This window comes from Sarcophilus harrisii, chromosome 4 (assembly GCF_902635505.1).
Source record: "Sarcophilus harrisii chromosome 4, mSarHar1.11, whole genome shotgun sequence".
NCBI lineage: Eukaryota > Metazoa > Chordata > Mammalia > Dasyuromorphia > Dasyuridae > Sarcophilus > Sarcophilus harrisii.
Window position 1 is genome coordinate 388,582,582 of NC_045429.1, and position 72,089 is coordinate 388,654,670.

Sequence of the window (72,089 nt, forward strand, 5' to 3'; positions counted from 1 at the left end):
TTACATCATGTGATCCTCACAACCCTGGAAAATAGGTTCTTTTATTATTCCCATTTTACAAATGAAGAAATTGAGGCTTAGAGAGACTAAATAAGTTGTCCAGGATCACACAGTTGTGAAGTGTCTGGAGTGGTTTTGAAATCTGGCTTTCCTGATTCCCAAGACTCTCTCCACTACAACACAAGCAAACCTGCACTCCAAATTATCCAATATATAAATCTAAACTCTGTTCTGCATACCTACCTGAGGATAAATGGATAATGTACTTATTCATTAGTGAATAACCTAAAAAACAACCGAAAGGGAATTGTTAACTAAAGATCGGAGGAAGAACCTTAGTAAATGTACAATAGAGTAAAAAGAGCTTTCATGACTAGGTTTTATGTCAGGCTGAGCAAATATGGGTGTCAAGAAAAAGATAAGGCCTTTGAGAATTATTTCCTGCATTCCTTGGAATATATGCCTACATAGGTACTCCAAGTTGATTACATCTTTTAGACCAGGAGTTCTTTTTTTTTTTTTTTTTTTTTTTTTTTTAAATTTAATAGCCTTTTATTTACAGGATATATACATGGGTAACTTTACAGCATTAGCAATTGCCAAACCTCTTGTTCCAATTTTTCACCTCTTACCCCCCCACCCCGTCCCCTAGATAGCAGGATGACCAGTAGATGTTAAATATATTAAAATATAAATTAGATACACAATAAGTATACCTGACCAAAATGTTATTTTGCTGTACAAAAAGAATCAGACTCTGAAATATTGTACAATTAGCTTGTAAAGGAAATCAAAAATGCAGGTGTGCATAAATATAGGGATTGGGAATTCAATATAATGGTTTTTAGTCATCTCCCAGAGTTCTTTTTCTGGGCATAGCTAGTTCAGTTCATTACTGCTCCATTAGAAATGATTTGGTTGATCTCGTTGCTGAGGATGGCCTGGTCCATCAGAACTGGTCATCATATAGTATTGTTGTGAAGTATATAATGATCTCCTGGTCCTGCTCATTTCACTCAGCATCAGTTCCTGTAAGTCTCTCCAGGCCTTTCTGAAATCATCCTGTTGGTCATTTCTTACAGAACAGTAATATTCCATAATATTCATATACCACAATTTATTCAGCCATTCTCCAACTGATGGACATCCATTCAGTTTCCAGTTTTAGCCACTACAAAAAGGGCTGCCACAAAACATTCGTGCACATACAGGTCCCTTTCCCTTCTTTTATAATCTCTTTGGGATATAATCCAGTAGTAACACTGCTGGATCAAAGGGTATGCACAGTTTGATAACTTTTGAGCATAGTTCCAAACTACTTCCAAAATGGTTGATTCGTTCACAGCTCCACCAACAATGCATCAATGTCCCAGTTTTCCCGCATCCCTCCAACAATCATCATTATTTTTCCTGTCATCTTAGCCAATCTGACAGTGTGTAGTAGTATCTTAGAGTTGTCTTAATTTGATTTCTCTGATTAATAATGACTTGGAGCATCTTTTCATATGACTAGAAATAGTTTCAATTTCTTCATCTGAGAATTGTCTGTTCATATCCTTTGACCATTTTTCAATTGGAGAATGGCTTGATTTTTTATAAATTAGAGTTAATTCTCTATATATTTTGGAAATGAGGCCTTTATCAGAACCTTTGACTGTAAAAATATTTTCCCAGTTTATTGCTTCCCTTCTAATCTTGTCTGCATTAGTTTTGTTTGTACAAAAACTTTTCAGTTTGGTATAATCGAAATTTTCTATTTTGTGATCAGTAATGATCTCTAGTTCTGCTTTTAGACCAGGAGTTCTTAACCATTTTGCATCAGGGACTCCTTCAACAATCTGGTGAAATTTATGGACTCCATTCACAAAATATCTGAGACAGCATTAAAACACATAAGATTAAAAAGGAAACCAATTATATTAAAATTCAGTCATCATTAAAAAAAAAAAAAATTCAGGGACCCTAGGTGAAGTTCCTCTGTTCTAGGAGAACAATAGATTCTAATAAGAGTTTCCATAACCTATCTGCATGTCAATTCCTAGATACTGAGCTGAAGCTATCTAGCTCTATCTCTGTTAGATATCTATAGCAGTAGCTTCCTTTGCCAGCTGACTTGGCTAGAACTGCTAATGGAGTTTAGATAATAAAGTGAGGAGGCCTATGTAAGTCAAGTCTGTTTGTTTCTTATCCTAGGATCCCCTACTTACTCTATTACAGATCCATGCAGTATAGTGATCCTTACCACAATAATAGAAATGGTTGACAAGAAAAAATGATGAATAGCTTCAAGGAGATAACTGCCACTTCTATTTTTTTCAACCCTTCCCCCAGCCCTTCCTTTGCTAGGGCAAATTAGAAAATAAGAATAATTAATGCTCCACCAAAAAAGAGTTCTTTCTTACTTCGGTGCTGAACTCTGAGGTCAGATCACTTACCAGGTAGAGGCAGCTCTAGGGAAGTAAAGAAGTTCTGGGTTTTTTGGCCTCTATTCCAAGCCTTCCAATCAAGGAAATCTGCTTCTTAAGATAGCCCATTCCTTTCTGGATGGCTCCAATCATCAAAAAATGTCTCCCAATATAAATCTCAAATTGGGCCCTCAGCAATCCTCCACCTCCCACCCATCAATAGCACCACTAATTTGCTCCTACCTCTGCCCTCTGAGATCAAGAAACACAAGTCCATTTGACTGTGGGTACAAACTTGTGATAATTACCAGATACTTTATCACTCAATGTATATATACTCCACAGGATCTAGCCTTCTTCACTAAGAACATAGAGCCAATCAACAAGAAATCCTCTCCCTTACTTTTCAAAATTTCCTCCATTGCCATCATTCTTTCTCTTTTTCCTTGTATCTAAGAGAAAAATATATCTCAATTCTTTTTTTAAAAAGTTAGTTCCTCGGGGCAGCTGGGTGGCGCAGAGTTCAAACTTGACCTCAGACACTTAACTCTTCCTAGCTGTGTGATCCTGGGCAAGTCACTTAACCCCAATTGTCTCAGGAAAAAAAAAAATTAGATGAGAAGCATATCATATACCTCTCACATCTATGGTTAAGAGATGTATTCTTAACCAAACAAGGAATAAAGGCAAAAGATAAAATAGATTAACTCTGATTACATGAAACTGAAAATTTTCTGCAGCAGGCAAAATTAATGCATGTAAGATAAAAAGGAAAGTGAGTGAATGGGGGAAAATCTTTGTATCAAATTTCTCTTATAAGTATTTGGCATCCAAGATATGTAAATAACAAATAAATAAATAAATATCTGAAAGCCATTCCTCATAAATAAGTAAAGGAAAATACACAACTTTCAAAAGAATTGCAAAATATTCACAATCATGTGAAAAAAAATGCACTGAATAACAATGAACTAGAGAAATACAAATTAAAACAAACCTGCAGTTTTACTTCACACCCTACAAATTGGAAATGATGACAAAAATGGCAACAGTTAATGCTAGAAGGATTGTGGAATGCTAACCACACCAATACATTATTGGTAGAGCTGTGAAATGGCACAATCATTTTGGAAAATAATTTGGAATTATGTAAATAAAATGATTAAAATTTCAATACCCTTTGGACCAGAAACTACATTACTGGACTTATAATTCAAAGAAACCATTGATAATAATTCTAGTGCCTTCCCTCTGCTAATTACTTCCTATATATCCTATACAAAGCTTGCTTTGTATATATTTGTTTGAATATTGTCTCCTTTATTAGATTATGAGCTCCTTCAGGGCAGAGGTTTATCTTTCGCTTCTTTTTGTATCCTTAGTACATAGCACAGTTCTGACACATAGTAGGTACTTAACAAATATTTAATTATTCACTCAATGATGTTTATGATTGATTTTTAAAAGTCCCTATACATCATAATATTTATAGCAGAACTTTTTGCAATAGCAAAGACTAGAAACAAAGTAGATGCCTGTTAATTAGGGAAAGGCTAAACAAATTTTAATACTATGCTTAAGAAATAACTATGTGATAAATACAAAGAAACATGGAATATCTACATGAACTAACACAGAATGAAGTAAGCACAGTCAAGAAAACAATATACAACAGTAATTTCAACTGTGCAAATGGAAAGAACAACCACATATCAGAAAATCAAAAGTGACTATAACAAAATTATAAAGGCCAGTCATGGGAAGACACCCACAACCTATTCTTTTGTGAAGAGGAAGATGATCTACATGTGTTAGGCATTACACCTGTTTTGAATTTTTTCAATGTATTGATCAGTTATGCTGATCTTTTTTCTTCTTTTAAAATATTATTAGTTATTTGGGATGGCTTAGTTTAATATGGGAGGAAAAGAGGAGATTGGGATTATTAATTAATTATTATTAATGTTGGGATTATCTATGATGATATAAAAAAAGAAGACTTTGATAAAAGCTTATTTTAAGAAAAAGAAGTCAAAAAAATTTTTATTCTAATTCTGTACATATTGGTATAGAGGAATAACCATACAACTACATTTAACCCAGAATCAACATGTGCTTACAAATAATACTACATAGAGATGATAAAGATCAGACTAGATTAATTTCCTTTTGTCTCTTTGCAAGTTGGGATGTGTGTATATATATTTATTTTTAATCAGACGTGTGTTTTCAATGGTGCAGCGAACCTGTAATTAGACAACAATCACTTATTAACCATTGCTCTGTGCCAGGTTCTATACCATTGCTACAGATATAAAGAAGATAAAAACAGTTTCTGTTATCTCACATTTTAATGGAGGAGATGATACATAAATAACTAGATAAATACAAACTACATACAGAGTGAATAGAAGGTTAGACACTAGTTTCAAAGGGAAGACACTACTTTCAATATAGCTGAAAGGGCCAGAAAAGGCCTCCTGTGGAATTCAGAATTTGAACTCAGTCTCCAAGAAGGTCAAAAAAGTTAAGAAGGGAGCAGCAAATAGGCTAGTGGAGCTGGATCATGGAATTCATCACAGGGAATAATAAAGTAAAAGAAAACTGGAAAGATGGGGAGGGACTAAAATATGAATAGTTTTATAAGCCAACCAGAAGATTTTGTATTTTATTCTGAAGGTAATAGAGATCCTTTAATTTTATTGAGTTAAGATGACATAATCACACTCAGGCATTAGAAAAATCATTTGGCAGCTGAGTGGAGGATGGATTCAAGTAGGAAGAAATATGAGGCAGGAAGATCAATTAGAAGGCTCTTGAAAGATGGGAGATGAGGAGAACTACTGAACTACCTCAGTGACTATGAGCATAGAGAAAAGGGGAACTGTATAAGAAATGTTGTGAATACAGAAATAATGAGATTTGAAAACAGGTGGCATATGTTAGCTAAGTGAAAAGAAGAGTTAAGGATGATACCCTAGATTGTGAGCCTTGGTGACTAGGAAAACAGCAGTGCCCTCGGCAGTAAAGGAAAGTGGGTAAAGAAGAGGGTTTTAGGAGAGGAAAAAAAAAAAGATTTCTATTTTGGACATGCTGAGTTTCAGATATCCACACATCCAGTTTGAGATGTACAAAAGGCAAGAACTATAGGTCAGGAAAGAAACTATATATATCTGGGGAAAATTTACTTAGAGATAACAACTGAACCATGGGACCTGATGAGGTCACCAAGTGAGATAGTAAAGATCAAAATGAAAAGTCTAGGAGAGAGCATGAGAGACACTCACTACTCAGGAAATTCTATCAACAACAGGCACTAGGTCTGCAATTTAGATCATTCCCTTGTACATGTGTGCCCAGAATATAGTTCACATAATAAACATTTACTAATTGTTTGTTGATGGTTGAATTGATTATTTTATTAAGTTAAAAGAATAGTTTATTCTTGGATAATTTGGGCAAGGAGGAGGATTCTGGGGGTGGGGGGGAGAGGACGTGGGTATATTATGCAAAGACAACTTTTTCAACAAAATACTAACTCTTGAAAGTTTTTTTTTTTTAAGTACTGCTTTCAATTATTTGAAAACTAATTATTATTAGCGTGATCTTTAAAATAGCCTTCTAGATTCCAAATCTTATTATTCTGTCCCATTAAAACGTTCCTGTCCTATGTCCCATTCTTCTGTTTTCCAAAATTCCTAACTAATCTGACAAAGGAGTCCAGAGCCTAGTTGCAGGCTCTCTTTTCTCACTTGGTGACCTCATTAGCTCCCATGGGTTCAATTACCATCTCTATGCAGATGATTCCCAGATTTGAATATCTTTTTATTGGGTGCTAACAGCTTCATGTGTCTACCTTTTCTAAGGGAAATACTGAGATTGTAACTTGGGCCTTCTACAGACAATGACAACCCAGTGAGATGGATCTGATGGCACCCCGGCTGTCCCTTGGAGCCTTCAGAAAGGCAGGTGGGCTTTGTGGAATCGCTACAAACACTGCAAGGGAGTGACCAGCTACCCTGGCACCCACAGGGCTCTCCCCAGGGACATGATTCTGGCACAAGGTGCTGATTAAGCCTGTTCCGCTCCCGCCTTCTCCTCCCTAGTTACTTAGGAGGTGGGGATGGAGAAAACAAGAAAGGACCAGGATTGCTCTGGCCTGTCCTGAATAATAACCTGACTTAGACCTTTTCGGGTTAGCATTCAGGACTCTGTTCTTGGTAGAAGCCGGGAAGGGAAGAAGGAAAAAGAGATCAAGAGGTGTGGCCCACCCATTGTCAATATGACAACAATTCCCAGCAGGCCCAATGATTGACAGATGAGTTAGCCAATAAAATTCATGGAAGGGAGAGAAGGGAGAAACAGACTTGACAGAGACAGAGAGACAAAGCAAGAAAGTAGGAAAGAGGTACATAGATGATGAGACTAAGGCAACAGAAATGGAACAAAAGACCGATTTGTCTCCTCCCCCTAAGTTTTAATGTGATATTAAACATAGAATGTCTGAATGAGATGGACCCTAAGATAGTCCAGTGAAGTCCAATCCTCCCATTTTACAGATGAGGAAACTGAGATCCTGAGAGGTCACAGGATCATTGGTTTAAAAGGAGAAAGACTCATTCAAAGTCACCAGTAAATTCATCTTCTTGAAGTTGGTGGAACCTCAGTGAGAAAAAAAATCCCTTCATATAGTCATGACTAGCTCTATTAGAAGAGCGGATGCACTGGTACTTATTAGTCTTCAGAGATGAAGGACCGAGCCATTGTACACATAACAGGGCAAAGTTTAATAACCCACTGATAGGGCAACCTCTATTCCTGTTCCTGCACTGACACTTAGCGAATTTAATGCAACAATGTTTTGCTTCTATCTATGAATCTATGAAAACCCTACTGTTTATGACTGACATTGCAAGTAAAGAAATAAAAGTAGAAATAATAATAATAGATGACATTTATATGGTACTTTATAAAAGTTGAATAGCAGATGTGAAACTAAGAATAAGACAGACCAGACAAAAGGAAATACTGTCTGAAGTCTACAGAAGGGCTCTCGTTGCTATTATTTAAAGTTTGCAAAGTACTTTACAGACATTATCTCACTTGATCTCTACAACTTCTCTGTGAAACACTCAGAGAGCTTCTCTTACCTCTAGCTAGTAACTGCTGAATTCAAACCCAGATCTTCCTCCAACCACAGCAGTATTTCTACTAGAAAAAAAAAATAGTAGTGATTTTAGTTTCCTCCTAAAATCCAGAGTTTCCTAGGACTCAGGACTCTGCTTTTATAGCATACATTTTCTATACTCTTTTTTTTTTTTAAACAATAAGATGGAGAAATAAAGAGTAAGAATATATACTATCTGTATCTATTTACCTATCAACCTACAACTATTTTTATCTCTACATATCACATCTACATCTATGTCTATTATATCTATCCATTTCTACCTCTATCCATATCAATTTATCCATCTATTTCCTATCTTTCTATCTCTATCTGATAAAATGGAGATAGAAGGTATATGTGGAGTAAGGGGTAGATACATCAGTCCTTTTCAGAAGGCCAAACAGAAAGGCTGCTTTTATCTCTCAGAACATCAAAGTTTATCAGATATTAGTCAACAAGCCTGTCTTGAGAAGTTTTTCAAATAGTGATCAATGAAGACTTACTATACCTGAATAGTATAGTAATAAAGAGCTACTGTTTTCTTCTTTGAAAACTATTCAAATCTGCCTCATATTATTTCCTAAAAGTTTATATTATCGTAATTTATCATTGCCATATGCACATATAGTATTATAACAGTAAGATCAACTTAGATTTTTTAAAAATCAATTAATTGGAAAATGTCCAAGATCCTTTAGAAATATTTGTCTATAAAGAAACTACCATTGGCTTTAAAATTCTAAATTGAAAGAAGACTTTTAATTAACAATCAAATTTTAATTTTATATACAGAATGTAATTTATATATATATATATGGATATATATACACAGAGATATTACTAAAAATATGATTTAATTTTAAACGTGTATTTAACTTGGTATTTAGTGGTATTTTTGCTATTAATCACTACTTATTATTACTACAAGACAAGAGGGATACACAGCTCTTTATAAAAGTTGAGCAGCAGATGTGAAATGAAGAATATGTAAGATAGCCCAGAAGGGCCTGCTGTCTAGATTCTACATAGGGGCTCCCAGTGCTATTAATTATTTATCCACTCTTGAATGTTAATAAATAGGAATGTCATTTTACCCTTTATCCCCTTGATGAATTTAAACAAATGAGAGCTAGAAGGAAGGATGGCCAAATAGATCCTATTAGGAGTATGGATGGAGGAGAAACAAAAGAAAACTTAGAAAGAAAACTTAATACATTTCATTCCAGCTGAGGATCAATATTTCTCTCATTTTTATTGATATCACGTCCACATGAGCAGTGCATTGCAATGTAATAATAATTTCAATGTGGTTTTTAGTGTGCTTATTTTCTAAATGAGACTAGGGATAGGAATTAGACCTATAACTTCACTAGTATAATGAAATCTTGGGTGAAGAAACTCCTTTTACCTATGCAGATGAATAACTTCTCTGGAATTCACAATCTTAGAAGAGGGATTTTTAACCTTTTTTGCATGCCAGGGGCCCTTTATCTGGTAAAATCTATACACCCTTCTCAGAATCACACTTTTCAAAATACATAAAATTAAATACACAGGAAATTAAATAAACAGGGATTACAAAGAAAACCAATTACATTGAAATAAAAATATAATTTTTCCCATCCAAGTTCATGGACCTCCTGAAATCTATGTAATCTAGTGTTCCAAAAATCGGACACTGAATTTATAGGGAAGACATGGATGCAAATCCTGTCTCTGGCATTACCTGTGTGAGACCAAACTAGTCCACTTAATTTTTCTCAGCCTTAGTTTACTCATTTAAAAATGAACATAACGATAAGGGGTGGTTTTGAGGATCAGATGAGATAACACATAGCACTATATAGGTGATTATTATTAATAGGATACTTAAAGTTAACTGATGATATCATAAGGCATTACATTTCATAGGATCATAGTGCTAGAGCTGGATGAGACTTCACAGGTAACCTGTACAAATATCTGACTAAATATTGGAGACCCAAGTGATGTCTCAGTACCCTTGTGACTTATATGTCCCATTAAACATCCACATTGTCATTCTTAATTATTTTAAACCAGGAAACTTTTTATGTTTTAGATCCATATCACTGCTATTCATTCATTCCACATCCATTTAAGTGTCCAATGTGTTTAAGTTCCTGTTCAGAGCCTTAGGAAAATACAAACTCTAGGTAATTCATTATCTCTGCCTTTAAAAAGATTGTAGTGAAATAGAAAATGACAATACAGGAGAGCCTCTGAATTTCCCCATAGAGTTATAGCCCCACAAGGTAGGTGATCAATAAAGACCCATTTATTAATTCAAAAGGGTCAAGACTCACGATTCAAATACTCCCAATGGATCATCTATTTAGATTTTCCCTCCAAGGATACAGATCATAATCCATGCATGCCTTCCCATTCTATGAGACTTGTCCATGTCCTCTTCCAGATTTGCCACAGAAAGATCCCTCTTAATGTTAGAGGCCCTTTTTGATTTCTCCTGACATCCTGAATTGACTAGTAGAGCTTTCAAAATATCCAACTCTCTTTCCTCACCATCAACATCTGACTTGTCCGTATTCTCTTTCCATCACACATTTCCCTGGTGGTACCTTTTATTCTTCTTCTTCAAGGTTCCTCACAGGTTACATGTTGCAACCAGTTCATGTTTTATAAATTAAGTATAAATACAAACTTAAATTACAGAGAGAGACAGACAGACACTATTTGGATCTTTATTCTTAAATCTGCTCATAGTTACCTCACTTTTAGAACTATAAGAAATATACCATCCGTAATTTGGGGAAGAAATCATTTTTACATTCAGGAATTGCTAACCCAGGACCTAGTCTCCTAGGGACAGAGAATTTCTATCTTCAGGCACCTAAATGGCAGAACAAATAGAGCACTGGATTTATAATCAAGAATACCAGGGTTCAACAAAAGATCAATACAAGTGAGGTCAAAAGGCATTACATTTCACAGGATCATAGGTCTGGAGCTAGAAGGGACATTATGGACCATCTAGAACATCTTACACATAAGAAAACTGAGGCTAGAAGGATTAAGTGATTCACTTAAGGTAGGTTGTGTTTAAATGCCAAATAAGTGATATAGATCAAAGCTTCTTGAACTCTAGGTCCATATGGGGGTCACAAAATTATGATTTATTATCAGTAAATGACTGATTTGTATACCTATTTTATATCCCTACATAGCTGAAGACACGTAAAAATTTCTTGCACTAAAGGGGGTTGTAGGTGAAAAAATTTCAAAAAGCCCTGTTACAGATAATGAACCCTATCAATAAGAGGGAGAGACCATTGGCCTTGTTATGGCCAAGAAAAGTTAAATGAATGAAGCTGGAACTGAGCTGGTCTTGAAGGGGAGGTAGTAATTAAACCTGTAGAAAAGAAGTAAGTATGCACAAGCAAAGGCACAGAGGTAAGAAAAAGCATGGCAAATTTGGACTCCAAAGCAGAGTAATAGATAGTAAGGTCAGAAAGATAGGTGGGTGAATTAGAACAATGTTGTAGAAGACTAGTTTAGCCTTCTTCTTAGTTTAAGAAGTCTGAAATTGATTCAGTATAAAATGGGAGGTTATTTAAAGTTTTTGAGTGGAATGTGAAATAGTATGAAAAAAACCTTTGCTTTTGGAAGATACATCTGACAGAGATATGAGTCAGAAGATTTGGCTCTACACTTAAAAATATTAAAAATTGCCCAGAGAATAGGTGGTTTTTATTTTCTTGAACCAGTGGTTTTAAAGGGAAAAATAGGCTTATATATGCAGTTCTGATAAGAAACATTCCATAGAGAAGAAGCAAGATGATTGGAAAGCATTTTACTATGTTTTAATCAAGGGGACTTCAGGGACTAATACTTGAATTAAATCCAGTGCTTTTCCTTTTTGTCTTTTTACATTTACTAAATAAGTGTACATTTTCAGCAATCTTTGAGTACCTGTGTATTTCATAAAACTTACAGAAGTTAATCAGTAATTTATCCTAAGTGCAGCATCAGGCCAAAAAGTTATCATAAAATACTTTGCAAATATAAAGTCCTACATAAACCATAATAACAATAGTACTACTAATAATAAGGTTGACTGAAAGCTATAATATGCTAATAAGGATCTTTGAAGGTGTTTACTATCTAGTAATTCAGGCTTTGCTGGATATAGTGACCATGCCCTTAGACCTTAAACAGGGCCTATCTCAACTAAATAAAAACAGTTCATGTGAATCACCTTTCTCAGGCACCTGAAAGCACACAAAAATTACTAAAAAATTCCTAAAAATGCAACAGTATCTCTCAATGTTTACTCTTCCCACTCTCCTAAATTAAAGTTCAAATTTAATTTTATACAAAAATCATTTCATTATATATTTTAAATTCCTTTAATCCTCAAAATTATTTATAAACTACTAATATTATAACTTTAACAAACCTAAGTTTCTTGGTAAATTCCATATGATAGCTAACTTGTAACTTATATGAAGACCAAGAAGCCATAGAACAATTGAAAGAATGCTTACGTTGGAGTGGAGAGATTTGGGTTTAAGTTCAGGTTCTGCTACCAACTCATTATATGATACTGGGAAAGTCACTGAAACTGATCTCAATTTTCACATCTGAAAAACTCAGGGTTTGAACCAGAATCAGAGGTGCCCTTTAAGCTGAGGGGGGCCTCAAAGGGACAGAAAAACTCCCAGTCAGAACCAGACTGAAGAGTCTTTGGGAAATGTTTAAGAAAATAAAGACTCAATGCAGCATTTTTGTTGTTGTTCAATCACATCTGATTTCATGATCCCATGGGCCAAAGCATGTCAATTCTGTCCACGGGGTTTTCTTAGTAAAGATCCTGGAGTGATTTGTCACTTCCTTCCCCAGTAGACTAAAGCAAATAAAAGTTAAATGACTTGCTTAGGATCATACAGTTAGTGGACTTCAGTCTTCCTAGGTCTAGGACTAGTACTGTATCTTACTGCCTATAAGAAAACCACAGATTTGCATTACTTATGTTGTATAAGTCAATATGTAGCCCCAATTTCTATCTGAGTTTCATGCCATTAAATTAGATGATGGCTTCTAAGGTTCCTTCCAGCTCAAACATCTATGAGCCTATGAATGAATAGCTTCTATCTATGCATTTGTATAATGTAATTAGATGATCAAGATTCAACCCAATAATAGTGAGGATGAATATTGTCAATAATTTTGACAAGAGGAGACATAAATAATTTCATCACATTTCAACCCATACGACCAAAAAAGGACAGGCTGATCATGTAGAAAGAGAAAGGTACAATAGATACTCTAAGTGCTATCTGTTCATTCAGCAAACATTTATCTTTTTTTAAAATTATTATTATAGTTTTTTATTTACAGGTTATATGTATGGGTAATTTTACAGCATTGACAATTGCCAAACTTTTTGTTCCAATTTTTCCCCTCCTTCCCCCCATTCCCTCCCCTAGATGGCAGGTTGACCAATACATGTTAATTATGTCAAAGTGTAAATTAAATACAATATAAGCATACATGTCCTAACAGTTATTTTGCTGTATAAAAAGAATCTGAAATAGTGTACAGTTAGCCTGTGAAGGAAATAAAAAATGCAGGCGGACAAAAATAGAGGGACTGGGAATTCTATGTGATGGTTCATAGTCATCTCCCAGAGTTCTTTCGCTGAATGTAGTTGATTCAATTCATTACTGCTCTATTGGAACTGATTTGGTTCATCTCATTGCTGGAGGTGGTCCCATCCATCAGAATAGATCATCATATAGGATTAGCAAACATTTATCTTAAGCAATTACTATGTGCCAGACACTGTGCTATATGCTGAGGATAAAAAGATAGAAACAAAAAAAGTTTCTTCCATACTATTAAGGGAAAGAATATGAAAACAAAAGTTAATACAAAATATAGACAAAATAAGCTCCCTGAGGGGAGGGTGTTAGCAACTGAGGGAAGTTAAGAAAGGCTTTGTAAAGATGGTAGCATATAAACTGGACCTTGAAGGAAGCAAGGGATTCTAAAAGAAGGTTGTGAAGAAGTGCATTCCAGTCATAGACAATAGCTTGTTCAAAGGCACAGAGATGGAAGATGGAATGTAGAATACAGGAAACAGCAAGTAGACCAGTTTGGCTGGAATGTACAGTGCCTGAAAGAGAGTAATATGCAGTTATCCTGGAAAGGTAGGTTGAAGACACATTATGAAGGACTTTAAATTAAAGAACCAAAGGAAGACTTCATGATATTGGGTTTAAAGAATGACATGTTCCAAGATGAGATGTAGAAAGATGGGATCTGCACCATTGGAAAGGATGTCCAAACAGATGAGATCACAGATCCATTTAAGTATGAATAAGTCATGTTGACTGACATATTAACGTCACACTTAATTTTAGCACTTCAAGCCTGGAGCTGTCCCTTTAAGTCATTAATCCTATGAAATCATGATTGTTCCCATCTTTGCTTTGAGTTCTCCCAACTACTGGGACTAGACTGACAATGACTCAGGAAGGAAGCTGGTAATAATAATAATAATAATAAATAGGGTGCTCTCCCTGGTGCTAAGAGACCTGTCTGTAGCTCACTTAATTAACACATATTCCAACCATTACCCTCCCCCCCCCCAAAAAAAAAAGGCTTCCACATAACCAGAAAATATGGTGAATAAAATTTCTGAACCAAAAAATCAAAATACGAGTCCCTCCTTTTGCAAAGAACAACTGAAATAGACATGGTATCCTTTTTTATCTCCAAAGTTCGCAAAAGACACTCCTCGCAAAGGCCACTTTGGGAGGACAAATCTTGTCTCCTATTTGTGGCTGAGAAGCGCAGGGTCGCAGAGCTGTGTCAGAGACGCGACCTCCCCATGACGAGCCCGCCCCTCTCGCTGCCCCTCCACGCTGTTTTCTCGGAATTGACCCTGCTCTAGGAAAACAGGCAAACACTGAGCAGCATCTGCCGCAGAGTAAGGTGCCCGGAAGTTCGCTTTCACTGGGTTTCCCCACGTTCGAGGCACGGATGCGAGCGTGAGGCGCCCGGGGGCTCCGAAGCTCTAGAAATGGCTCTATCGCCACCACCACTAGGCCCTCTGCTGCTCAAAGATGGCCCGGGACATTCAAAAATGGCCAGAAGGAAGCGCCCGCCGAGGGGGAACCCAAGGCTCTCCCTGGGGGAGCGGGGTCTCGGGGGACAACCGCCGCCCGGCGGAGAGGGCCTCCACCCTGTGGCCGGGGCTGCCGGGAACACTCGGCCCCCTACCCCTGGCCAAGGAGGCCGGCGGGATGTTTGCAGTGTCATCGCCTATGGCCCGCGTTCTAGGTCACACTGGCGCGCACACTCTCACACGCACCGCACCGCCAGCTGCTCACACCGGCCCAGGGAGAAGGGGGAGAAGCCGGTGCTCGGACCGCCAGCCCGCCCGCCCGCCCCGGGGGCCGCCCGGGCGCGCCCGCCCTCCCAACTTTCCGGGAGCCTGCCCCCTGTCGCACGTGCCGGGTGACAGGCCCCCCTATAGGTTCCATACCTGCCACCGGAAGTGAGTGAGGAGGGCAGTATAGGCATTTCCTGTGACGCGGACGCCTGGACTCCATTAGGCAGCAGCTGGGGGAAGAATCAACACACCAGGGAGCGGAGCGGGACCGAAGACAGAGGCGGCAGCTGCCTCCGCTGCCGCCGCCGCCGCCGCCGCAGCAGCCGCAGCCGGGGCTCAGCACAGCGGCAGGCTCCCCCCTCCCCAGCAGCGGCCGTCGCCGCCCCAGCGGCGCCCCCCCCCTACGGGAGCGACCCCCGGGCCGGGCACCCCAGCTGCCTCCGGGAGGGGGGGGACAGGGCCCAAATCCTCCTCCTCTTCCTCACCCCCCCTTCTCCCTCCCCCCCTCCCCGCTTCCCTGTCCCCTCTTCCCTCCCCCCCTCACCCCGGCCCTCTCCCCGTCCCCCTCCTCCCCTCCTCCGCCTCGCCCCACCGGCTTCCCACCACGGCCTCTCTCGGCGAGGAAACTCTGGCCTCCGCTTCCTCCTCCTCCGACTCGGACACCGGCGGAGCCTCCCCGCCCCCGCGGAAGAAACCCCGAGCCTCGGCGGCGGAGGGAGCAGGAGAGCCCGGGGCTTCGGCAGGCAGAGCAGGCCTCTCCCCCCCGTCCTCGTCGTCGTCGTCGTCCTCGTCCTCCTCCACCTCCTCCTCCTCTTCCTCTTCTTCCTCCTCCTCCTCCTCCTCCTCCGTGGTGGTAGTGGTGGGACTCCCCGCGGCTGCTGCCCCTCCTGCCGCCGCTGCCGCCCCCCACCGCAGTAGCGGCCACAGCCTGGTCAGCGGCAGCATCATGCAGGCCAACGGGGCAGGAGGAGGAGGAGGAGGAGGCGGCGGCGGCGGCGGCGGCGGAGGAGGTGGCGGCGGCGGCGGCGGCGGCCCCGGAGGCGGGGGCCAGGGACAGACCCAGGAGCTCGCCTGCCTCTCGGCCCAGAACGGGGAGTCGTCGCCCTCGTCCACTTCGTCCGGGGGAGACCTGGCCCACGCCAATGGGCTGCTGCCCTCTGCCCCCTCCGCCGCCAGCAACAATAGCAACAGCCTGAATGTCAATAACGGGGTCCCCGGCGGGGCGGCCTCCGCCTCGCCCGCCGTCGCCGCGGCCACCTCGGCCCCCACGGCCGCGTCTTCCTCGTCGGTGGCCTCCTCGGAGCTGGGCAGTAGCCTGAAGAAGAAGAAGAGACTCTCCCAGTCCGACGAGGATGTGATTAGGTTAATAGGACAGCACTTGCATGGCTTAGGGCTCAAGTAAGTATGCCTCGGAAAGCGCTGCGATCGGGGGCCGGGGGGGGGGGGGGGGGGGGCCCGAGGAGGGCTGCCCTGACGGACAGTTCCGCCGCGGAGTGGCGCCCGGGGAGACCCCCGGGGAGACAGGAGCAGGAGACAATCGGACGGAGAGACTGGAAGGCTGGCAAACCGCGGCTCGCCGAGCCAGGCCCTGAACTCCCCCCAGCTGCCCCCTCCCCCACCCCGCCCCAAACTACCCCCCTGGAACTTAATTATCGGTCGGCCGAGACAGATGTATAAAAATGCCGGGGGAGGGGGAGGAGGGGCCCGGTCTGGTGGAAATAATGAATCTCGGAGGGCTCGGCCTTGGGAGCGTGTTTTAGACATCTGTGCCGGGAACCCCGGGAGAAGCTTCTCCCGGAGAGGGGGCCGCCGTAGCGGGGTTGCCAGCCAGGAAAGCTGGACACCCACAAGTGTTGGGTCGCGGAAGGGGACGGAGGGGAGGGTGTGCAGCTGGTGGTGATGGTCAATTGGAAAGAAGAGTTGCTGAGGAAATCAAACAGGAATAATGGCGCAGAGGAGACATGTTTGTGTTACTTGTTAAGCTTTGTGTGTTCAGGACACAGGCCACAAACTACTGTCAAATCCTGATTATTTTCCGTAAGATGTTTGGGAAGGCATAGCTGATCTGACCACATAGGCTCTAGTCTAGGTGGCTCGAGGCACCCCGAGAGAGGTGAAGGGGGCTAACCTTGGCCACAAACTGCTATCAGTTTGTTTACACATCAATAAAGGAAAAACCCAGGGAGTGGGGGAAGGGTTCTTCTAGAGACTGAAAGCTTTTGAGAATGGTGGAGGAGGTGGAAGGGGCAGGACCTAAAGGAGACTCTCTCACACACACACACAAAAAAAACACCTCCAGCAGTCAGAGTTTCCTGGCTGCAAAGCTTAGATTAAAATAAGCCTTTGGGCTTGCCACTGTGCAGTTTTTGATTTATAGGTTTGTTTGAGAAAGAAATAAGAAGTTTTGAAAAGTGACATAAGTGCATCGACACAAGCCATACTTGGAGGTCAGCTGTATTTTGCTTAAAAATTAATAGAGGTTGGGGAAAAACATTAAAACAAGAAAATGTTAAGCAGATAAATTAGGACTTTTGAAATAACAAAACAGACCTAAGGAGCAAGCTATATATATATATAAAAAGCCAAACAGCCATATTTATCTCCTCTTTCCCCTGCCTCCAAAAGGAACTGTTTGCCATGAGAGAAGATTCCACACTCTATGATAAAGATGGATTTGGTATTAAATGAGCTTAGTAAATGTAAAATGTATTGCTGAAATTAGGCAAGCTGACAGCAGAGGGAGAAAATAACTCGTGACTGTTTGGAGCCTACAGCATAGTAAATTTGCTATTTTTAGTTAGAAAGGTGGTGGGGGGGAGAGTGATTTGTTTTGCTTTTTAAATTTCTTTTTTAAATAATTGACCTCTTAAAGTGTTGATGCAGACACAAAACTTGGATGTATTTTATACTAGACATCACTGAGAGCAACTTATATAGTATAGTAATTTTATTTAAAATAGTGATAATATAGATAGGTGGTTTCCTACTTTCCCAATTGCCACTTGATTGCAACAAATGTTATATTTTAAAACTTCTATTTTCCCAAAGTATTCACGTTTCAAGTGGCAAAACTGGGGGAAGTACACTTATTTTTGAAGTTGTATACAAGTTTTTAAACCTAGTACCCCAATATGGATGTAGTAGGAGATTGCTCCAGTGTGTGTAGCTCAACAAACTTGGGGCTTATGTGCATTTTTTTTTCCTTATGTCACTATAACTTAAAATAAAATTAGTTCTTTTGGGGAAAAAAATTCACACTGTTGCATAGGTATTGGTATATTTGGAAAAGTAAAACCCTGAAGTTGGTCAGGTCTTTTTACACTGTATCTCTCCTGCAGCCAGACAGTTGATCTCCTCATGCAAGAGTCAGGATGTCGTTTAGAACATCCTTCTGCTACCAAATTCCGAAATCATGTCATGGAAGGAGACTGGGATAAGGTAAAGTAGGGTATATGGAACTGTATAACTGATGTTAAGTTAAACATCTGACGTGCATATCATAATACTTTTGTTTTTCTCTCTTTTATATCAATTTTTGCAGGCTGAAAACGACCTGAATGAACTTAAGTCTTTAGTGCATTCTCCTCATGCTATTGTGGTAAGAGGCGCACTTGAAATCTCTCAAACGTTGTTGGGAATAATTGTGGTAAATACACTTTTGTTCTTAGTTCTGCATTTATGCTAATTTTAGTAAGCAGAATGGTCTCAGTAATAACTTAGGGCATCTGCCATCTCTATAACATAACTTGTGTAATTTTTGTCTTTGTATCCAGAGCGCCTAGAACAGTGTCTGACACAGGCACTTGTGTCCATTAGATTATCAAGTATAGCCCCCTCATTCTGCAGATGCTTAGAAAGATTGATTTTTTGGAACTATATTGTGTGTATTAAAGTTATACAGTAGTCAATCTTGATTGTGTTAGAACATTTGAAATTTTTTTTTTTTAATGCTTGCCTAGAAAATATGTTTGGTTTTTTGTTTTGTTTTGTTTTTTTGCCATACATATGAAAATTATACTGTCATATTTTCAGTATTTATGCTAAGGAATTTTAAATCACTTTTATTTGTTTTAGATATTCAAAATCAAGGAAAACATGCAAATTTTTATTTTAATCTTTGAATTTTAAATTTTGGGAGTGAAGAAGAATGAAAGCTATTATATGTGTCTTTGGCTTCTTTGAGGAAAGAAAAACAGAATAGATTGGATAAAGAAGTTTTGTCTTTTTTATGTAAGCTTTTTTTTTTTTTTTTTTTTTTTTAAGAAAGGTCATGTATGTTAATTCAAACCAATCATTGGGTTATGGTCACCCAGTTCCATTCAAGTACTCTCAATTTCTTGAATTTATAGTGTGTCCGTTTGAATTTTGTATGAATCATCTGATGATTTTTGTGCAGATCTGAATATTTATGCTCTGTTTACTGTTTATATAAGATCAAATTAGGAGTTAGGCCCATTTTCAGTAATCATCATGTATTTTAATATCTATTAAAATTATTAGTCATTAATTCTTAAGTAGGTATTTGGGGGTGGGGAGAGAAATGTTTTTTAAAGTGCCTGTGATTATAAACAAAGAAAAATCATCTGGTGGCTGCTTGCTTTAGACTTCTGGCTGATTCATTTGTTAGAAGCAGTTTCCTGTCCAATGGGGGAGGGGATGGGAAAAGAACAGGAAGTATGGAAAACAGCTGTTTGTTAAACATTAGTAAGTGAGGATTATATTATTTTTATTTAAATTGGGTCAATTTTATAACTTCTTTGACCTGTTAACCTGCTAGATTTGTTGCGTTTTTTAATTTAAACAAATGGTATTTATATAAGAGAGTGTACCTGAGAATGATTCTGAAATTGGTAGTTTAAAGAGATTTACAAAAATCTCTTTCCAATTTATGAAATCTTTTTTTAATCGAAAGGAACTCATTTAAGAAAATGTAAGGTGTTATATCTTAAAACAAATTATGATTGCTTCTATAGTTGGATATTTGGGCTCCAAAGACACTAAGAATATTTAATAAAAACAATTTACAATCTGAATTTTAAGTTGAAAGATAAACCTAATAGGCAGCTTGTTGACAGAAAAGGGGGAACTTTGATTCCTTTGGCATTCAGCAAGTAGAATTATGGACTGTTAGTCTAGAGTACATATATAATCAGTTCAACTTTTTAAATTGTCCTTTACCTGGCAAGTAGCTTATTTTACTTAATCCCAAAATGGAAGGATAAAAAAGTTTAATATGAGTTCTGTCATATTTATAATGATACATTGGAATTCATCTTAATATTTCAAGTCTTTAAAAAGGGAAATTGTGACTTGTGAGAGCAGTTTTGTGATTTTCAGCTTAACTTCAACAAAAAGTGATAATGAGCCTTAAATATAGATTTTTTTAAAAAATTATTTCTAATAACCTCATATTCAGTTTTATCTCAAAACAGTTTTAGTCACAACACATGGTTTTTATTCTCTCAAACCTGATTGAATAGCATTTTAGTTTGTTTTCAGCTATGTCTAGGTTTGTTTGAGGGTTTATATGAAGAAATTTGAAGGTAATAACTTGAGAACTTTTATCTAATTAGAAAGTTGAGCTAATCTTCATTTCAAACTTTAAATACAGTATTGTGGACCATGCTTTACACATATTTAACATTTGTCTTGAATTCCATATAAAAATAGTGCAGCAGTTCACCTTTACTGTTATATTTGAAGAGACTGCTTCAGAACATGTGGCATTTTAGTTAACTTGTGTTCAGTGTGATGTGGAAAGAAGGCATCTGCTTATTTAATCTACCTTTGCCTGTTACATGGTATCTTGTACTACCTCCCCTAATCCCGAATAACTCAGCCCTACATCTCATCTTTAATAAAACATGGCCTAGAAAAACTAATTAGACTGATTAAATCCATTTTATTGTCTCTAGTATTGTGTCAGTTGTAGCAGCAGCATTAAAACTACATGAAAATCCTGTATACCAGAGAATTAAAACTTTATAGTGTAATTGTAGGCATTAATAAACTTTTCCCTGAGTATATAAGTTCTACTTTTGAAATTTCTGCTTTGTGAGTTGTTGCTGCCACAGTCAACTTTTAGAGTTTTTACTTTTCTTTAAATCCCTTTAAAGCTTCATTACGGTATTACTGATGAAATGATTGTCTGTTGTTTCATTATATTTTCTTACACAAAATAAAAAGTGTTTTATTTTAAAAATATATATATTTTTTAATTTGTTATTATTCAAATAGCTTCTCAAACTAGAATTTGTTGAAGTAGTATACTATATTCTTTCTTTCACCAATAGTATCAGAAGTTGGAAAGATAAGTAAGGAATAGAGCTTGAGGAATAGAAATTCCAAAGTTTACTTAGCTATGAAAAAAAATTAAGGCCTGCCATGAATAAGGCTTTTGCTCATCTTAGAGAGCTTCAATTTGACCTGTTCAGAGCCTACTTCTACAGTATTTTAAACACCACTCTGGGAAAAGGTTTAAGATAGTGACTCTACTAATGTACAGGGGTTACTTCTTTGCAACTCAGGATAAGTGACTTGTCAGAGGGAGGATTTGGATCCTAGTAGTCCTGGTTTCCAGGCCAGTTCAGTATCTATTGTGCCATCAAATCCACTACTATGTCACTGGGCTTGAGTTTTTACACTTGAGCCATTTTGGATGTGTGCTTAAAATGTGCTAGTGTTATAATTCTTAAGATTATAGTTTATAATATTTTAATCTATATAGTCTCTTTCCCAACTTCCCACCTCTATATAAATGCTTCTGTTGTACATTTTTTAGAAATTATATTTTTGATTCAAGTAATGAAACAAGTTTTATGAGAAAGCATTTACTTAAACAAATGTCTTTCTGTGTTTGGTCAACAGCGCATTACCAGAGTCCAATACCATGCTTAAGTATCTGTTTCAGAAATCTCTTTGCACTATCTCTGGATAAAGTGACTCAGAGACAGAGCTTCTTGACCTGCTTTTGTCTTCCCCACGTATCTATCGAAAAATGTTGACATAGCCTCACTTGAAGTTTTACTCACTTTTTTTCCTGCCCCACTTATATCACATGAAAATTGAGTTGCAATTATACTAGCATCTCTGTGGAGAAAATAAAGGGGGAAAATGTCTAATGTTTATCGGGGTGTATTAAAACTGTCACTTCACAAATTTGTAAGGGAGGAACCTGGATATGAGTATTAGGAAAATGGAATGTGCACATAATTCCTCAAGGACAACTAAAGTGTTTACCAGAAATGCTTAATAATTGAGAAAGCCCAATGAAGAAATTAATACAGCTATTGACAAGTTAGACATAAAATTGATTTGAAAAAATCCAGAAACAAGTATGTCTTCAACAGTGGGTGTCATATAAAGGGAAATCTTCAAATAGTAAGGAGTTTTGTAATACCAAGTAAACTTAACAATATATTGATAAACTGAATTACACATTGTTTTCTCCATTGACAACACAACAGTGAGGGTCAAGTAAAATACCACATATAAGTGTTTTGCAAACATTAAAAGGGCTTATGATAGCTATTTTTTAAAAATTAAAGCTTTGTTCAAAAACAGAAAAGTTGTTTTTAAAAAAAAAAATCTCCCTTTTATATGAACCATTTTAACAGTGCAACACTACTAAAGTATAGAAAGCTTAACTTTAGACTATATGTAAAACATTGTATTTTATTATTTAATCTATATCTTTAGAGTATATAAAGAAAACCAGCCTAGCTTTGTTTACATATTGCATAGAATTTGGTAAGTGTAATAGTTCTAGAGTTACAAAAATTATCATGCATTTGAAGAATGCCATTTTCTGATTTCTTTTTTATCAAAGATTTAGCATAGTTAAACAATGTATATTTGTTATACTATTTTGATAGCATTGTCAGTTTGGCATTTTTAGAAATAAGCATTTACCAAATGCTGTCATAATCTCTAAGATTTTTATGTTAATATTTTAAGTGCATTTGAATTCATTTGGAGTACTAAATATCAGTAACATTTTTCTGCCCACTTTCAAAAACAAACATAACCTAATTAAAAGTTTCATTCAAGTGATAGTCCTTAAAGTTGGATTTAGGGCTTAAAATACCAAATTTTATGTTAATAGAAATGTTTTCATGCCTTCTCAGTTTTGCCCAAAAGGTTGTGGGAGATGGAGGGGTTTACTGATAAGCTAAAAGTGAAACTTAGGGTAAAGTAATGCTGAGAAACTTAAATCCTAAATATAAATTCTGAAAATAGAACTTTATAATTAAGTGGTAGTTTATCCTTCTTTTAAAAATATATATTTTTTTTATATTAGTTTCCTCCAGAATATTTTCAGTGTTAGGAGGCTATAGCAATCAAGATTCCAATCTTTATTACAAATATGAAATGGTTAAGTTGGAAGGGACCTCAGAGTTTATCTTATCTGTTCTCTTAACCAATTTAGAAACCCTTTTTTGTAACCGCTGAAAGAAGGTAATACATTCACTACAGATAATCCACTCTGTTCTAGGGCTATAATTCTTAGGAAATAAATGGTTTCTTAGTTTAAACCAAAATTCTGACTTTTGACTATTAGTCTTCCTTCTCTCCTCTGGAACCAGAAATAAATGTATACCCTCTTTCTTATGATAGCCCTTCAAATGATGGTAGATAACTACCATGGTTTTCTTTAGTCTTCTCTAATCTAAAAAAACCCATTTCAGAATATTAATGTAATTAGAGAGATTCCTAAATATAAAATTTAAGTTTTTTTTTTTTTTTCCTTTAGTAGAAAAGTTTAACAGGCTGAAATAAAAATAAAACATTTAATTTTTTTTTTTTTAAGATAGTTACTGAGCTTAAAAATTAGTCTTAATTTTTAATGGAGGTTCTAAGATCATGTAGTCTAACCTACTTGAATAGGAATTGCCTCTACCATATCTATTAATCATCATCCAAGTTCTCTTGTAAAGAATTACTTGATGGGAAATTCAGTACTTCCTGAGGCAATCCATCCACTCTAGTATAGCTCTTAATTTTTTAGGAAATTGTATGTTTTTATAATCATCTTTTTGAGTCCTAGAACTAATACTTTAAAATAGTTGTTTTGAAGCCTGGGATTGAATCAAATATCCATTAGCCTTGACCTGAAAAGGTTTCATAAGTAGGTAAGCTGTTTCAACAAGGATAGAAGGAAGATTTTAATGAACCAAGACCTTTTTTTTTTTTTTTTTTTTTTTTAATCATGAACCTTTTATGTAAAGTTTTATTTTCAAAGGACATAGTAGAATGGTTTCTACTGTTCTGTTTAGGCACAAACATTGTCTGAAACTTCCATCAACCCTTTTCCCTGACTGCTGCTTTCTGTCATGTCAGAGGATGAAGTTTTTGCTGCTGCAGCAGAAGTACCTGGAATACCTGGAGGATGGCAAGGTCCTGGAGGCACTTCAAGTTCTACGCTGCGAATTGACGCCCTTGAAATACAATACAGAGAGAATTCATGTCCTCAGTGGGTAAGGATGTTTAGTTCTTGAGCTCTGCTTTGGGGGAATCTTGTTAATGCAAATTATAGTTCTATGCTTTCACTGAATGATTGAAGTATTTGGAAATTCTAAGATAATTTTGGATAGTTTTCTCCCTGTGATAGGGAAGTGGTGGGACAGGGCAAATGTTTCTTCTTTGCTTTTGTATAGCCTATTAGCCTTATCTGAGGAAGCTTTTCATATTATAATAAAGTTATGTTAAATGAATGAGAGAAGATTGTCTACAGAAAATCATGGCATATTCTTTTATAAATTCTGAGATAGGCTTTCTTATATTGTGACTAATTCCTTTTTTTTTTTTCTTAATCAGAAGTTCTGTTGGACATGTTAATGCTATAGTTAGTTCACTTAAGTCAGAAGGATCTACAAGATATCATATTTATAACTCAATGTTCATGAATTAAAAATAATTCTTTATTGCAAGTTTTGTAATTTAATTGTACTTGCAATTCTTCTAATTTTTTTTTTTTTTTTTTTACATTTAGAGAAAATTGAAGCTTAATGAGATTAAATGGCCTGATAAAGGTTATTTGTGGGTAGCAAGTCTCAAATTAGAACTCAAGTTTACTGACTCTGAACATCTTTCATACAATATTTCCCCATAAATAGACATTGATTTGAATACTGAAATGTTCATGTTCAGTCATTTTACAGTCATGTCCCAATACTTTGTGACCTCATTGAGGTTTTTTTGGCAAAGATCCTAGAATGGTTTGCCATTTCCTTCTCCAGCTCATTTTACAAACAAGGAACTGAGGCAAACAGGGTTAAGTGAATTGCCTACAGCCACACAACTAGTAAGTGTCTTAAGACCAAAATTGAATTCAGGTTCTCCTGACCTCTGGGGTCCGTACTTTCATCCATTGTGCCACTTAGTTGCACTAGTAAATACTGAAAATTGAATGTCTGTTAACCAAATGGAACATTTGGAAAGAATTTTTAGAATAAAATTGTGAGTCAATTTTCTCAAATCATTTAAAATCAAAAAAGAATGTTATGATTTCTTTCTATTCCTATTCCCTTCTTTCTATTTTTCAAAAGTAAACTCAGTTAATTTAGTTCCTTTCTTCTGATAGTTTGATTTTGTTGGTTGAGATACTCCTTGGAAAATGTGCTATCCAGTGATTGCAAGTGCAGAAGGTATCCTTACCTATACATATTAATAAGAAATTCCTTAATATTTACAATCTAGGTAAAAAAAAAAAAAAGTATCTCATAAACAGACTTAATTGTAACTTAAGAAAAGGGACTGATTTTTTTAATTAAAGCAAATTTTTTAAAAAAACTCTAAACTTTGCAAAAAGTAAGTAAAATGAGCATTTCCATATACATTGTAGAACAGTAGAATATTTTCATTTTATATGAAACCTGGAACTTATATATTTGTTTGCTTGTTTATATGCCCCTGTGCACACACATATACACACACACAGGATTGATTTAAGCATGCACTTGGTAAATTTTTATTGGACTAAATGATTTTTCCAAGAAAACAAGACAACTCAATTGTAGTGATATGGGTTAAACTGCACACAGTTACTCCATAATTTGTTTATATTTGTCACTTCTAAATACAATAATTTAGATTGAAAGATATTATAAGTGAATTTTCATTTAATAAGCATTCATGGAAATCAAAGAATTTTTAAATTTAGTTTAAACTTTAAATCCTCCCTTTAATTCTTAACCCATTCATTATCTTAGTAACTGCTTATTATTCTCTATTTAACTGCCTTCAAACAAGTCCAAGTTAAAAAATTAAACCAAAAACCCTCCACTATTCCCCATCTTTCTTTATCTCACCTCCTTTTTTTGACCTACCTTGTTAAAATCACTGCTTCTATTTCCTTTCTTCTCTTCTGGATTTCATCCTCATTACTAAACTAAAGTCCTATCTCCAAAGTTATCAGTTATCTTGTACTTGCCAGATCTAATTGTCTTTTTCCCAGTCCTAAGCTTTCTTAACCTAGTTTACTGCGTTTTATACTATTGACCACTCTCTTCTGCATACTCTTCCCTTTGTGACACTACTCTCACCAATTTCTTCTACATACCAGGCTCCCTTGTTTCCTTTACTGGTTTATCATCTGTGTGACACACAAGTACTCTCCACCCATTTCCATTAACTTTTAGGGTTGGCCTTTTTCTATATATTCTCTTGTTAACTTCATCAGCTCCTATGGATTTAAGTGTCATCTTTATGTAGATGGCATCCATATTTACATGTCTAGTGCAACACATTTCTTTCTCTTGAATTTGACTAATCCTAGATCACCAATTGCCTGGTAGACCTTTGAAACTGGATTTCCTGATGACAGCTTAAACTCAACATGTCTAAAGCTCAACTCATCTATCCACCTAAATCTTCCCTTTTCCAAGCTTCTCTGTTTCTGTCAAAGGTACTTCCATTCTTCAATGACTTCAACTCTTCAATCTTTCATCCACATATCTATTCATTTGTGAGATATTTCTGTTTCTACTTTCATGATATCTCTTATATTCAATTCCCTCTCTAGTCACAAATATACCACCATACAGTCCCTCTTCTTCTCCTGCCTAGATTATTTCACTGGCTTTCCAGTCCATCCAACACATTGTCAAAGCAGTTTTTTAGATATGACCAATTTCAGCTTCCTGTTGCATCTAGAATAAATTATAAATCCTTTGTTTATTTCTTAAACTCCTTGAAATCTAACCCCATTCCTTCTTTTTCTGCCTTACTGTTATTCTCCCTCTTGCCCTCAATAATTGAGCCAACTGACTAGCTCTCTGTTCTTCAGTCACAATATTCCATATCCTGTCTGTGCCTTTGACGTGTGTTTTATATGTCCTTAAATAACTCCATTAAAATATGAGCTTATTGTGTGTTAGGATTATTTCTCTGTGTACTTGTGGCCCCAACACCAATCTAATGCAATGCTTGGCATGTAGTAGTAGGCACTTAATAAATAATAATATATAAGTAAGCAGTGTCCCAATGGTAGCAGAGTACTTCATAAGATCTGATATTTTCTAGATATCATTTCTATAATTTGATTGTACTTTAACTTCCCTCACTTGACAGTCAATTTCTTCTGCATAGAACACCAAGAACCAGGTCAGGGACATACTTAAAGGAAAAGGCCTTGATTCGTTTCCCTAGAACTTTACTATGTGTCCATCAGTTTATCTAATGAGTATTGAAGGCAGTCCCTGAGTTTTGTTCCTGGAAGCCTTGAACTGAGCCCCCCCTCTGAAAGCTCACACAAAGCTCATATTAAGATAAGACAAGAAACCTTTGAACTAGGTGTGGTACAAGTTTTTGTCCCCATTTTACAGATTAAGAAAACACTATGGTCTTAGAGGTTGTGACATGCTGAGGTTTGAATTTTGGTTACTTAGTCTAATCTAATGGTTTGTTTTCACTATATCACATTGCTTAGTTGATTAAGTCTGTTTAAAGATTAAATACTTTAAAATACCCTTTTGGAGAAATTTTCTGGTTTTATGTTTTAATTTAGTATAAGTTCCTTTAAAGAAAACATGTATTTTCATGGTTGTCCAAAGTTACTACATTTCTTCAGGTAGCAAAGTCTTACGTTAATGACACATGGCCTAGCCAGTCATTTTTCTCCATTCTGTTTCTAAAATAAAAAATAAAGAAATATATTTTTATTATTTTAATTTCAAAAAAGAAATTGATGATGTTAGCTACTTTTACTATTTCATTAATAGGTATCTGATGTGTAGCCATGCAGAAGACTTACGTGCAAAAGCAGAATGGGAAGGCAAAGGAACAGCTTCTCGATCTAAACTTTTGGATAAACTCCAGAGTAAGATCTTTTTTTTTTTTTTTTTTTTTTTTTAAGTCTGATAATGCTGACATTTATTTCCTTAAAACTAATGTGGATTTGTAACCTTTACTAAGGTTTTTGTTTGGTAATACTTAAGAATTGTTTACTCCTGAGAGGATGAGATGGGACTTGTTTTGTAGATGGATTCCTTAGACCACACATTTGCTTAATAAACTTTCTCATTTTAATGGGTTTTTTTGTTGTTATATATCTATATAACCATTACTAGAAGTAAATGGGTCCAATAGGGTGCTTCATTCTTACTAGTTTAGTTTATTTTATAAAGTTTTTTCTTGCCCTGTCCAGACAAATTAAGGGTTCTCACCGCTTTTTTTTTTTTTTTTCTTAATGAAGTTGGGAAGGTACAGGACATTTATGGGTTGAAATAGAATTGGCAGCAGTGTCAGAATGTGTGTTATTTTGTGTAGGTCTAACATATAATATCTGTGATATTTTGGGGACTTGTTGGGACTTGGAATTTTGTTCTTTGGAGTCATTAATCTTTGCTAGATATTTCAGTTAAGATCCTTCCCAAACTTTAAAGGACAGCCATTATACCTTCTTTGCTATTTATTAACTAATAACTTTTTCTTAAACAAGAAAACCCAAAGAAATTGTGAACTTTCTTTCCAAGTGAATTTTAGCATCAGTATAGTCATAAACGGCACTTGACAGGTAGTCATAAAAACAAAATATTTATAGGCAAAGGTTCTGGATGGCCTGACATAAATACCATAATCTTGATAATGATTAACTGAGGATGGAAAGCCAGAGGATATTGAGCAAGTCTCTTTTAAAAAAAAATTCTTTTCTGAATCCTCCCATAGTTGCTAATGGCTCCTCCGTTATATTGCTTTAATTCAGTATTGTATAGCATTGTCTTTCCCATTGAGACATAAGCCCCTTGAAAATAGGGACTTTTCAACTTTTCTAGTCTTCCAACTCTTAGCCCTTTAGGAAATGCTTGTTATCTGACTGAAAATAAACTCTTGCTTTTTGTTTGCTTGTTTTTTATTAAGCCTATTTGCCACCATCAGTGATGCTTCCCCCAAGGCGTTTACAGACTCTGCTACGTCAAGCTGTGGAGCTGCAGAGGGATCGGTGCCTATATCACAATACCAAACTTGATAATAATCTAGATTCTGTGTCGCTGCTTATAGATCATGTTTGTAGTAGGTAAGAGGAAAACCATTTCTGCTATTCCCAAGATTTGATTTGTCATCTTTTTTTTATAAGTGATCCCATTTTCCTTTTTAACCCATTAAAGACATGTGAACTGGAGTTCCTTAAAACGAAATTCTTTTTTGAATTGTTATTCATTCTAATGTGCAAAAAAATTAGAATGACTATTTTAAAATGTTCTCTTATGTCCCCTGTCCCCAGTCCCAGGTTTGGTTATTAATTGTCCACAGTTAACTTATAAAGTCACAATTTCGGAGTAGCAATTAGCATTATGTTTGCTTCCTGTATAATTTTGAGGGATATTTTGCTATCAGCTATAATGCACATAATTTTAATTTAGGAGAATATAAAATTGTCCTTAAGTCGGGGATTCTTTTAATTATTAGTGAAGCAGGAACATTTTTCGTGACCTCTAAAGTTAGTGTCATTCAAGTAGTTGAGATACTGAAAAACAAATTGTGAAATCTTTCAAACCCCAGGAAGGAAATAATTTGGGGCTAGTGGACGAAGGGGAACAGCTGCAGTACACATAGTCCATTTCTTTTGCCAAAGATGATCAAAGATATGATGAAAGTAGCTTGAACAGGAAGGGCAAAAGTAATAAGGTTAAGTGTGAGGGCTTTTTGTAAATGAGGAACCTACAATAAGCTACTGAAATAATGGTGCAGGCAAGCACTGTGATTTAAAAGAAATACTTTTTTAAACTTATTTTTGTAATCAACATCTCTACATGGGTACCTAGCTCTAGGTTATTTTTTAAAATCTTAAGTATTTTATTTTTTTACAGGAACAAAAACCAGAATATTCTAGAGAAATATGACTAGAATTTTTCAACTTTGCCTCACTCCAGCCCCATGTCATTTTTTTTTTTTTTTTAGCTTAATTTGGGTTGGTTTTTAATTATGCTGTTTGGCAATACATGATATATTATTCCTTGAGTTTTTTAAATATGAAGATTCATGATCATTTCACATGGACTATTAACTAAAACCTGTATTATCTTTGACACCTTTGGGAAATTTGAGAACAATACTGGTTAAAATTAGAGCAGCTATTATGCCAAAAACTTTAATTTGATTACTGGTTCCTAAATTTATTGTTGGAACATATGAGGTGATAATTTATTGGAGATCAGCTAAATCAAGAAATGCTGGTATAATGTTGATAGTGTACTTAGATAACTAGGAGCAAAGGATTCTGTATATTATCCCTGTTTTACAAGGTTAATCTGCATAAGATTGACCTATAGTTCCCTGAACTTTTTAGCTGCTTTTCTAAGTATCTATGAAACTGAATGGAAGGCTAGAATTTCATAAGCCCCATAGGGAATCCCTTTGAACTTTTATATAGGAAAAGTATAATATGGTTCCTGCCTCCCAGAAATGGTTAATAGAAGAGAAGGGTCTTCTTTATGAAGCCATGAAAAGTTCATTAAACCCTATGGAGGTAAAAAGGAAGGAAGGATTGGGTTTCTCAAGTTAGTAATTCTTATCATTTTCCCTGCTCTGCCACCCACTTACCCCGAGTCAAAACACTTCAAGCTCAAGGTTTATCCTCTTTTCAGATCAACCCACTCTGTCTTAATATTGTTGAGTTGAAAGCTGTAATTCTGAAATTTTATGCCTTTTAAATTTGATACATTGACGTAATCTTGATTCTGTTGTTTTTAAGAGAATGTCATGCCTATAATGTCAGGGTTATTTCTATGATCATAACAACTTGTATTTTTCTTTTGAATTGTGCCCTAATACTTATTGGACTGTCAGCTATATCAGAGTACTACTACACAGAATTAAGTATGATTATGTCATACTGGTCAGTAAAGGCCTTGGATTGAGCCCATCAGACTAAATCACTTCCAGTCCTTAGGAGGATGGTCAGGGGGAAAGGGAGGCTGTCTTCACATTTCCTGACCCATCTAATAGAGGACTTAAAAGGACACCGTTGAGGTATTAAAAATTTTTTAATCCAATTTAACTCAATTTCAAAAATTAGATCTTAAAATTGGAATCTGTTTTCAGTTTAATTCAGGAAACATTTGCTGAGCACCCTTGTGCAAGGCATTATTGTGCTCTAGGTGACATGGCAGATACCAAGATATAAGATATGGTCTCTTCCTCAAAGAGCTTATGATCTAGTGAGCTCCCTTTCTGTAGACAGGAGTGCATATAAACTAATGACATTGGATGTGCTTTTTCCTACTCATAGAAACATTGAAGATGTTTTTGAGTTGGAAGCATACATAGGTTAAATTTTTAACCAGTTAGCCTTGACGGTGTTTCTTTAAGTTGGCAGGTTTTTTAACCACCATCCAATGGAAATAAATTTTCCTGCACATAGTTTTATAAATATTAAATTTATGATTTGCATTTTGTAAAGTATCAAATTATATACACATTCTAGAAATGTATTGTTTAAAATTTGTCAAGTGAATTATTTCATATATATATAGGTGGTATTAATTTGTTTAGAGGAAAATGTGTATAAACTTATTGGGTATGATCAGGTGATATTTCATAATCACTTCTTGATTAGAGAAATCATTTAAGTAATATTTAAGATAATGAGTCCTTGAACAACACTTCAACACTTCAGTGACAGGGATTACAATATAAGTAATGACTACATGACTGACTGGTTTGTGCCCTGTAATTTTATGAATCAGTCCTTTAATAAAGGTATTCTGCCACTCTCATTTTAAATACATCCTTGCACTAATTATTGACTCTTTATTATTGTAAATCATTCATTATATGCTTTAGGAACATGTGCATTGTGTATTACTAGATGTCAGTGTTTTAACTATTGTGGCTCTAAAATTAGGAAAGAAAATTTCAACTCTGAAATTTTAAGTAACTTCTCTAGAAAAAATTTTTCAGTGTAGTTTGAGGAAAAAATTGAAATAGGCATGACAGTAGTCAACATTTTTGCCCTTGTAAATTGTACTTATTGATAGTCTTATTTTTAAAAATTCACTTAGTTTTGCAGACATTTAAATCTTCAAGTATCTCCTTTTCTAGAGTCACAGGTTATGGCACACTAATAGAAATACAGATTCAATTTATTTTATAAATAATCAATGGACTGATGAAAAATAATTTTAAGTTATTTACTGACAAATTTTTAAAACACCTTTTTTAAGGCAAATTTACAAATCACGTAGAACTAGTAATCTTTGGAAGTATTAAAAAAAAAAAAAAAAACTATGAAAAGCACATGGTCCTACAGCTGATGATTTGGCTTCCTAATTAAAGAATATTTAGCCAAACTAATTTTCTGTACTCCTTGGTAATCAAAATTTAGCCAGAGAAAGAATGACCTTTTTTGAGTTTTACTTTATGTATCTAGTGTTAGCTGATGCTATGTAATCACTTAAACAAGATCACATGGTATTGAGAACATTTAATAGGGCAGACCCAAAATTTGCAATGTTAGTTGGTTACTGCTTTTCACTTTGACTTTGCTAAAATAATTTGGATGCTTAGAAGGCTAAGGGATATGGGATGGATTGAATGAATATGTTTTGTTTTTAGCCCAAGGAAGTTTCATATGTGGGTTTAACCTGCTTATTATTCAGTACCACCTCAAAATTATTATGCCATTGAATTTTTATTTCCATTTGACTTAAAGGCCCTAATAAATAATTAGTGATTGGTATGAATTGATCCTAAGCAGACCAAAACAAATTCTGAACAGATAAAAATTTTTGTAAGTCTTTACAATCTTTTTAAGAAAACAATGAAATAAAATTTAGGTTATTATTTTCCAAATTTATATTTAGAATATATTAATGTTTTTAATTTACTCAGCATGCAATTGAGAATTTTCTTCCTTAGCTAAAAGGAAAGACATATATGTACGTAACTTTAAAAACATGTAATATTGCAAGAAGCTTTATTATAGTCTTTTTTTTTTTTCTGATAGTGTATTTTTTAAAAAAGCATTCTTAGTTTATTTTTGGGTGTTTTTTTTTTTTGTTTTGTTTTGTTTTGTTTTTTTGGTTTTATTTTTAGGAAACAGTTCCCATGTTATACACAACAGATACTTACAGAACACTGTAATGAAGTGTGGTTCTGTAAGTTCTCTAACGATGGCACTAAACTAGCAACAGGATCAAAGGATACAACTGTTATTATATGGCAAGTTGATTCGGTAAGTATTCTCGTATGAATAGTTTAATTAAAACTTTAAGGAACTTAAAGGAGATTCTATATTTCTGTTATAAATATTTCTATTTTCTAAGTTATGCTCCAGCAGCATTGTTTTGTATTGTCTGCATGTTTTACTTTTCCCAAACATTGCCTAGTTTCACCACCTTTTTTGTTTATTAATATTTTTAGATTAAAAGTTAATTGCTTCTACCATCTAAATCCAGTATACTACAAGATGGTAGAAAATCCTTTATTAATTTAACTTTCAGTTTAGCATTAATTTCCTTTGTGAAATATTTGGTGCCAGTTATATTTCATGAATGCCCGGGTAAAACCATGTTTCATTTGAGTTATCTTGGATTTCTGTAGAATCATATTTTTGTGTTGTTGTTGTTCTTACCACCAGTGAACTTTGTGAAGATTACCCCTCACTTGTACAGTTGTATTATTTTGAAATTTGGCTAGCAATATATAATACTCAAGGGCTTTTATTTTAGCAAATAAAAGAATCTCTCTAATTCTAATGAAGGAAATGCAGACAATTAGAAATTATAGTAGAAACAGTTCCTATAGAAGTATATAGGTAAAGAAATGGGGGGGGGCAAGTAATTGATTCTTTCTTCAAGTTGACAGTAGGGTACCTGATTACCTGGGTTCTTTTGAGAGAGGATAAAACAAACATCTATAGAGGTTTTTAACTCAGGAATCATCAATCTGTAGTCATGGTAGGTGGTAGGTTTTGAGACAGAATAGTGAGCCTAGAGTAAAGAATTTGAAGCCTTAAAAGGGTGGATAATAGAGGAACCAATAAAAAGTTAATCAGTGACATACTTTTCATCAGATCCTAGAGTTTTTCCCTATCTCTGTTATCCTACCCTAGAAACTCCTTCTTTTCCTGGCTACTTCCTTGGGTTTTATGAATATCTGCTTCTGATATTTCTTTTTTCATGAATTATCAGAATCAGAAAAAGAATCAGGAAAAAAAAGGAGGAAAAACTCTAGGATCTGGTGAAAAGTATGTCATTGGTTAACTTTATATAATTGTGAAGGGACAACAGAAATGAAGTCAAGGAAAGCCAAGTCAGGAATAACTAAGTGAAGCCAGTCTTGACTAAGAGGTCAAGACGCATAAAATTTGGTAAGAAAACAAAGTAAATAACAATCCAATAAAATATAGGAGATAGTAAAGTAAAATGATTTTTCTTTTTTTTTTTTTTTTTTTTTTTTTTCTTTTGCTGAGGCAATTGGGATTAAGTGACTTGCCCGGAGTCACACAGGTAGGAAGTGTTAAGTGTCTGAGCTTGGATTTGAATTTAGGTCCTCCTGACTTCAGGGCTAGTGCTCTATCCACTGTGCCACCTTGCTGTTCCAAGTGTGGTTTTCTAAATTGGGGATACTTATATATTGTTTAAGTTGCCTCCCCTTCTGTAAGGGGACTGCTATAAGAAGCGGTCTAAATTCTTTTGGTATGCTAGGAGTTTGATTAATTGATATATGAGGATTAGAAATTTTTTCCATGTATTCATGGAAATATTTGTTGTATTATTTGATCTCTGATATTCTTTTATTCGTGCATCCTTAATAAGTTAAAAGAATGGAAGGGTAGCAAAGTCTAGGTTTAAGTTCAAGATTACAATTCTGATACTACTATTATCTTTCCTTAATTTTCTCAGTGATTCTTAATTTCTTTACTAGATCAGTTTTCTCTCAGAAGATAGCACTAGTTAGATGCTTTTAAGATAGAGGGAAAAGTATTTGGTAATACAGCCGCCATTTGATGTCTTAAATTTAGGTAGTCATTGCACAGAGCCTCAGTTTCCTCAGCTTTTAAATGAGGATATTAATATTTGAACAATCTATTTCATAGGTTCTTATGAGAAAAGGTACTATGTAAGCAAGAATTGTCGATAGGAAGAGGTCCTATGATTGTACCTATGCTTAGTACCTGTGCTATATCAGTGCTTCTCAGAATTGGTTTTTGTAGCATTATATTGTAATTTACTAGTTTGAAAGAGACAGTGTCCTACACTCAGCATTTTTAATGGAGTTTAGTAAATTGAAGATACAGGATAAATGTGAGATTTTTCGTTACATATCTATATTGTAGTTAGAAATGGTGGTGCTTTTGCTTTTTAAAAAAATTTAACAAAACAATCAGGAAGACATAACAATTATACAACCTAACTTGCTTTGTTGAGGATGCTTTACTAATCTAAGTATTCTTAATCAATTATTTTATTATTCAGTCTTAGAAATAGTAGAGGATATTTAACTTGTTCAGACTACCAATGAAAAGATTTTATAAGACATGAAGAGGAACAAAAAATAGTAACCATAATTCATTTATCTTCAGATATGAAGTTACCTTTCCCATTCAAATTCAAGAAAATAATTCTTGGAACAGTTAGATAGCAGGGTGGATAGAGAACTGGCCCTGAAGTCAGGAGGACTAGCGTTCTAATCCTGCATCAGACATGTAACACTCACTAGCTGTGTGACCTCTTAATCCCAATTGCTTTACAAAAAAAAGAAAGAAAAAAATTATTACAGAATTTATTTGAAAGAGTTTTTTTTTCCCCCATTAATATGAAATGGGGGGAAGGGAGGGGAGGTATTGTCTTTGCTAATTGTTCTGTATTGTTTAGTCATTTCAATTGTGTGGTTCTTTGTGCCCCTATTTGGGGTTTGGGTTTTTTTTGGTTTTTTTTTTTTTGGTTTGTTTTAGGCAAATGTACTAGAATGGTTTGCCATTTCCTTCTCGGCTCATTTTACAGATGAGGAAACTAGCAAAAACAGGGTTAATGACTTGTCCGTGGTCATATAGCTAGGAGGCATCTGAGATTGGATTTGAACTTTAATCTTCCTGCCTCTAGGCCCAGGGTTCTATCCATTGTGCTCTCAGGTCACAAACATTTGGATTAAATTTGTATTACATGTAAATATTTGAAAGTGTTCATTATATTAATTTGCTGCTTTTCGTAATTTTTTTTCTGAACCTGTGCAGCTAACTCTTACTGCTCTCTCTGCTGCTATATTCTCCCACTTAAACGAGAAATAGAGGCAGATGACAAATATCTATGTTCATAAAGATCTGAGGGTCTCTTGGGAAGGGAAAGAGTTCTTCTAAAATGGTTTCACTTTTTTGAAAATGGCAGATGAAGTTTTGGAATAACTAGAAGGGTGTTGAAGCTCCAGTATTTAGCAATATTTGATTAGAAGCTCCTTGAGCCTGTACTTAAAAGAGCTGAACTTTAGCTACATTTGTGAAATTTAGAGGTTGGCTGTTGTTTTGGGGGGGTTGGGTTTTTTGGGTGTTTTTTTTTGTTTGTTTGTTTGTTTGTTTTTAACAGCTTAAATGTGTCTTAGGCCCAAGCTATGGAAATAGTATATCACATTTCTAGTCAGACTGTTGAATTGTCAAGCATTGTTCTTAAAACTGTGTTATTCATCTTTGATGGTAGTATGGAGATGTGATCTTTTATTGATCAATAATATTGGTGTAATGAAAATGCTAATTTATATTTTTACAATGTAAGAATCTTTGCCAGATGGTATGTAGTTTTTTTGGTTTGTTTTTAAGAAGAATGAGTGGGGAAAACAACAGGTCATGGTGTTAGGTGTAATACCTTTACTAACACTCAATCCATTCACGTTCAGTTAAATGGCTGTGGGCCATTATTGAATGCAAACATATTGCTTGGTTAAGGCCACTGAATATCAATAGTCTTTCTTTTGTAGTACAAATAGAATTGGGAATTATTTAAAAATATAGGAGTATTTGACTTAATTTTTGACTGATCATCTTTTGAGCTTAATATGCTGAAACAGGCATGGTTAAAATAATTATTTCACAATATTGTTGGGAGGATCATGTAAAATTGTGTGTAAAGCACTTTATAACTATTACAATTTTATGTATATGTTAGTCATAAAAAATAAACATGTATCTGCTTACTAGAGGAAGTAAATGAGTTTTAAGAACATTGGATAATAAGATTTAAAATGTTAAGCTCTTTCCATTTTTTTAAAGTGGTTTTATTTTTTTTTCATACATGAGTAGTTAGATATATTTTCTGTTAATAAGATAACTAATGTGATTCTAGTCTTATGATAGAGAGAGACACTGGGAAGTTGGCATTAATAAATGTGAATGAGACTGGATAGAGGGAAGAAAATCTGGGCTTTAGAAATTAGATGAATATGAAATATTAGCTCTGAGTTAACTAAAGCCTAATGAGATTTTGAATATACATAGTCTAGTATTGTCATTTTAGTTTTTTCCCTAACTCAATTTTTATCTTAAATGAATATTTTCAAAATTGAGGAGTGTCCTCTATTGCATTGGTTTCCGAACTTAGATGATTGTGCCTGGAACTCTTCCTCATTTCTACTTTCTAGTTTCCCTGGCCTCCTTAAAATCTCAGCTAAAGTCCCACCTTCTGCAAGAATTCTTTCAAATCCCACTTGATGCTAGTGTTTCTTTGCTTTTGATTATTTTCACTTTACCATGATGTTTGTACATCATTGTTTACATGTTGTCTCCTCCTATATACTGAAGGCTCTATTAGAGCAGGAACTGTCTCCAGCACTTAGCACAATGCCAGGTTCACAGTATGCACTTAATAAACAGTAGTCAAATAACTTGAACCAATAAATAACAAAAGGATGAGATAATGAAGAAATTATGAGAGCCTAGAGTCCATATGAAGCTACTGGAGTTTGAGGAGGGGAGTAGTGACCAAGGCTTTAAGAAAATCACTTTGCCAGATTGATTGGAGAAGTAAAAAACTGAAATCTGAAAACCAATTAGGAAGCCACTACAGTATATCAAGAGATGGTGAAGTTTTAAATCAAAATGGCAAAAGAGTAGAGAAAGCCGATTGTGAGTAGAGAAAAGCACTACTACTGAGAATGCATAGTAGTTAAAGGGAAAGGTTGAATAAACAGTGTTAAAGAATGAGGGTAGGTTTGGGTCTCTGTTAAGAGAGTAGGATGAGATTTATCTTTCCACCTTCTAACTGGTTAACATATACCCTTGGAGTTATGCCACAGACCCTACTTTAAAGAAATCATTGTTCTGTCGGTTTTGCCCCTTATAATTTATTTATTTATGGTTTATATGATCTTTTCTTAATTGTCTCCCACTATATACCTAATTATTTCTGAGAAGTCTTTTCTAGAAATGGGAGTTTTATAATGGGGCAGGGGGGACAAAAAACTTTTTTTGGGGGGGAGGGGAGGCAGGCATGTTGACTCACTCTAAGTTGATAGATAGCATTTGAATGTATTAATTCTGAGTTGCAGTATGGCTAAAGCCAGTCAGGTCTGTACTAAGTACTGGGTCAAAAACAAATTGGGTCAAAGCTTCCATCTATCATTTGTGAGATTGGGCCTATAAGAGACCATTTACACTGGGCAAGATGAGGCCCCAAAATAATTTTTTTTTAGAAAGAAGTTGCAGTCTGTTAAAATGACCTGTTAGAATTCTAGAGATCCCTAAGGAAATGCTCACCTCTTTTTTCTTGAGTATGTAGTTTTTCTATTTTTCAATAACATGGGAAAATAGGAATTAGAGAAAATAGATTTGTTATTTATTAAGATAAATTTAAAAGGAAAAAAAGCATTCTGTTAAAGCTATAACTTGAAAAGAAAAAAAAGAAGCAGATTTGTCCCAGAGTATTTATCAAGTATTTTAATGAAGTGAAGAACCAAAAGAAAAATGATATCAATTTGAAATGTTAATTTTTTCCCCTCAGGATACACACCAGCTAAAATTGCTTAAAACATTAGAAGGACATGCTTATGGTGTTTCTTATATTGCTTGGAGTCCAGATGACAACTATCTTGTTGCTTGTGGCCCAGATGACTGCTCTGAGCTTTGGCTCTGGAATGTACAAGTAAGCAACAATTCCATTCTTTGTATTCATTTTATATGTATTCAACTGGATGCCTAAAGTTAGAGTGATTGGCAATTGGGGTTAAGTAACTTGCCCAGAGTCACACAGGTAGTAAGTGTTAAGTGCCTATGGTCATATTTGAACTCAGGTCCTTACTTGGGGGGAGGAGGGGCCTCTATCTACTGCACCACCTACCTGTCTCCTCTTCCGCCCCTTCTCTCCCCCCCTGAATTTATTGCAATAAACTTAATCCATTTATACAAAAGAATTTTTATAGCATTTTTAGCATTCATTTTATCTCCATTTTCTCTCATCCTTCCTCCACCCATTGGAGAGACAAGAAATATATCAATTGTACATGTCAAGTCATGCAAAACAATTTTCCATATTAGCCATGTTGCCAAAAAAAATAAAAAGCTTAAAAACTTTTATTCAATCTGGCCTCAGTACTCAGTTCATCAAATCTAGCATTTTTTTATCCTTTATCCTTTGAAATTGTTGGGTATCATTTTCATCAGAGTTGCTAAGTAAAAAGAAACCTTCAAATATGTTTGGATATACTATAGTCCTGTGAAAGTGAATGAAGAAATGTGTAGTAAACATTTTTTAGGAGGTTTTATAATTAATATATGGATTTTATAACAACATAAGAATAGTAGAATTACTCCTTTAATGCCATTAATCTTAATTTTCTACTTAATATTCTAACTTTTCTGGCTACCTTTTAATAGTCTCATATTTAACTTGATGGAGCCAGATAAATTTTTCATTCAGGTGCCATGTACAGGGTCACCAGTTTCAAATTCTGGAATCTACTTTTCATTCTAAAAGACATTTACTTTTATTTTGGCCTTGGAAGTAACCCTTCATTTCTTTATCAACTTTCCAAAAAAGCTTATGTGCTAGTTGGCTTGTGAGGCATTTTTTTTTCTTAACTGAAAGAAGCATAAGAAAAGCTCAGGTTAGCTCTGAAGTTGAGTCAGAAGCCGAAAGGATAGACTTGAGTCCATCGTGTTTATAACTAAGTTCATTATTGCTTCTTTGACTAACTATTAGAAAGGAATTGCATTTAAAGAATTTGGCAAAAGGAATGCCATAATTGCAGTTTTGATTCTAGTATTAATCTTTTGACCATGACACAGAAAGGGCGGTGTGTACTTTAATACTGCAATAATTATGGGCTTTTAGTTTTTGGTTTTCAGTTTTAAAATCAGAAGTTTTCATTTGGGCCAGTTTCTAAATTCATTCGTGTGTTTTGACATCATTCTTGCTTTTGCTGTGTATCACTTTAATTTACTTCAGAAATTCCTTAAAAAGATTTTAAACAGCTTTTAACAGTTTTTAAACAGCTTATCTAGAAAATGTCTTGTTCTCCAAACCATTCCTGGATATGATTTAGTTTTGGTTCCCTGTATGTCCTTTTAAAAAAGAGGAAGAGGATAAACCTTACTCTCAAAGAGTTTATAGTGGATCTTTATGTTCATATGTCTTATGTTAATATTACAGATGCTATTTCATAATTCGAGTTTCTAAATTGTCGTCTTCTGACACCAAAGTTTCCAAAAAGTAAATAGAAGGACATGCAGCTCAGGAAAAAAGTTATCAAAATGTATAAAATGTTGAAGAGTTGATGGCCTTGTGCTATTCTGAAAAATAGCACATCCATGTCATTATCAGATTATCATTTCATTTTGAGAGGGGGTATGTCACATGGCTTTACTGAACCAGGGTAGAGTAGCCAGAGCTGCTATGTTTTGGCTAAGAGCCTCCCGCTGTATCCCCTTTGTGGGACCTCCCAGCGCCACACCTGTATTAGTTCACATGTCTGTCCTCCACCCCTGGCCAGTTGAGACAGACCTTTCCTGAAGTCCTTCCTAGATATCTTCTGCTATAAATATTTGTAGATTCTGTCACTCCAAAGAATATTTAGGGGCTTGATCTGATGTTGATTCTGAGGGAAACCAGGAAGAGCTCAGGTAAAGTCCTATCTACTCTGCCATCTTGGCTCTGCCCCTGCCTCATCATTTTTGATCCACTGTACTTTAAAATAATCATCTATATCAGTTGTTGATGTTTTTTAAGTCCTTATTTCACTTCAAATGAAATAATTTCTTTCAAGTACTTTTTATTTAATATTGCTGATTAAATGATGTTTCTCTAAATGTATAGCACTGTTGTCATAGACCTCCAGTTACCATTAATTCACACTTTTTCCTCCCCACATTTTCCCTACACTAATGGTGAGAAAGGATAGATCTTATCGATATTATTTGTTTTCTTTTAGACAGGGGAGCTAAGGACAAAGATGAGCCAGTCTCATGAAGACAGTTTAACAAGTGTGGCTTGGAATCCAGATGGGAAACGCTTTGTTACTGGAGGGCAGCGTGGACAGTTCTACCAGTGTGTAAGTGCTAAGATGTTCCCCTCAAGGTTCACATTTCTGTGAATGAAGTTTTTAATTTGTTCACTCAGAGAAAGTAGGATCTACTTGATTACCAGGTACTGATTCAACTTAAGACTTTGGAGAACTTCATCACTGAAATTTTTGTCTTGGTCATATTTATTTTAATGGAACTTGATCTGGGTTTAGATTCTTAGGATTGAATAGGAATATTTGGGAATAATTAGGCTGTGATTTAACATTACATGCGAATTTTTTTTTTTTTTTTAAATATTTGCTTTTATTTTGGAAAATTGTTATGGTGTTCTCTGACCATTCTTGTCATATAATTCTCTCTTTATTAGGATTTAGATGGTAACCTCCTTGACTCCTGGGAAGGGGTAAGAGTGCAATGCCTTTGGTGCTTAAGTGATGGGAAGACTGTTTTGGCATCAGACACACACCAGCGAATTCGGGGCTACAACTTTGAGGATCTTACAGATAGGAACATGTAACTATTTATTTGTTTTTTTATTAAATAACTGATAATGTTAAGCATTTTTTAAAATGCATTTGAACAAGTGGGTTAAATGACATCTAAACGTTTTTGACTCAGATTTATTTTCCCCAATCAAGTATAAAGATTATCAATTTCAGAAAAAGTAGTGCCATTTTTACCTTAAATCTGGGAAGAGAATTGCCCTTTCTTTCTTTTTTTTTTTTTTTTTTTTTTTTTTTTTTTTTTTTTTTTTTTTTTTTTTTTAATATATTCTAATCTTTACCCACCTTGATTGGATTTTTGTTTGTGTTCTTATTACAGAGTACAAGAAGATCACCCTATTATGTCTTTTACTATTTCAAAAAATGGCCGATTAGCTTTGTTAAATGTAGCAACTCAGGTAAGTTTATAATAACTTTAAATGGAATGCTAATTGTGATTTATTTTTCCTTTTATATGTAATTGAATAGAAATAGTTCTATCAAATATAAAATTGCTGTATCTGTGGTACTTAACACATTGAATTTTATCAGAAGATAATTATTTTGCTTATTCATAACAAATAGAAATAAAAATAACAAGGGAAGAAAAAATGTTAATTTTACATGTTAGATACTCTAAGGTAAAATAAACTCCTTTTCTTTTGCTTATAGGGAGTTCATTTATGGGACTTACAAGACAGAGTTTTAGTGAGAAAGTATCAAGGTGTTACACAAGGATTTTACACAATTCACTCGTGTTTTGGAGGCCATAATGAAGACTTCATCGCTAGTGGCAGTGAAGGTAATAGTAGTTGGATGTATGATTGTAATTAAATACCATTTTTTATGTACTTAAAGACCCATAATCAGAATATGTGTAGATGAAAGAAAATGTAGCAGGAATGGAAAGCTGTCCTCAGAGCCAGAGAGGGTTCAAGACTAGCTTTTGCTACTTCCTGGCTTTCTTACCCCAGCTACATCATTTTCAGGGGTCCTCAAACTATGGCCAGTGGGCCAGATGTGGCAGCTGAGGATGATTATCCCCCTCACCCAGGGTTATGAAGTTTCTTTATTTAAAGGCCCACAAAACAAAGTTTTTGTTTTTACTATAGTCTGGCCCTCCAACAGTCTGAGGGACAGTGAATTGGCCCCCTATTTTAAAAGTTTGAGGACCCCTGATTAGCCTCTCAGTCTCTAGGCAATGGCTCCAAGACTAACTCTTTTTAAGTTTGGAAAGATCCTGATCTACATTGATAAAGAAGGAGCTTCCTCTTCAGATGTACCTTTTACCCATGAAATCTCATCTGGTTCCTATCCATTGTTTTCATGGATAGGGGGATTATCATAGGTAACAGTTATCACTCCAAGACTTAAAGCTCTCCTGATACCAGATTCTTAGCACTTAATCTTGGCTTTGTGTGTTAAGTAGGAGGAAGGAGTATGGGGGTTTTGGAGCCCATGCATCACATTGATTAAATCATTAGTTTGTCAGGGCATTCATTAGATTAATGATTCTTAGAAGTAGGTTAAGATATAAAAATTCAATGTTAATAGTGCTTTACTTGGGTGAACTCAGTTGAATACAGTCAGCTGTGACTTTCAAAAGTCATCTGTTTTTATTTTTGTCAGTAATCAATAGAATTTTTCTGCCATTTAGTATTTTAGGCAAGCTTATTACAATCATGCCTGCACCCTTTTGATTAGGTTTCTTCTTTGGAAGTGTCTTGGTCACTGAAAGCTATCTATGAAGTCAGAATACACATCAACCAAACATTTGTGGAAGAGCATCTGGCATTAATAAATGTCAGTACTAGGTGGTGTGCTAAGTGCTTGTGATTACCTTCTCCCCCCCTAAAAAAAATTGCCCTCAAGGAGTTTTTTATCAAGAAAATAAGCAACATATGGGTAATTATGTAAATAGAAGTTAATTTCTGGGAGGAGGCATTAGCAACTGAAAGGATTAGGAGGAGGATGGTACTTGAGCTCAATTGTGAAAGAAACTAGGGATTCTGATAGTTGGAGACCAGGTGGTGACACTTCAGGCATGAAGGACATGTATAGAAGTACAGTTAGATGTGAGCTGTTGTATCTGAAAAACAGCAAATAGGCCATTTGGGTTGAAAGGTAGAAGGAAGGAAGGAGAAATTGTGTTGTGGATCTTTGTGCTGGAGTCAGCTTGTGAAGCAGAATAAAAGTACCAAAAGGTTATTAGTATTTAAGCCATAAGCAATAGAGATTCACTGGAGGTTCCTGAGCAGGAAACTGATATTGTTAGATTTTTATTGGAATTATGTCACTTTAATATCTGAGTGGAGGATAGATGGGAAAGAGCCCCAACTAGCATGTTAACATCTAGGTCCTGCAAACTCTGCCTGCTACCTGACTTTTAATGGCCTATAAGCTATGAGTGATTTTTACTTCCTTTAAATAAGACTTGTAGCACTTTTAAATGCATTTTGGCCTCAGGCTATAGTTAGGGAAGTCTGGTCTAGATGAGAAAGATCTGGCCCAGAAAAAAAAAAAGTGGCATGGAAGTGGCTATGAGAGCCAAAGGAGGAATTGGGGGTAAATTTCCATGGTTATGACCCAAGACAAGTGAATGGTGGAGTCTTCACTAGTCTGCAAGAAGGCCAGGTTTAGTGGAAAATAATATGTTTGAGATACTGGTGAAACTCCTTCCCTGCACTTATTTGTCATATCACCTTTCTGGATCTGAATTTCATCTGTAAAATGGGTATGACTTCTCAGACATTTATAAGGATAAAAAGTGAATCCACATTAGCCATTCTTGGTACAGTAAAATGATATGTTATTACTATATTTGTTGTATAGCAAAGATAGGTATAATGACAAAATCCCGGGGGCTTACATAAATCTTACAGACTATGAATTAAAATGTGAAGTGGATTCAATAAATTTTCCAAGCTGATAGAAGTATAAAACAAACTTTTTTTTCCCCCTGAGACAATTAGGATTAAGTGATTTGCCCAGGGTCACACAGCCAGGAAGTGTTAAGTGTCTGAGGCCAGATTTGAACTCCAGTCCTTCTGACTTCAGAGCTGGCATTAACATAAACTATTAAAGATAAATTATGGTAATCATCACCAAAATCTATATAAGATAAATTTTAAAGGTTCAGCTAAATACATTTAGCTAAAGCTGTTACCAGCTAAAGCATTCAAGCTTTAATTATTGTAGGTGATTTAAATTTGGAGCCTTCAGGTTAATAGGATGTTGCTATAAACTGATTTGTTTATAGACAAATAAGATAGATTATATTTACTGAACAACTTCTAATTGAATAACATTCTTTTCTTCATAAAAATTCTCAAAAGAACAAATGCCATCACATTTTATTTTAGAGCCCAAAGAAAAGAGATAATATCATGTGATCTGACCCATTTATTTTACACATAAAACTGGGACCCAACAGACATGAAGCAACTTGTCCAGAGTCACACAGCTAGGATCATCTTGTTGATTTTGGAACTAGAATTCAAGTCATATTTGTTACCTTATCCTGGCTTCATTAAGGCATATATGTATGGGACAATGAAGAAATTGGGAATTACAGCTCTAGATTTTAGCATACGGTGAAGTTCAACCATTCATTCCTTCTGTAAATACTTAAGGCTTTCTATGTGTTTAGAACCTTACATTTCCTTACCTAATAGAATTTACCTAGAAGAAAAGTGCATATTTAGAATATGAAAGTACAGCCAGAATAGGATAGAAGGGAGAGAAACCTTTAAGTCAGAGGAATCAAGAAAGGCTTCATGGAAAAGATGTAGCTGCTCTTGACCTGGAAGAATATGTAATACAACTGGATTTGGGGAAATTATAAGTGAGCAAAAGTAGTGAAAATGGAGGTGTTCACAAAGTAGATAGTAGCCCCATTTTGATTGAGCATAGGAAAAGGACCAAGTTTGGACTTTGGTAACTAAACAATTGGAAATATCTAGTTTGGTTTTTTATAGTATTTTGTTGTTCCAATTACATGTAAAGATCATTTTCAACATTCATTTTTATAAGATTTTGAGTTAAAAATTTTCCTCCTCAAGATGGCAATGTGTAGTTATGGAAACCTGTTTCCACATTAGTCACGTTGTGAAGGAAGAAACAGACCAAAAGGGAGCTAAATCTATTATAGTTGATCATGACACAATCTTGCTATTACTATATATGATGTTCTCCCGTTTCTGCTCATTTCACTCAGCATCAGTTTGTCTTTCCAAAATCAGCCTGCTCATAGTTTCTTATAGTATAATAGTATTCCATTACGTTCATATACCACAACTATCTGGAACTATCTGGCACATAGTTAAAAATTATAGTTTGACAACTTGAAGTTAGAGATTAGATATGAGTTTTCTGAATAAAGGAGACACTTGAAACCAGGAGAGTGCATCACTATGAGAAACAGGAGAGACAGTCCAGAAAAAGAATGGCTGAGAATATGGTATTGTAGAGACTAAGGAAAAAGTCCAGAATAAAAGAAGTCCCTATTCAATTCACTTCTGCAAATATTAAATAATAACTGTTTGCAAAGCACTGAGTTAGACACTGGTAACATGCTCGGTTTTAAAAGGTCATTTATTTAAGAAGTGTCCACTAGATTTGATAATTAGGATCTGGTTATTAGTGATCTTTGAGAGTAGTTTCATTAAAGTGAAAAGGTAGAATGAATCCAGATTGTAAAGTAATATAGGAATAAATGAATGGATGGAGAGGAGATAGAGATAGTATTTGAGAGAAGAGATGTTAGATCAGGTAGCAGTGATGATTTGAGGAAACAGACATACAGCTAAGAAGACTAGAACATGTTTGTAGGTAGATGGGACAAGATCAGTATATGGAAGATTCAAGTAGAATGGAGGAGTTGGGAGGAAATCAAGAGATTCACGTGGAACAGGTTAGCATTTGAAGTGGAGAGAGAAAAGTCAGCAGCTGAAATATGAATATTTTTGTTATTTTTGATCTGTGTTTGTCATTTTATTGCTATAGATTTCTTTAGGTGAGCAGAATCCCTCTACCAATGCAGATCAGCAGCTGGTCTACAACCTAGTCTCATAGAATTGCTTTATATTCAGAGGTATACAATAGCTTTCAAAGCCACTGTCTTGTAACTTTATCTCTTTCATTCTATGATTTCATTGCTTCGTCATTGTTCTGGTCAATCATGTTTTCTATTGAATTATTCTTAGCCTACTACAGTTCCTGTATTTTTTTCTCCTCATATGTGAAATATCTTTCAAAATCTTTAGCTTCTGAAATTCATCTCCTTATCTAACACAATAGTGTAGATACCCTTTTTTGTGGTATTAGGACATTAATATAACTCTATTTTATAATGAAGAAACAAAATTCCCTCTTGGCCCTCTTTTTCAATTTGAGAAAATGGCATCATGATTGTTAACTTTCTTTAATCTAGTCTCAGATTTTAAATCTGTAGACATATTTCTATGCTTTACTTGGAAGGCAGTCAGGTTTCAGTGTGTAAGATGAATTGAAGAGAACAGAATTTGCTGGGAAAAAACATAACGCATTAAAGCAAACAAAGATAAAGAAGTGGGACGGGGAGGGGAGAGGGGGAGATCCAAGGAAAAGTGGAAAAACTTTAAAAGAAAGTTTAGTGCCATGGAAAGCTGTGGGGTGGCAGAAAAGGCAGGAGCTAGACATTGTAGTTGTAATATAACATTTGACTTTGGAAGGCCGTAATCTTATCAAAATAAAACCATTTTTACAAATAACTTTTTTATACTTTGGGGTGTGAACTGAATATGGAATTATTGTTCAGATTACTTTTAATATAACTTGTGCAGCTAAATGTTTATTAAAATAATGGAACCTTTTAAAATCATTCCAAATTTTTTTCCTACAAATGTCTATTTTAATTACCAGACTGTACTCTGAAACCACCAGGCCATTTTGTAGGAAATCATTCTCCTTGAATTTCTCTGATATCAAAGCATGAATACGCCAAATTGGAAATCTGTAACAGAATAGTTTAACAAATTGATTGGGTGGGTCAAATGATGAATATTGCTTTGTTCAAAGCTCCTCCCAAATTAGTTGGCTTTCTCCTTAAAAACTATATTTATCATTTAGATGAGGTACTAATTTAGGGTGGGAGAATCATATTCTTAAATTTTAGACAAAGATATAAATTAAATATGAAATCACTAGGGTCAAAGGTATATGATGAATGGGATCTGCTCCAAATTTGTTGTTTCATGGCAAACTTGTGCCTTAATTGCTATAAAACAATCAATTTTTCCAAGTTCCCTTATAGATATTTTATTATACTACCTCAGCAGTTTTCAAGATTTGCAGACCCCTGAAAGTCCAAGTCCCTGAGACTTTTTTAGGCCCATTAAGTCAAAACTGTTTTCATGGTAAAAACTAAGATATTCTTTACCTACTGGAATATTCTACCCTTTTCAAACTACATATTTTTGAGAAACCAGATTTTTTTCATATGCAGGAAGCCAAAATAACAAGCCTGACATTTTTAAGATATTTGCAAAATATATGTAAAACAATGCCACTCTCACTAAATTATTTTAAGGTGGTTTTTTTTCCCCCATTAAGTTCATATTAAACTGTAATGATATTGTTATTATTTTATGTTTATTATTATATTAACTATTTTTGCTTTCTAATGTGGTAAATATTAATAGATAAAACTCAAATAAATGCTCTTTGAAGTCCTTAATAATTTTTAATAGTGTAAAAAAATCTTGAGACCAAAGTTGGACAACCCATTACCATATTTATTGTATCCAGTCTTTTCTTTTTTACTAATCCCCTCATACCACTTTCCCCATCCCCTTTTTGCCTCTGCAGAGGAAAACTCCACCTTGTACTTACCTGTGGAGGCTGCTTGCTGTGCTTTGAGCTGTTGCCTCTTCCTCTTATTCTGTGTCCCAAAGTCTTTGGACATCATCACATACACCCACTCTAGGCCTTTTTTCCTTCCTGTGATCCAGACTCTAATGAAGAAGCAGCCACTTCTTACCCAAAGCCAACTCTTCCTCCTTCTTGAGTTTTTGTTTCCATGTTTTCCAGCAATTGGTCCTCAATACCCAACCATTCCTCCCACTGATTTTCAGCTCCTACATACATACTAATTCAGTCTCACCATCGTTCTCTACATAGATTCCAAAAAAGCCTTATTTGACTTGACCGTTTGCTCAAACTTTCTTTCCTTTCACAACCAAAACAAATTTGCTTACTGCTTTCTGTCTATTTCTTTTCTAACTCTGAACCCCTTGCATTCTAGCTTTTAACATCATCATTTAACTCAAAGCATTTTCTCATGGGTTATCAGGGATAATGGACCTTTTATCAACCCTAAGATTTCTTGACCTCTTTGCAGAATCTGACATAAGTGACCCCCTCCTTCCTGGATGTGTTCTTTTAGTGATGCTCCCCATCCCTGCCTCTGGTTGCCTCAGTGCTGGCTCATCCATGTCTTCCCTTTCCCTGTGGGCTTATCCTCCCCCTCCTCCCCCCAGGCTCTGTACTTTCTGGGGGGTTTCATTAACTCCTTTGGAAATGGGTTTCCCCAGCCATCTTTTGCTGATAAGAATGAATCAAGCCTCTCTTTACTCCAAGAATGCATCACTGGCTTCAATTGGCATCTCCCAACTCGGTCATCCAAATCAGAACATCTCTCTTCCTAACTTTGCTAATTTTTTTGAGAGTTAACTCTACCATCATTCCAGTCAGTCAAATTCGCAATTAATTGAATCATCCTCTCTCCCTTCTTTCCTCATCCTTTATATGTCCCACCAGGTGCCAAGTCTTGTTGACCTACCAGCACAACATTTCTTATCCATATCCATCCCCTTCTTTATATTCATATGACTGCTATCCTAGTTCAGGCCCTTATGATCTGTGATGAAGACTGTTAAAATAGGCACTTGAAACTGGTCTCCTGGCTTTCAGCCCCATCTTTTCCCCAATCATATCTCATGTAGCTGTGACATTCACAAAGCTCTAGTCTAACAATATCAAGCTGGTCATTAATGTCTCTTGGCTCTCTATAGCCTCTGGGGTCATTCATTGCTCTTCTACATTTTAAATACAATCTGGCTTCATCTTTTCCATACTTTTTATTGAACAATTATGCTCCTTCATTCACTCTATTCCGAGTAAACTGACTTAAATATTATTCACTGGATACCCCATTCCATCATCCATCTTTTGTATAGACTACATCCCTAGGGGACACTTAAGAACCCTGCCATCCCTGGGATACACTTCCTCCCCACATCTACCTGTTAGAATCTCTAGCTTCTCTCAATACTCATAATCCCCCTCTTATTTACTCCAGTTGATAGTGACTGCTCCAAAATTACTTACTTATCTTTCTTCGTGTTACTTTCCTTGCAATAGAATTTAAGTTCTTTGAGGGTTCAGATGTGTTTGTTTCTATTCACAATGCCCATCTAAATACTTCATAAATGCTTGTTGAATGAATAAATGCCTGCCTCATAAGTATATTGTATAGGAAACATTCTCTAAATTGGAAAATGCTATACAAATGTAAATTATTACCACTCACTTTTCATAAAAATAAGTACTTTGGTCCATTGATGAAATGTGGTATCTCTACATATGAGTCATAACTATAAAATAATGGGGCTACATAGTATCTAGGGCATAATAGGTGTTTAATGTTAATATTTTTTGACCAACTATTAAGTGGCTGAATTGTTGACAAATATACTAAACTCTTATACACAAATGAATGTCTACATTGCTCAAAATATTTTGAGAATGCCTTCCAAATTTTTTTCAGAACATTATATTCTATTAGTGAATCAATTCAATTGAAATTCAACTTAAATACATGGAAGCAAAGATCCCTCCGTATCTTAGATTACCAGCCCCCATAGCTAAAAATTATTTGGTTCTCTACTGCCTTCAGCAGTAGCAAATCTTCATGGTTTGAAGATGATGAAATAAATTAATTCATATGCCACTGAGTATTCAATGGGATGAATAATCAAAGTAACTTATATTGTAAATAAAAACAAAATAGGTGTAGCTATAATATCATGATGGATTTTTCTTGTATGGCTGATAGACTTAAGGAGATTTGGAATCAAAAGAAATGGATTTAAGTTTTGGCTTTTTGCCTTTGGAAGGTGGAAATAATAATTGATTGCCAATCTTCCCAGCATGGTTATGAGGGGGGACATGTTGAATGCCTTGCAGTATGTGATATATATGAGCTGATATTTGGAGTATTTGGTGCTGTTGTCTAAGCTTGAAGCTTTTATTTTAAGTATTCTACAGCTCATTTTATTTATGGTTTTATAATTCAAATGTGGTAAAAGTGAGTTTTTTCTTCTTTCCTCCAGGGGTGCTTGATTAAATTATGGGGGAAATGTTAGTAGAGTCATTAATCTGTAAAGCGAATTCCTATATGTGATTTGAAATAAAAGAAGAGATAAAATATAAAGATAGACTGGCTACAGACACAAAGGAAACTTAAAATTCAAAAGTGACTACTGAGAAAAACAAGATTCAGTTGGGTGTATGTTTTAAAATCAGTCATTATTTCATGATCAAAAGTCACAAATATACTGTGGAAACAGATAAGTGACAACTGTATAGATAAATCTAAGTTATTGTTGGTCTGCTTCTGTTCAGAGAACTTAATAAATTTTTATTGTGAATTTGCAGTTACCTTAATATTAGCATAATATGAAGGTTTTTCAAACTATTATGGATATGCTCCCTTCACCAAAGTCTTGTTCAGTTGCCTCCTTTTGATATGGAGGGGAACTTAAGTTCTCAAAGTAAGCAAAAGCATAAACTCTTGATATGTTCTATCAAGCTATAAGACTATATATTCAATGGATATGGCAGTTTGGGACCACAGCAATAAAGTCGCAGATCCTTGAAGTGTTACTTGTTTGATCATGTCATCTTTATCATGAAAGATGATGATAACTGAATAAAGAAAGATGGTGGTGTTGAATAATTGCTTAAGAGAATTATTATCAAGCTATATTGTTAAGCCTACAGGATAATTTGAAAATGTTAATGGTAGTGGTTAATGTGCATATATCTTTTTTTCTTTTTCTGTAAAATGCTGTTTTATTCAGATCACAAAGTATACATCTGGCACAAACGTAGCGAGCTGCCAATTGCAGAGCTAACAGGACACACACGCACAGTAAACTGTGTGAGCTGGAACCCACAGATTCCATCCATGATGGCCAGTGCCTCAGATGATGGCACTGTTAGAATATGGGGACCAGCACCTTTTGTAGACAACCAGGATATTGAAGGTAATCCATTTATAATATTCTTTTTTCCTACAACGAAAGCCGGATTGTATATGTTATTCACAATAATTGTTGGTAATGTTCAAAGTATATGTATGTAGCCTTTGTCTTGGATAGGGGGGGGGGGGGTGGAATGGGGAGAGATTTATTCTTTGTGTACTGTACACTAATCTCACATAAAGATTATTTTAAACATTGTTGTCACTTAATTTCACATTGTTTGGTTTTTTTTGATGGTTTTTATGAATAGAATTGGAAAAGAACTCCCCCAACCTTATCCAGTTAGATACTTAAATTCCTACCATATTAGAAAGTTTTAATTTTTTGCTGTGGATGCTACCTAATTTTGCTTATTCAGCAAACATTTATTAGATACCCACTTAAGTATAAGGCACTGTACTAATTGCCAAAGGATACCCAAAAAATCATGTTATTCAAATTAACAGAATGGCTTTACTCAATCTCAGTAAGAACATTGTAGGTTTTCCAATGATCTTGACTGTAGATTGTTTTTTTGTGTGTTTATAGTTAAGTGCCTCCTGCATGTTAGTTTCATGCTAGTTAAATGTAATCTAAATATAAAGCCAGAGTGGTGTCTCAGCAAATGAGGTTAAATGTTCCAAAGTACAGTAGGACAGAGCACTGCAAGAGAGAATGGAGCAGAAAATGAATCAGCAGAAACACATTCAAAGGGGAGCATTTGGGAAAGATGATGGTCAAAATCATGGAGGACCTAGATGGAATAAGATATGCCCCAAACTGGTAAAGCCTGGTGAATTTTCATAGGATTCTTGTCTGAGTCAAACAGGCTCAAGAATTAAGAGGCTGAAGATTAATCCCAGAGGCAGGGCCTGGAGTTTTGGCTATTAAAGAAGTTCTACAGCCAGATGATTGAGAAGTTGAGCTTTGATAGGGCTTTTTCATCTAAGAGGGAATTTTTAAGATGAAGCTTTGACTTTCTTTAGAGCAGAGATGAAGAAGCAATAGGAGAATGATGAGTTAAATTTTAATGTAAAAATACTGATGAATTAGTGCAATGTGGTAAAATACAGAGAAGTTTTAAACTTAAATGACTTAGTAGCAGTTTCAGTATGAATGCTGTGAATTTTTTCAGTTTGTTTAGAAGTAACTAAATTGATCTTTGATATGATTAAAGTATTTTACCATAGTTTATCTTTGGCTCTTTTTACAGAAATGGCTTAAATAGTGAGAAAAGGAGTAGTTCCAGTTTTTTTTTTTTGTTGTTGTTGTTTTAGATTTCGTCTGCTCACAATCTTTGTTAATCTTGGGATAATTCTGGTTCTAACTGCTAGAAAATCCTACTTGCCAAAGGGTAAACTAGAGTCATTTTGCTATTGCATGATTGCCAATTCTGATACCTCTGAGGCAGGTAGAGGCAGATATTTTATGAATCTACATTGTGATGTTATGCAGTTTTCTAACATAATGCTCTTAGTTCTTAGGCAGCTCTTCCTTCAAAGAAATTCATGTGGGTGACAGGAGAATAAATCTTTTATGTGATTTGTTTTATACTAAGGTTTTATATGTATAATCAAACAGCAACAGTTATCTAATAAGTCCATTTAGTCACAAATGAAAGTCAATAAATTTGCTTCAAATCATACAGTTGAAAGAGAGATGAGAGATTATTATAGTTTGCCCTCTATATAATGAAGTTCATTGGTGTCACTAATAAGTAGTGTCGTCTTCCAACATCTGATTAAAGACCTCCAGCAATGGATTTAGGAGCCAAATTAACTTTTCATCTTTCAGGGGAATAAAAACAAAAAAGGGGGTAAAGAGAGAGGTGGCATTGCTCTTCAGCTTCTAAGAACCCAAACTAGGATGACTGAGGAGGGTCTTAATGGATCTTGGAAGATCCTCTGGAAAAAAAAAACTGAAAGAAGGAGCTGACTCCATTTGGCTGAGGTGTTTCCTGAGTCATCTACAGAACAGAAAGACCTCCTGGTAGCCAGTACATACACTCACACTTTAGCTGGAACTTTAGGCTAAAGTAGGTATAGTGGTGACTTGAGAAACTCAAGGAGAATTCAGGAATCTTGGTAATTTAGGGCTTTTTTTTCTTCATTGTTGTTGTTGTTTATTGTTATTGTTTACATAGATAGTAAAACACAAAAGAATGAGTCATGAGAACAACAAAATGAATTTCACTTTCTGGTAAAATTAAATCCAAAATGCCCATGATGAAATGGCTAGGTGATATAGTGCTAGAATTTATCAAAACCTGCATGTAGGATTAGCTCTAAATAAACTGTCTATTATCTCAGAATTATGTTTCTGGTTTAGGTTAGTATAGACCTAACAAGATTTTCATATTTCACATGAGATATAAAAAAGATTTTTCAAGTCTTTGTTCCTTTGCTTTCTATCAGTACAGGAATGTATTTGTTTAAAAAAAAAAAAATCTGGCAATTTAGGAATAAGTGACAGTTTAAAAATCTATATAGTATTTGTTCATTAAGTGAAATACGGCAGTAGTATATTGGTTAAAAATCTTTTTCTGTGGCGTAAAAAATAAAAAAGTGATCAAAAAGAAACCTATTTAAGAACCAGCATTCAAATTCTCCATCTTACCCCTTCGTTTAAGTTATATTTCTTGGTGTATACCCTTCTCTCTTTATTGTATGACAAAAGTAAAATTTGGGATAACAGTGATAATGAGTAACTGTTAGTTATTATGGGAGCAAATTATTTCTCTCTTAAGTTCAGCCACTTTTTTGCCTTAAAATGATGCCAAAAATATAACTTAAATTGTTTTATTAGGGATGCTGTAATTTGTAGTGACATGTTATTTTTAAAACTTCTAACCAACTTTTTTCTTTTTCTCCTCCATATACACATATTTCATCTTGTCTTCATTCAGAGGAATGCAGTAGCATGGATAGTTGATGGCGAATTCGGAGCAGACGACTTCTGTTTAACTTAAAATTAGTCGTATTTTAAATGGCTTGGGATTTGGTGCAAACAAACATGATTGATAGCTGGACAGACATGCTCGTCATGAAAAAAAAGAACCATTTCTGAAGCCCGATTGGGGCCAAACATTTACCACCTTGCTTCATAGTAACCAGTTGAGATGAAGCACGTCGTTAGAACGTTGTTGGACACCGTGTTGAATTACCCCCCCATCGGTTGTGAAGAACTGTGCTACATTCAGGCTACCCATTGAACTCAGTATATATATTTTTTTCCTTCCTGCCTTTTTGTCTGGCGGGCTACCATTCTTGTTGCTCTTCTGTGTAATGAAGTTTAAATGCTTGTTTGGAAAACTTTATTTAACAGTTTAGAAGGCTTGATAGAAAGAGTGCTTTAGTCTGAAGAGTATACGTTGAATAGGAAAGTTATTTCCTTCTCTTGTTTCTCTAAATCTCTCCGCCTTATTTAGCTTGAGATCTTTGCAGCTTGGTTCATGGATTCTAGCCTTGCCCGTTGCGCAGTATATACTGATCCAGATGATAAACCAGTGAACTATGTCAAAAGCACTCTCAATATCACATTTGACAAAAAGTTTTGTACTTTTCACATAGCTCGTTGCCCCGTAAAGGGTTAACAGCACAATTTTTTTTAAATAAATTAAGAAGTATTTATAGGATTAAAGTGACTTCATTTGTATACATTTGGAACTTAAACCAGCTTAAAAAAGTGTCATCTATGACATAGATATGCAGTATAACTGATGATCTTCTGGAGTACCATACAAGACATGGTCAGAAACAGAGCTCGGAAGGACTTTACACAGGCAAATAAGAGTAAAATTTTTTGAGGTCTTTTGTTTTTGTTCTTACAGCCATCATTCATCTTTAAAATACTGAATAAAAATAACTTACAGATGCACAACCAACATGATAGAACAAAGGTCAACTTAGGATTTTTCAGAAGCTTATTCAGGTTTTTCATGAAATTGGCCATCAAAAGATGAAAAAATAGAAACCTAGAGAAATGCTACAACCTTGGCTATTTTTTTAAATCTCAAAAGTAACTTAAGAAGAGGACCGTATCCAGATTATCGTGCATATTGAGTTTATAAACACATCTATTTCCCCTACATTACTTATAAATTTTTCCTTAAAATCTTGAGCTATAGGGATGCATAGACACAAAGTACCCCTTTTAAGTTGAAGTTACAAATATTGCCATACTGGACCTCATTCTAAACTGGTGCTGTGGATAGATTTCTTTTTTCTGGTTTTCGTTTTTAAATATAAGGAATGGTTTCCTTTGTAAAAAACAGAAAAACAAAAAAACAAAAAGCACTTTTATTTTAAATATTTTACACTTCTGAAAATAAGCCAAGAGCCTGATGTTCATGTTGTGCTTTTTACCCCATCACAGTTGAATATGGCACACTTGGTCTCCCTTGAAATTCCCTTCTTTTTCAGGTAAAGGACAGAATAGGGTAGACCACAGCTTTTGATTAGGGGGAAAAAGTATCAGGATGAACCCTGATGAAAGATCATGATCAGTAGAAGTCTTGAGAACTGGAGTTAAAGTTCCCTTTAGGACCAGTCGTCTACACTATAGTTAACTACTGTGGATAAACTTCTCCAGATTCCACATGGGGAAGAAAAAGGCATGGGTGGCTTGGATATCACGGATTCTTCCATTATTTGGGGGGGGAGGGGGAAACTTGGTTGGTGGGAGGAATAATATGGGGGTGGGGGAGGAGAGAAACACAAATTGGCCTTAAGATAACAGATTCTCCCCAAAGCTTGCAGTAAGAGAAATTAATAGATCGTGGTCAACAGATTATTTATCAAATTGGTATATATAACCTTAAAGATTTTCATAGTGTCTTTACTCTCCATTTTGCAGAGATCGCCACTTAGAGAATCAAAGAACTCCTGTCTGTTTTGATACTTCTGAGTTAGAATAAGAACTATATGTTACAGCTTATCTGGTACTTCATTTTTCTTAACTAAAATTACTTTTTACTTTAAGCTTGAATAAAAATCTATTGGTAACTGTATATAACTAAGTGGCAACTTCTCTTTACCTCAGTACAGTTCAGACCATTCATATTTTAAATGATTTGTGTATACCCTGAAGCCGTTAATACACCCTAGTCTCTGCAGTAACATCTCTAGTAAATAATGAGCTGTAGAAATTCCACAGCTGTTTACAAGTCTGGTTACAAGAGTGCTGTGGGTACATTTGTAACATTGAAATTGATGCCCATTCAAGAGGCAATCTGGATGGAAGAAAAAAAATCCCTCTGACCTGCCCCTCCTTCATAATTTGTGAATTTTCAAAGTGCACTTTTAAAGTACAGTCCAGTAAGAATGCTTCAAAAGCGGAGATATGAGGCCCATTCTACAGGAACATAGCTCCAAGCGGAGCAACACAACTAACTATGCAAAGGTTTCTATAGCAGCTAGGCGAGTTCATTTTCCAAGTGTATTGTCTTACTGACAGTTTCCTGTATTCTCTGGTACTTTGCTGTGCCAATTTACTGTTAACATCTGTTTCTTACATATACCAGTTAGTGACTGTGATAGAAAGGTCAAATTTGTATGGGGAAGCAATCTAGGATTTTACGGTACCTAAACCCTGCCAGCAGAATAATAAGTCCACAGACAGTAATTGCAAAGTTCTGATAACCGCTGTAGAATTTTTAATAAGATGAAGGAAAGCAACTTAAAATTTCTAGCAAGCCAACCACAAGATACTAGTAAATGTGTGAAATGAAAAGTACCAATACTTTTTGCACATATGAAAATGGAGATTTTGACTCTGACAAAAAAATCAGGTTAGTAGCAGATTAATTTCCATGTGCTTAAAAATGTTTCTAGTCTGGTATTTTTAAGGGCCAGAGCCAGGGTGAAAGATTCTTATTTCCAAATAATTTGTCCATATAAAATACTCAAATTTTAGGGTTGTAGAGATTTAAGGGTAAAATTGGGGAAAGGGTAATGGGATATTCAGAATAAGTTGTGTTTTTTATTTTAATAGTTTATGATAAAAATCACGACAACTACGTTTATGTTCTCATTGGCAAGGGAAATTCTGAGTTACACTGAATAAGGTAAGTAGTTTAAAGATGGAGCACAACTTCATTTGGGATTGTGGTCATAAGTTACAGGCTAGCCAAAGGGAAGTGAATTCCCAAGTTTTAAATGCAAATTATAAACATTTGAAGAAAGTTTCAATCAAATTATTAAGCTTGAAATTAAACCATCCAATTCATTGATATTTTTCTTAATCTGAAATACACACATATTGTTTGTGATTTGATAGTAGGAGTGTTTTGCCGCTAGTGGCATTTCATGACATTAATAGAAAATTCTTCTTTCCCACCCCCTCCCCATCTTGAAATTTTCTTTTTTAGGATGTTGGTTCCTGCAAACCAGAACTGACCTTACCACCTCTGCCTCACAGTGGGTAAATGTATGGTACATCTATTGATACACTGAAGGGAAAAATATCCATGTCATATCTTTCACAGCAGAAGAATGGCTGATTTTGAATGGGGAGAAAGAAGACATTTTTCTTAATATCCTTTATTGCCCCAAATCCAAAATGTATCAAATCTGCATCTGATTTATTTAGGTTTGTTTTCTACAAGTTAAGCTAGTAGCAATTTTTTTTTTTTTTTTTTTTTTTTTTTTGGTTCACCCCTTCAAAAATTGAGTATCAGAGTCCATTTTAGTAACTGATTTAATGGAAACTGCTACTTTAAAAAAAAAAAAAAAAAAAAAAGAGGAAAAATTTCATTAACACTTAGATAATGTCTAAAAATAGGATAGTAATTGAAAATTTTCAGTGGTGTTAAGCTATTGCTATGGTAGCTACCCTCTAGTTGCTAAAATAAAATTATAAATCCCATTTCCTACCTTCTTAGTCGAGGTAATCTGGATTCATCAAAATTAATAGTTGAAGGAGTATAAAAAACTGTGTGTGTATGTGTGTGTGTGTATGTAGTGTGTGCATGTGTGTATGAGAGAAAAATAGAGAGGACTACATAAGTCATGGAACCAGCTGTTCTAGATACTTGTCATGTTTTTATTAAAAACTTTTCAAGTCTTGTGCATATGTGAAGTGCCCTCTCTAACTTTAAGGTTTGGTTAATAATACTAGTATATTTTTATAAGCTTGAAATTAAATGTGCCCCATCTTTTACTTAAACATTTTCATTATTAGGGCAAATGTGCTAGAATTGAATCTTAACATTTTTAGGCACAGATGGAAAAAAAGTTATTGGCTCCTTGAAAATGTATGGGGAAAAAAAGGATCCACAAAGCATGTATGTTACAAACCAAGCTGTAGAGATCAAGAAAAGAACTTTATTGTTGATCCCAAGATTTCTAAATTGTCAAGAGTTTTATGAAGTTGTGGTGGAACTAGTTAACCCTTAGAGCTTTGGGTATGTAATGACTATTTGCTATGGACTGATATTAAATGTTTCAAAGGATTGCGTTCTTAAATTTTCTGGGTGGTTTTTTTGTTTGTTTTTGTTTTGTTTTGGGTTTTTTTTTTTGTTTTTTTTTGTTACTTTCCTAAGATTCTATTTAGTAGTTTAAAATTTCTTTTGCTATATTAAAGCATAAGAACTTTGGGTCTCTATTTATTTTCACTTGTTTTCCTAATATTTACAGGACACCCTATGTTAACTTTTTTATTTTATAAATGTGTAGTATATTAAACATATCTTTAAAAGATTTTTTTTGTTCAATGAAACATTAACTTTTGATTTGTTTTACTAGGGTTTTTAAAAAAAAAAAAAATTACACTTTTTCCATGTCAGTGCACAGCACTTAACAAATTGTTTGTATTCCCTTTCTTTCAATTCAATAAAAAGAATGAATAACTGAATTTAGTGTGTTAATCCTCCCTGGATTTTTCAGTATTGACTCTTTTTACTAACAAACCAATTATATATCATTATTCCAATTAATTATTTATATATATATATATATATATATATATATATATATATATATATATATATTACTTAAGTTGGTAGGATTTGAATTTGACATCTTCCCAATTTAAAATTCATATTCTGTATGTTGCAAGTAGAGAAGAATTTACATCACTGATGTTCAGAAAACCCAAAAAAGATACCTTTACGGATTTTAATTTTAGAAAAACATTTTGGTTCTGTAGCTTTCACAAACAGCAAAATCTCTAAGAACACGGAGAGAAAACTACTTAAAAGTTTGTGATAAAGTCCATAACAGTTTATAGGGTTTTTAAAAAGTATTGGTCTTTCAGTTAACTCTTACCATCCTTTAAGATATGCCCCATTTTTCTTCTCCCTTTTACAGCCAAATAAGGTTGCCTTCATCTTCCCATCTCTTAATTCAGTTTTGTCAACTCCTGCAGCTCTGTTGCTACTACCACTATTGCCTCATCACTTGACTAAAACGGTATGGAAATTACTGACTTTAGGCAAGCCATTTAAACTCTCAGTGCCCTAGGCAACCTCTAAATCTCTAAGTGAGTTATAAAAAATAAGAACCACTTGCAAATGAGAAGATTCTTTACTGAATCAATATAGAATCTCAGTTCCAAGGGCCCTGTGCCAATTAAATCACAGATCTAGACCATATCCTGTACATGTCTGAATACATGTATCTTCCCAGTGGAACATAACTCCCTTGAGAGAGTTATTTTTGCCTCAAATATGAAGGTGTTTAATGATGAAAGTTCTACTTGAAAGCCTAATCTTAGTGGGAGAAAAAAACCCCTGCAATATTTAAGGTGGTCTTTAAAGTCCTATCAGTTAAGCACAGTCCTAACCACAGACTGTGGCAGTTATCTGCAATGAAAAGTGCTGGATCTGGAATAAAAAGACAAGTTCAAATCCAACATGACCTATAATGTCCATTCCAGCTCAAAATAAAAGGGCAAGAATATGACATAGGAAATGAAGTGCTAGACTCGGAATCAGATGACTTAGATCACTATTGTTCCATTAGCAGTGATCCATCTACTTCATTTCAGCCCCCAGTGAAGCTTCTAGAAAGCATTTGGCTTTTACCATTAGTTGGTTTCTTGAGAGATTTTAACATTTTCAACATTTATATTTTCAGTCTCTTACCTGTGTGTCCTTTTCTACGTGTCTTTTAAAATATAATCCGTTCTTTGAGTTCCACTGTTATCTTAAGCTCTTCCGTTTCTGAGTTAGTTATTTTTCATCTCTTTTTGCCCAACTTTCTCAGAATTTTAGCCTTCAGGATGCTACCTATACTTTTTTTTTTTTTTTTAAATCTGCTCTCCCCAAAATCTGAAATGTCAGCTATTCCCCAGCTTTCCCCTCCTTATCATGAATTGTAAATGAAATGGTAACTTCTTTCCAGGCTAGCAAGGGAACAGTTTGGCTTGGTTATTTTGGATTATCTTGGATTTACATTTTTGTATAGATGAATTCAAAGTTTTATAAACAAAATAAGAACTCTTCCTACAAGTGTCTGTCTATAAAGACATTGTCTATAAAGAAGTTTGGGATGAAACTAATTCAAAACTGAAAAGGAGCAAAAGATAGTATTAAATGTAGTTTTGATGAGATACTGGATAACCAGAAACCCAAATCAAATGTTTTCTTTCTAGTGGTTTTAGTAATCCCATACCTGCAGTTATTGTAATAGTTAGGCTTGCCACCGTCTCTTTGTGATGGAGAAAGGGTTATGTCCAAGGTTCTTTGCTTTTCTTAACATTGAACCATCAATGAAGCTTCCAACATGAACCAGAAGTTCCATTAACCAAATGCAAAGCATTTGTGCATTAACCAAATCCAAATGATAATTTGTGGACGAAGTCTACGCGACTTAAATCATAGATCATGGCTATATGCTGCTGCCTTACACCTACCCTTTCTCCCCAGAATTTGAGCTTGGATGCGTTTGAATTTCAGGCTGCTTAGGGGGAAAAACGATTTGACTCTTTATTAACAGAAGCAAATCTATGCTCTCCACACTTTCTTACTAATGCCATACCATTCAAGGATTTTTTTAAAGAGGTCATTGAGCTCAAAGAAGTGATTTTTGGGGGACATTTAGCTATTAAAAATATATCTGAAGGACTGTCCTGTGGACAAAGCATTAGACTACTTTTGCTTGATTCTAGAAGAGCTAGGAAGAATGGGTATGACTTGTTCAGCAGCAGATTTGAAAGTGGTATAAAGAAAAAATTTCCTTATTCATTGGATCTCCTGTGATCCTATAAGTCTTAAAACTGTGGTGAGGGGCCTCAATTATCAGGGGAGACCAGAGGAATGATTGGTAGGAATTCCCTATAATCCACACTGAATATCTGAACGTTCAAAATACACTAAGCAGAATGTGTTAGGCATATTAAAAATCTTTTTATCTGGATATTCAAAAACAATTATTCTGTGCAATAGGTATTCCTACATTAAATACTTATTGAAGAGATATGATATTGATGAGTCGGTCATTTTGCAAAGAAACATCTTCAGTCTCCCTGAAGATGTAAGATTTTTTTAATTAAGATGCTTTGCTTACTCTTATTTCTGGATCCATAGTTAAACTTTCCAGTCTTGACTAACTAGGCTGTTCAAAAAAGGCCTTATATCATTAATACATGAGACTTGGAAGTTCAAACAACTATATTAATTTGGGTTAATAGAAAGAAGGAGGTTAATTTTAAAATTACAAAGTAGAGAGATTTACTAGGGAAGAGTGGTACAAAGAAAGCAGCATTTTTAAAAGTAGTTCTGTACACATAAAAATAGTTCTGCAGTTTTTTATCCAATGGAGATTATAAAATTACTACAAAGGGAAAAGTTCTAAACATGTAGCATATCTGCAAAGACTGTTGTTTTTGGCCTTCTGGTTGAAGAATTCACTACTCCTTCATAGTCCCTTTTGTCTCTTGCCAGAACACAATTTGCCTAATTGTAAGACAGGCCTCCAAGTGGAGAGTTTGGAGCTCAGTGGGCAACACCATCAAGGCTGGATCTGAAACGGGCATGAGAGTAGCCCACTTAATCTTTCAATGATCACACACCTTGAGCACAGTTGGCGATTAATATTCTTGGGGAGGCCACAACCACATTGTGTTTATATACTCAACTGCAGAGATTCCCATTGTAACCTCGATTTGGCAAGTAGTGTCAATGTGGTTAACTCCCCTTATCAATAATAGCTGCAATGATGTACAAAAAAATGAAATGTTAATTTCTATGGTGCAGCTTCTATGTGAAAGTATTAGAGCAGTATAAATGTAACTGACCAGAATAGTTTTTATTTGGCTTCACACAAACAATAGATTTGTTTTCAAACTGTGATTCTAACTACAATCACTAGTTTACAATTCAGCCAGCATCTCATGCCAAATATTCCCACTCTAAAACCATTAAAATATCAGAAATGAGAATTGGAGCAATGATTTTCAACCACAACAAACATTTAACACTTGGTAAAAGTAATTTAGAATGTGTATTTAAAGAATTGGAGCTGTGGATGGAGCAGCTAAACTCATCATTATTCTGGTTGTAATTTCTGCTCTCCTTTGTATTTGCCCCATCTTTAAACAGATTAACTCTGTCACTGGGTAAAAGGCTTAAAAAGTTTTGTAACTTCTGCAATTATTCTGTTGAAATATTTATTAAATATTCATGTGAAAAAAACCTTTGGTTGCAAGTCTTACAAATTTTAAAGCAGATTAAGTACATGAAATTGTAATAGTGTAGGGAGAAAGGACAGCTAATTTTCTTTTAGACCAATATTGAGATGATAAGTTCTGCTTTATCACTATAAACTTAGGGATATTTTTGCTAATCCAAGAAACTTTACTTATTATATTTACTCTTTATTTCTTTGGCTTGCAATTCTTCAGTAATAGTACCACTCCTTCAACAAATGGTGATTTTCAACATAGTAAAGATCAAATGGGTGCCTTGATTACTGAGACGGAGAACCACAAATCTACAAAAAACTCAATTCATGTTTTTTTTTTAAATACTTTATGTGGTAAAAATACAGCAAAAATAGTTTTTAGGGTTTGTTTGGGGTTTTTTGTCCAAAGAGGAAAAAAATATACTGCTTAATGGACACGGTTCTAGATGTAGACTAAACTCATCTCTGGCTCCTCAACTGTTCACTGTAGTGTAAGATTCCAGCTTGGGCATCTCCTTCCAGATTCAGTCATTTATCAAAGCCAGAATCATACTGTAAAGAAAAGAGATTGTTGTTAACATGTGTTTAAGGAGAACCTACAAGAGTTGTCCAACCACTCTCAATTACACAATGGAATCCCTACTTTGAATCTATAAAGTTCACATAATACTGTTTTGATTAGAAAGATCTGGATCACAAATCAGTGATTACCACCAATATATGTATATACATCTTTAAAAAGAAAAAATCTATTACCCTTGTGACAATTAAAATAAATTCAATAAAAATAAAACTAGGCAACAGCAATACAAAGATTAAAGATAACAAAAATCCCTACCCTCAAGAGATTTACAATCTACAAAGGGACAAAATATATATAAATTAAATGTCAGGTACTTAGAATGTGATCAGGACAAACCAAAATCTGGTTTAGACTATAGGTAAAGTGTTTCAGGAAATAGAAAGCAAAAAAGAGTAGGTTTGAAGATGGTATCTGAGCCAGATTTTCCGATTTAACAAATTTTAACAGATAAAAGGACTGAATTCAGTTTATTTTTAATTCAGACTGAGTCTAAACACATATGCATGTACATTTACATGAATAATGTAACATACATTGAATTGCCTGCTATTTATAATTCAAATGCACTGTGGCAGGAACCCTAGGAGATTGGCAGGAAAAGTACATGTAGCCCAAGATCCAAAAAGTAAACATTTAACAGCGGAAAAACAGGCAGAATTACCAAATTCAAAGGGAACATAAAATAAAATGAATGAAGCAGGTATTCAATAAAAAATTTACTTAAACTTCAGTTTTCATTTTTGGTACTTGATAGGTGTGTGTGTGTGTGTGTGTGTGTGTGTGTGTGTGTGTGTGTGTGTGTATGTAAAAAGAAGGGGCAGCTAGTTGATGTAATAGAGCACCAGCCCTGAAGTCAGAAGGACTTAAGTTCAAATCTTCCTAGCTGTGTGATCCTTGGCAAGTCACTTAACCCCAACTGCCCCAGCAAAAATAAAGAAATAAAGGAGTTTATCCAAACACACTTGTAAGATTTTAGATTCTTTCATTCCCTTGTCCTGGAGGATGAAGGTGAAAGCATATGAAGACAAGACAGGAGAAAGGATTTCATGTTTGAAATTTGGAGAAAAAAATGTGTAGGGTTTCTGTAGCAGTTTCTGGTGACTTCCTCCAGCCTTCATCTCTCCCAATTGCTCTCAATCTGGATTTAACATAATGAGGATCATTTGGAAGCTGGGTGAGAAGGGATCCTCTTGGAGATACCAAACTGCTGCCTTGGGGTCAATGGCATTAGGAATTTTGCACAGGATATAATTCAGTGAGTTTGTCATGAAGTGAAAACTCACAGATACAGCAACATGAGAAAATGAGCTCAATTCTTAGCTATAAGCAGAATTTTTAACATGTTGACAATTCATTGGCTCCAAGATGCTAAGTAAAAAGTGACATAGAAACAATGACAATGATAAATCTGTACAACTAAAAGAAATAGAAATAATCTCTGCTTTCATATCAATGCAAAAATTATCTATGCTTTAATATATTAAACATTAAAGAAATAAAATTTCCTTGCACACAGTAAAGCCCCAGTGTTATTAGACTTACCTATAAAGGTACATGAAGAAACAAAGCAAATGAAAACCAAGCTTGATCATGGCTTCCTTCATGTGTGACTTCAACTGTCCTCGGTTATGTATCTCTGTAGGATCAAAAACTCCCATGTTCCCACTTGGCACCATAATGAACCTGGAAGGTAAAAGAATAAAGACTTAATAAATTACTGAGGGTATGAATCTTTCACCATAATAGAACTTAATAAACTACTGGGTTGAATTGAGGATTTTACAAAAGGCGGCAATACAACAAAAGTGAAGAATGATGTGCAGAATGAGCTAGAAAAAAAATACAAAGACAAAACAAAATTGTGCCTGCCTTCAAAGAGCTTACACTACTCTATTAGAAGAAAAGACCTCTATCCAGAAAATTAATACAAATTATATGGGGGGAAGGAGGAGGTGGAGCCAAGATGGCAGAGTACATAGGACTTTGCCCGAGTTCTTCCTGGCTTCCCTCAGAATCAACACCAGATCAAGCTCTGAAAGGATTTTGGAATGACAGAATCCACAAACATTAGGAGTGTAACAAATTTCCAACAGAAGATATCTAGAAAGGACTTCAGGAAAGGTCTGTCTCAATTGAGTGGGGGTATATGGCCCAGCACAGGCAGGCCCAGGATAGAGAGGCCCGTCCCAGAATAGAATGGGAGGCTCTTAGCCAAAATACGGCAGTGCTGACTACTCTGTCCAAGTTCACGAAGCCAGTGGATCAGCAGACTAACTGTGAGACTCCTATACAACTATAGAAGGCAAATAGTGAGTCCCTGAATCCCTGCATAACAGGTGGGACTCGGCCAAACCTACCCAGCACAATGGGAAAGCCCACAGCATTACCAGCCCCAGTGCAGTGAGAAGTCCCTGTCGCCCTGTAGAGGAAGCCTAGGACAATCTGCCCTAGGAGCAGACCTCAACCTTTAAATATGAGTAAAAAAAGCAAGAGTTCTGACCATAGATAGCTATTATGGAGACAGGGAAGAACAGAACTTTCAAATCCTGGGGATACTAAAGGCAAAACGCCTTAAGATGAAGTTTTAAAGGGGGATATGAACTGATCTCCAACTCAAAGTTTCTCCTGGAAGAATTCAAAAAGGATCTTAAAAGAGAGAAGAAAAATGGAAAAAGAAAATGAGAACTTTGCGAGCAAGTTTAGAAAAGGAAACAAATTAATTGAAGAAAATAATCCCTTAAAAACTACATTGGGTGGGTAGCTAGGTAGTGCAGTGGACAGAGCACCAGCCCTGAAGTCAGGAGGACCCGAGTTCAAATGTGACCTCAGACACTTAAAACATTTCCTAGCTGTGTGACTCTGGGCAAGTCACCTAACCCCAACTGCCTCAGCCAAGAAAAAAAAAAAAAATTGAAATGGATGAATAAAAGTGAATGACTCAATGAGACATCAAGAATTAGTCAAACAACACCAAAAAAAAAAAAAAAAAAAAAAAAAAAAACCAGAAGAAAATATAAAATACTCTACTGCAAAAACAACTGACAAATGAAAATAGATCCAGGAGAGACAATCTAAGAATTATTGGACTACAGGACTACCTGAAAACCAAATGACAAAAAAAAAAGAGCATAGACATCCTTCAAAAAAATCATCAAGGAAAACTCCCCTAATACCTAGAACTGGAGGATAAAATAGCCATTGAAAGAATCCACTGATAATCCTCTGAAAGAGACCCCAAAATGAAAACTCCAAGAAATATTGTAGCTAAATTCCAGAGATATTTAGTTTGATATAGAAATTTGTTTCACCCTATAGGGAAGGAGGAGGAGGAAAGAGGAAAGGAAAGGGGGAGGTTGGCTAATAGAAGGGAGAACAGAAGTAGAAAGAGAAAGGGATAAAGAAAGGGAGGAGGGGCTGAAAAATGGGGAGGGCTCTTTGAGGAAAGTGATGGTTAGAAGCAAAATACTGCTGAAAAAGGAAAGGGGGAAAAGAAAGAAAAAAGTATAATGGGAAAAAATAGGATGGCAGGAAAACACAGTAATTTTAACTGTGAATGTGAATGGGATGAATCCTCCCAAAAACCGAATGTGGATAGCAAATTAGATTAAAAGCCAGAATCCTATAACATATTATTTACAAGAAACATATCTGAAGCAGAGAGATACACAAAGAGTAAAGGTAAAAGGCTGGAGCAGAATTGTTTCAGCTGACATTAAAAAAAAATAGGATTGGCAATCCTAATTTCATATCAAACAAAAGCAAAAATAGATCTAATTAAAAGAAAGGAAACTACATCTTAGTAAAGGGTACCATAGATAATGAAATATCAATACTAAATAAATATGCACCAAGGGGTATAGCATCCAAATTCCTGGGGAAGTTAAGAGAATTGCAAGAGTAAACTATATTCAAAGGAATTTCTGAGGCAAGGACCTTAACAATTGGAGATATTAGAATAAGCTTTCCACAGGATGAGGCACTTGAGCTAAATTTTGAAAAGAGCAAGGGATGCTCAGAAGCAGAAGAGGGAGAATACTTCAGACATGAGGGACAGCCCATGCAAAGGGATGTTGACACATACATATGGGATAATCTGGCTGGTACATAGACTAATGAAGGAGACTAATATGTGATAAACTTTGAAAGACAAACCAGAGCTGGACTGTGACAGGAAGCCTGGAAAGGTCAGCTCAAGCCACAATGAAAAGGCAATCAAAAGAGTCTGTATTTTGTTCTATACAAAAGAAAGCACATCTCCAGCATCTTTATAATAATAGGCCTAAGGTGTAGGTATATCGTGGTAGTCAAGTGGAGGATGAAACAGAAACAGGAGGGGCTGGAAGCAAGCAGACCAATTAGGAGGTTACTGTAATACTCCAGGCAAGAGGTGATGAGGGCCTAAATTAATGTAATTGGGGCAAAGGTATCCCAAGACAAAGGTAAATTATTTTATTAAAACTTTTGGGAAGCAATGTATAAGGCTTCTACAGAAACGTATAGTAAATTCCTAGTCATAACCAATGTGTAATAGTAGCTAGTAAAACGGCATGAAAGAAAACAAACTGTCAGCCAGGAGAGTCCATCATTCTCAATTGTGCTTTGGTACAAAAACCTGTGCCAATGGATATAGGGTATAAATGAGGAAAGATGACTCCTATTATATCATTTGGAAGCCAGATGGGCAGGAGTAATCTTTGGAGATACATTATGGAGGTAATATCAATAAGACCTGGCAAATGATTGGATATAAATAGTGAATAATCTGTCAGTCTACTAGCACTTATGAAGCACTTATTATGTATCAGGCACTGTCATAGGGATATAAAGAATAGCCAAAACCCCCAAAATATGGAAATAAAAACAAACAGTCCACCAAGATGACAATAAAGGCAGGAACTTGTCTACCCCTCCCCCAAACTGCTCCAAATTCCTTTAAATAAAGACTCTAAACAAATCACAGAGCATTAGAACACACACCAAGACCGAGTACATTTTCTAGCTGAAGCCAACCTAGGTCAGCAGGAAAGGCCTGGAGCACATGAAATAGATCCCAAAAAGAAAATTCCCAGAAATATTATATCCAAACTCCAGAACTCCTAGGTCAAGGAGAAAATATTGCAAGCATCCAGAAAGAAACAATTCAAGTACAGCGGAGCCACAGTCAGTTTAATACAAGATTTAGCAGGTCCTCCATTAAAGTGGGACCAGAGGGTTTGGAATATGATATTCCAGCAAGCAATGGAGCTGAAATCACAACCAAGAATCACCTACCCAGCCAAACTAAGTATGATCCTTCAGGGGAAAAGGTAAAAATTCAATAAAATAGAAGATTTTCAAGCATTCATGATGAAAGGACCAAATCTGAATAGAAAATTTGAATTTCAAACACAGGATTCCAGAGAAGCATAAGGAAGTAATCAGGAAAGTGATATTACAAGAGACTCAATAATAAGATTTATATGGGAACATGACACTTGTAACTCATTAGAACTTTCTCATTATTATGGCAGTTATGAGTTTTTATAGACAGAGGGCAGAGATGTGAGTTGAATATGAAAGAATACTATCTAAAAAAATGAAATTAAGAGGTGAAAGAAATGTGCTGGGAGAAAGGGAAAGGGAGAAGCACCATATGATACTGATAATCTGCCATAAAAAGAAGCTTAAAAAAAAAAAAAAAAGAAAGAAAGAAAAGGTTTTATAATGGAGAGGAAGGAGGAGAGAAGAGGTTAGTGAATGAACCTTACTCTCATCAGAATTGGCTTAAAAAACATAGATTCTCAATATGGGTATAGAAATCTATCTTACCCTGAAGGAAAGTAGAAGGGGACAGGGTCACGGGAAGGGGGGAGAAAGATAGAAGAAAAGCAATATTGGGGGGAGGGAGTGCTCAATAGCAAAACACTTTTCAGGAGAAACAGGGTGAAAAGAGAAAGCAGAGTAAATGGGGGAAATGCAGTTGAAATGCAGTTAACAATAGTAACTGTAAAAAGAATTTTGAAAAAAGTTTCTCTTGATAAGGCCTCATTTCTCAAACATACAAGGAACTGAGTCAAATTTATAAAAATTAAGAGCCACATCCCAAATGATAAATGATCAAAAGATATGAACTATGGCCAAAAGGTGATAAAATTATACATATCCTATGACCTATGAATAGTACTACTGGGCATAAATCCCAAAAGAGATTTTTAAAAAGGAAAAAAAAAAGGACCTATATGTACAAAAATATTTATAGCAGCAATCTTCTCAAGGCAAAAATTTGAAAACTGAGGGCATGGCCATCAATTGGGGAATGGTTCAATAAATTGTGGTATGTGATTGTAATGGAATATTATTGTTCTATGAGGAAATGATGAGCAGGATGCTCTAAGAAAAACCTGGAAAGTCCTCCATGAATTCAAGCAAAGTGAAATGTACTATGTACAAATTAATAGAAATGTTCTGGGATGATAAGCTGTGAATGACTTTTCTATTTTCAGCAATACAATGATCCACAACAATTCTAAAGGACTTATGATAAAAAATCTTATGTACACCTAGAGAAAGATCTATATCTGTGTCTGCATATAAACACAATTTCAATATCTCTTTGTCTCTTCCTGCCTTTCTTTCTCCTTTTCTCCTTCTTTCTTACTTTATTTTTCTTGAGGGGTTTTTCTGGTTTATTTTTTAGGGGGGAAGACCTATATTTTCTTTCATAACATGATTTCTATGATGTTTTATATAACTTCACATGGGCTTCCTTAATGGGGACTGGGGATGGAGACAAGGGAGAGAATCTAGAACTCAAAGTTTTAAAAACAAATATAAAAAATTGTTTTAAATGTAACTGTGAAAAAATAAAAAAGTTAAATAAAAGTAAAATTAACTTAAAACAAATAAGCAAACAAACCCCAGCACAGATCACAACCTAAAGAAGTAACCCTGACTTTGCTATTGGGGGAAAAAAAAGTCTAATTAAGAGGAGATAAGCATGCCAACAACCATCAACAAACAAACTATAGCCAGGATAAACTGGGGACAGTCTCAGAGGTAAGAAACTATAAGGAAGGAAACCAAGGTTAGACATGGGTTTGAATCTTGCTACTGAAGAACACTGCCTCCGTGTGTGTGGGTCAGTCAAATGACTAACTTCCTTGGATGGTTTCCCCATCAGTAAAATAAAGGGATTCAACTGCACAGCCTTTGAGGCCCCTTCCAGCTGCAGCTCTATGATGCTC

General features: G+C 35.4%; 3 protein-coding genes across 4 annotated transcripts in view; 2 read left to right on the forward strand and 1 right to left on the reverse strand.

Moving 5' to 3' along the window:
- Window positions 1-15,153: 15,153 nt before the first annotated feature.
- On the forward strand, window positions 15,154-15,868 carry LOC116423643 (proline-rich protein 2-like; the record flags this gene model as incomplete). The annotated part of the gene is made up of 2 exons (XM_031968699.1): window positions 15,154-15,698; window positions 15,808-15,868. Coding segments are annotated over 2 exons (606 nt in total), but the record flags the coding sequence as incomplete, so codon positions are not given.
- On the forward strand, window positions 15,805-57,670 carry WDR26 (WD repeat domain 26). Its single transcript, XM_031967053.1, has 14 exons — window positions 15,805-16,348; window positions 18,289-18,388; window positions 18,492-18,548; window positions 24,290-24,426; window positions 28,171-28,268; window positions 29,309-29,465; window positions 33,485-33,623; window positions 39,379-39,519; window positions 41,804-41,923; window positions 42,265-42,410; window positions 42,720-42,798; window positions 43,052-43,181; window positions 52,501-52,686; window positions 55,568-57,670. Exons 1-14 carry the CDS (start codon window positions 15,897-15,899, stop codon window positions 55,591-55,593), a joined length of 1,968 nt encoding a protein of 655 aa, XP_031822913.1. The 5' UTR covers window positions 15,805-15,896; the 3' UTR covers window positions 55,594-57,670.
- Window positions 57,671-64,620: 6,950 nt separating this feature from the next.
- Window positions 64,621-72,089, reverse strand: part of CNIH4 (cornichon family AMPA receptor auxiliary protein 4) — a 21,608-nt gene continuing 14,139 nt past the window's right edge. For both annotated transcript variants that reach the window (XM_003767740.4, XM_031967054.1), the window contains exons 4-5: window positions 66,409-66,549; window positions 64,621-64,835 (exon numbers count right to left, since the gene is read on the reverse strand). In XM_003767740.4, the coding sequence (XP_003767788.1) occupies window positions 64,808-64,835; window positions 66,409-66,549 (169 nt within the window). In that variant the 3' untranslated portion in view covers window positions 64,621-64,807. The remainder of the gene's footprint in view (window positions 64,836-66,408; window positions 66,550-72,089) is intronic.

What these genes read in the sequence shown, in the direction of transcription:
- WDR26 (XM_031967053.1), top strand. Translation starts at nt 15,897, where the DNA reads ATGCAGGCCAACGGGGCAGGAGGAGGAGGAGGAGGAGGCGGCGGCGGC. An exon ending in AGAATTCATGTCCTCAGTGG is followed by an intron (nt 24,427 to 28,170) that starts GTAAGGATGTTT and finishes TTTCATTAATAG; the next exon opens with GTATCTGATGTGTAGCCATG. An exon ending in CATCGCTAGTGGCAGTGAAG is followed by an intron (nt 43,182 to 52,500) that starts GTAATAGTAGTT and finishes TGTTTTATTCAG; the next exon opens with ATCACAAAGTATACATCTGG.